General features: G+C 35.8%; 5 protein-coding genes and 1 pseudogene across 11 annotated transcripts; all 6 read left to right on the top strand.

Annotated features, from left to right (window-relative positions):
- The first annotated feature begins 9,989 nt into the window (after window positions 1-9,989).
- Window positions 9,990-15,447, top strand: LOC121255553 (translation initiation factor IF3-1, mitochondrial). Its single transcript, XM_041155917.1, has 8 exons — window positions 9,990-10,326; window positions 10,678-10,765; window positions 11,436-11,503; window positions 11,965-12,063; window positions 12,233-12,289; window positions 12,918-12,986; window positions 14,033-14,095; window positions 14,202-15,447. The coding sequence occupies exons 1-8, from the start codon at window positions 10,117-10,119 to the stop codon at window positions 15,237-15,239; spliced, it is 1,692 nt and encodes a 563-aa protein (XP_041011851.1). The 5' UTR covers window positions 9,990-10,116; the 3' UTR covers window positions 15,240-15,447.
- Window positions 15,448-16,824: 1,377 nt separating this feature from the next.
- On the top strand, window positions 16,825-31,694 carry LOC121255551 (RNA-binding protein 39-like). Of its 5 annotated transcripts, XM_041155915.1 has the most exons (15): window positions 17,995-18,154; window positions 18,489-18,646; window positions 18,724-19,541; window positions 19,931-20,012; window positions 20,132-20,188; window positions 21,084-21,139; window positions 22,931-23,165; window positions 28,779-28,862; window positions 29,016-29,090; window positions 29,765-29,848; window positions 30,407-30,471; window positions 30,544-30,784; window positions 30,902-30,990; window positions 31,079-31,193; window positions 31,290-31,694. In XM_041155915.1, exons 3-15 carry the CDS (start codon window positions 19,429-19,431, stop codon window positions 31,329-31,331), a joined length of 1,338 nt encoding a protein of 445 aa, XP_041011849.1. In that variant the 5' UTR covers window positions 17,995-18,154; window positions 18,489-18,646; window positions 18,724-19,428; the 3' UTR covers window positions 31,332-31,694. The 5 variants fall into 5 exon arrangements, 4 of the variants coding, with proteins under 4 accessions (XP_041011847.1, XP_041011849.1, XP_041011848.1 ...); XM_041155913.1 differs by lacking the exons at window positions 18,489-18,646; window positions 18,724-19,541 and adding an exon at window positions 16,825-16,986 and having other exon boundaries at window positions 17,510-18,154; XM_041155914.1 differs by having other exon boundaries at window positions 18,489-19,541.
- Window positions 31,695-32,217: 523 nt separating this feature from the next.
- LOC121255555 (monooxygenase 2-like) lies at window positions 32,218-45,486 on the top strand. The gene is made up of 7 exons (XM_041155921.1): window positions 32,218-32,577; window positions 32,697-32,843; window positions 33,252-33,320; window positions 33,462-33,627; window positions 33,888-34,116; window positions 34,326-34,932; window positions 45,428-45,486. The coding sequence occupies exons 1-6, from the start codon at window positions 32,504-32,506 to the stop codon at window positions 34,886-34,888; spliced, it is 1,248 nt and encodes a 415-aa protein (XP_041011855.1). The 5' UTR covers window positions 32,218-32,503; the 3' UTR covers window positions 34,889-34,932; window positions 45,428-45,486.
- LOC121255554 (monooxygenase 2-like) lies at window positions 35,473-39,007 on the top strand. 2 transcript variants are annotated; one of them, XM_041155918.1, is made up of 6 exons: window positions 35,473-35,782; window positions 35,921-36,067; window positions 36,202-36,270; window positions 36,622-36,787; window positions 37,550-37,778; window positions 38,106-39,007. In XM_041155918.1, the coding sequence occupies exons 1-6, from the start codon at window positions 35,706-35,708 to the stop codon at window positions 38,663-38,665; spliced, it is 1,248 nt and encodes a 415-aa protein (XP_041011852.1). In that variant the 5' UTR covers window positions 35,473-35,705; the 3' UTR covers window positions 38,666-39,007. The 2 variants fall into 2 exon arrangements, with proteins under 2 accessions (XP_041011852.1, XP_041011854.1); XM_041155920.1 differs by having other exon boundaries at window positions 35,514-35,782; window positions 35,921-36,071.
- An 804-nt stretch (window positions 45,487-46,290) lies between the features above and the next one.
- Window positions 46,291-49,472, top strand: LOC121254089 (monooxygenase 2-like). 2 transcript variants are annotated; one of them, XM_041154053.1, is made up of 7 exons: window positions 46,291-46,441; window positions 46,600-46,746; window positions 46,915-46,983; window positions 47,414-47,579; window positions 48,072-48,300; window positions 48,477-49,055; window positions 49,457-49,472. In XM_041154053.1, the coding sequence occupies exons 1-6, from the start codon at window positions 46,365-46,367 to the stop codon at window positions 49,037-49,039; spliced, it is 1,251 nt and encodes a 416-aa protein (XP_041009987.1). In that variant the 5' UTR covers window positions 46,291-46,364; the 3' UTR covers window positions 49,040-49,055; window positions 49,457-49,472. The 2 variants fall into 2 exon arrangements, with proteins under 2 accessions (XP_041009987.1, XP_041009986.1); XM_041154052.1 differs by lacking the exon at window positions 49,457-49,472 and having other exon boundaries at window positions 48,477-49,281.
- A 5,415-nt stretch (window positions 49,473-54,887) lies between these two features.
- Window positions 54,888-58,256, top strand: LOC121255716 (annotated as a pseudogene).
- Window positions 58,257-60,948: the final 2,692 nt, after the last annotated feature.

Genomic DNA, 60,948 nt, shown 5'->3' with positions numbered 1-60,948 from the left:
GTCATTATTCATCTTCAAATTCTTATTTTTTTTTTTCTTTTTCATCATGGATATGAACGTTGGAATCCTACAAATTGTGCGGAAGTAGAAAAGTCCAGTTAAAAAAGACTTGTATGCTTGCAAATGCTTGTGGACATGCTCATGAAAATTTATAAATAAAGTTCTGAAATATAATATAAATAATTTATTTTGTTAAAATTTAATTTTTAAAATATAAAAAAATTAAAAAATATATTATGAAAATATAGAATATTATAATATTATTTTGATTTTAAGATGACTAATCTAATATTAATTAACCTCTCCAAAAATTTTAATTTTAGCCAAAATCTCAAATTTTGACTAATTTGAATGCCAATGCTCTTAGAGCACCAGTTATGGGCTCCACAAAACTAAATTATAACTAAAGAATAGTTAAAGTGTAAGATAATGTGCTATAATTGGCTTAACAAATCAACTGTGATTTTAACTTCAAGTTAAATTACTAGACAAATTTGTTGAGCCAAATGAGCTAGCCAAATAATTTTTTTAGACTAAAATATTCACTTGAGTTAAAGTGAATAAAATTGTTGAGAAAATATTATGTTTTATAGTGGAATAATATAGTCGTTAGAGAAATATAACTATTGGATAAATATATCTATTGAAGAAATATAAGTTAAAAAAATATATCCGTTGAAGAAATATAATCATTAGAATAATATAAAGGTTAGAAAATTAATAGATAGTTTTTTAATAACGAATAAATATTTAAATTACAATTATAATTAAAATAAATGAAAAATTTTAAATCAATATTTTATTATAATAGTGAAAGATTTGTTCAGCCTGTTATTTGATGATATTAAAAAGTGGCTAGTTAAATTTATAAAAATAAATTTCTTAATTAAATTTTAACTAAAATTTGTTGAGCTCATGGCTAGTGCTCTTAACCCATTAAATATTAACGTTCTTCGGCCAGAATTGTAGCAACTCATGACAGGTGTTACCGAGAGAATCTGCAATATCCAAGCTGACTACATACTTATTGAGGGTATGCGTAGATATTGAAGTGAGTTGAGTTGAGTTGTAATGATAAAATATTATTAGAATATTATTTTTTAATATTATTATTATTTTAAAATTTGAAAAAGTTGAATTGTTTATTATATTTTATATTAGGATTTCAAAAAGTTATAATGATAAGTTGAGATGAATTGAGGTGAGTTTGGTAACCAAACGTACCCATAAAGACTTCAATACTGCTAGTTATGCAATCCCATAAGAAAAATGATTTGTATATAATATTTTTTACAGTATTTTATATTATATTTTAAATAAATAATATTTTTATAAAATATTTTATAAAAATTAACATCATTTTAAGAAAATACCCTCATTTACTCATCCCATAAACCACAAAATCCGAGATGAGTATGGGGATAAGCTTGCAACATGTGTTTGATATGAAAGCAAAAGAATCGCAGTACGTACCTTCACTGTTCAGAAGTCTTATTTTTCTTTTTCCACGTTGTTTACTGTTCCCAAGTGCGAGGCAGATGTGGTTTTAATAGCAGCAAAGAATGAGAAGAATTGGAATAAAGGGCTTGATGATATGTTGATTTATTTATACGATACTCTTTTTCTTTCCTTCTTTACCATTTAATTAGAATGAATATTGTTAATTAATGTCGGCAGAGAAGGGTGTGGGTGGAGATCAAGATCTATCAAAGTAGACTAGTCCAAACGCACATATAAAAGAACTTTTATATTTATCTTTCTTATATCATACATTATATTTGATTTTTTTTATTCTTGTTAAATTAAATAAATTATTATACTCATCATCTAAACACGACACATTTGATAAGAAAAAAATAAAAAATTAAGTGTGGTGTGTGGCATAGAAATGATGAATATAATTTTTGTATATCAAAATAATTGTTAGATTTGTAGAATATGATTTTGTTGGTGTGTCGGTCCAAATTGATGATTTGATTCGACAAGGATATGTTATGATTTTTTGAGTGGATTTTAAATGAGACTCGTGTCATGGAGCGCAGGGTTGGAAAATTGTTGACACTGTTTGCAATCATGAAAGCACAATGCAGAAAGTTCACTCGAAAGCTCAGTCGAGCGAATCTTGAACAGAGAGTTTGCTTAAGCAAATAGAGTTCACTCGATCGAATAACGTAAAAAAGTAAAAATTAATATTTCTGCCGTGCAACAGTATAAATATGTACTTAATAATGAGGATTATAAGTTTCGTTTATTTTCACAACTCATCTCATATAGTCATTATAATTTTTTTAAATTTACATACAAAATAAAATAAATAATTTAACTTTTTTAAATTTTAAAATAAAAATAATATTAAAAAAATATATTCTAATAATATTTTATTCAATTTTTAACTTTAATTTCAATTTATCTCATCTCATATATTAAAACAAACGAGCCCAATTCTAAACAACGAGATTTTATCCCAAAGTATATATTGTGATTCTCCGACATAATAAAACTATCTGAAGTTCTATGAACATGGATACGTTATCGAATCGTTAATTTTGTATCGACATAGATACTTTATTAGTATTTGCTTTCATTTTGTTTGTGATGGTCGGTTTCGCAACAATAGCTATCTTCGGCTTTAGCACTTGTTTGATCGAATTATTTAACTGAACAAATGACAGATTGCCAAATGCCACTCCCTCCAGTGGCTGTCTTTTTATTTGACCTCATGCAACTGTCGTTTCTGTTGATGGCCAGTTAAATAAAAAGACAAAAACGTGAATCATCCAATGTACGTAGTTATTGTAAAACCCCATGGGCTCTGAAGACTGCAGGGAAGATAGAAACACGATGACGACGACGTTGGAGATGCACAACTTCGCTAGCTATAAAAAGCTTTGGATTCTCACGATGAATGTAAACAAGGACAAATGCATGCGTCGGATAAGTCTGCAAAGATAGAAGAGGCTCGTGATTTACTTTCGCTTCAAATCAATCCCCGTTGGCAAAACGTGCACGCGTGTTATTCATGATCGAGTATTCAACAAATCTATGAATTATATATATATATATATATATATAAAAGAATGACCAAATTAATTAAAGCCTCCCCCGAATATACATAGTTTTTTTTTTCAATTATTTAAGTAGCTGCATTATTGTATACAAAATAGTATAGAATTATAATATTATTTTATGATGGGCATGGAACGAAACAGTGGCCGACTGATAAAGCTGGAAAAAAGGCAGGCAGAAGGGGAGATTTGTCTCTTTACCTAACAATTCTATTAAATCTTCTGGATATCATAGTAAAAGGGACATCTCAATCTCTTGGATTCGATGTATTTTTTCATGGTTAACTGCATACAGGCTGAGCAAAGGTGGTCGACATTATTGATCAGCTAGCATTCTTGAGGCCTAAAGCATGCCGCGTGACCATGAACCGAATAAGACATGTCTTTTCATTATTCCCCAAACCCTCATCTATATAATATAATGAAAAAGGGTGATAATCCAGTGGAAAAATAAGGCAGAAAATTATTGCATGGTTTTGAAAAAAATGAAGAAATAATGTTGCAGATAATTAATATATTTTTTTCCAAGCATGCATGTATTTTATATGATAATGATCTGACTTTATCATCGTCCTTTTTACAGTCTAAAGCGTTTTATTCTATGTCATGTCTCGTTTCAATGCATTCGTGAATCACGAATCGTGATATCTTAGTGTCTATGTGTGTGTCTATATATATATATATATATAATATTTTAATTGTAAATAGATTACGGGTCATGCTAGGCATACCGACACATTGTCCGATAATGTGTACCAAAAAGTGTATTCTGACATTTTTTTCATACAATTTTTTAAATATTATTAAATTCACAACATTGTTAAAAAAAATAATTTATTAATCAGTAAGTACAAAAAATAAAAGAATTAGGAGAGATCTATAGCATTTTTCATAAATTATACAAAATAATTTTATTATAAAATAGATTTAATAGATCATATAAATTTGTATAAATTTATTTTTATATAATTATTTTATATCTGCATGACTAATGTATATATATATCAATTCCTTGGCCGGCATATTAAAGTTTGCTTGTCACATAAACGACCTAAGATCATAGACTCTGACTTTTGGCCAATTAATATGGCTCATGCGTACGAATTCGGTGGTGCATGGTCATTGATCACCAACAGATGCCATAAATCTAGAGCTCCATGATTGGGCAGCTGGGCTCCCTCCCTTCCTTTACGGAGCTGAAAAATAAGAAGAAAATGAACGCTATCATGTTTGCTAGCTACGCCTTATCACAACCAACAACCGGGGGAAGATCTACATTCGACAATATTATGGATAATGTTCGTTCGAACCAATCTATTGGCACTCATATCTCAGTTAAAAACAATGTACTTGGTCTAGTCTATGCAGCAATCAGGCATTAACTAAAGTGGCCCCCCTTTCATATGGTCTTGTTCATACATCAAAAAACAGGGTCTAATTAATGAGTCAGTCATTATTGACCAATATAGTGAGAAATTTTGTTATTTATTAATTATATTCATAAATATATAGTATTTATTGCTATAAAAAATCACAAAAATATAAATATTTCCCTATCTACATAATATTTAGCGTATTAATAAATGGATTATTTTTTATAATGGTTTGAAGGAGATAAAAAAGAGGGACAAATAGAACAGCTTAGTCAAGACCTTCCTTAAGTGGAGCATATATATGGGTGTTAATTATGTGTATATATATATATATATAAGTTTTGCTACAAATAAGTGGTAGGTTAAAACACCACTTATAATATGACTCATTATAGTTTAAAAAAAATTAAAAATTTGATAATTTTTAATAAAACTCTCACATTAGCAATGCGTTTAGTGTATAAAAAAATAAGATTTATTTATATATATATATATATTATTATTCGAAGAGAACAAATACCTTTGACAATTCGATTCCATGTCTTAAGGAATGGGTTATATGCAATCCATTAATTTGGGTCTTTGCATTCTGGTCAAATATTTCTTTGCATTACATCACATCGACTCCTGAGTCCTGACCCTTGACTTGGAATGAAGGAGCTCTTCTAAATTTGACCATTTCTCACACCTCGTCCCGCGCACCATACAGGAAAGGCTTTTCAACACCGCACCCTGCTCCCGAGAGCCGGGGATGAGATCGAACACCTCATCCCTCCCCCCCGCCGCCGCCCAAGCTAATACTATTCATGGTCCATTGAATCTAAAAATATTTTTTTTTTTACTCAAATCATAACATAATTTAAATTATAAATTAAAATTTATAAATATATAAAAAATATTTAAATTCATTAGAATTATATTTTAGATTGTCTTAATTTTGTAGACTAACATTTATGTAGAAATACAAGATAATACAATAATTATATTTTAACAATGTGAGACTCAAACAGATGGGGGTGACATAGCGGCGTGCGACCCACCCCTACATGCAAGTGTGATCGGAGACATATCTAAGAGGGTTCCATAATCTTTGAAAAGGTACCAAATAATGTATAAAAAAAAAGTACCAAATAAAAGAGAAAAAAATAGTTTTTTATTTGTTATTTTCTAATTAATAAAATCTCTCCTCCGCTTCTTATTTATATTTGAATCAAAGACGATAAGAGAGTCAAACTATACAAAAACGTTATTCACGACATCGAATCTCGCGGCTCGAGCTGCATGGAAGAGTCGGGGCAAAGATGCGACGAAGACTCCAAAAATGAACCCGATTTGAAAAATCATATGGCCGATTAATTAATTAATTAATACATGGATACACTTGGGAAAAATAATAAACAAATAAATACATGGACTCTTAAATGAATCAAGGTCAACAATATTATCGGCATGAAAGATCATCTGGGGAAGGAGGTATCTATTTAGATGCTATCTGATTTGGAGACGAAGGATAAACCTCATAAAATTATTATTTATTTTTGTTTTCTCGCAATTAAATTCTTTAATTTGTCTATAGTTTTCAAATTGATGGGCGGCTTCAAAGGTTATGATACATTATACATAGAATAGACTTTCAGACTGGGGTAGAGCGAAGACTCTTTCGTGCGCATTAGGGGGAGTCTTTCAAGTGGATTTGAAAAAACAAACCAAAACAATTTTTTTTTTTTAAAAAAAACTGTCATTATTCATTCATTAGAAAATTTTACATCTATGATAAGATAAATACATGGATATCCTCATATTAATCATTATCTTATAAATCAACTAGTACATTCAAAGCTTGTGACTGGTCTAGTCTTCATTATTGTTAATACTCTCTGCAGATAAATATTCAAGAGACAACATTCTGTCTAAACAAAGACTCAACCTCACCTTTAATAGAAAGAGAGTACTCAATCTCTATAGATAAACATCTAAAAAATGAACTTTTTTTTTATTAAATAATAAGAAAAGCAGTAAGATAAATATAAAAAATAACGAATTATAATTTAGATTAATTCTCATAGATTTTAGAATCATGGACGACTTATGAAAGCAGCACGTTTATTTCTTTCCCGCCACAAAACAATATTAATTGCATGCATTGATTCGTTTTCAAACAATATTAATTACGTGGTTTGTTAAGATTTGAAGATTCAGTTTCAATTTTCAACATTAGTGCAATACTATTGATATTGACATGATGTTAAACAGTTCATTGTACTGAGTCCATATATGTATGTATGTATGTATCTTATTATATTTCCCTCTCTTAAGGTTTCAACATGACGAGGAGTTATAGAGAAGCAACCATGCCAATTACCTCGTAATTCATATTTAAATTATCTATGCACATGTAATTTGTAGCATGCATCGTGACATTGACCATCAAGTAAGTTCTCAATATTCAACAAATTAACCAATTAATGAATGTATAACGAAGGGAGGAATCATGCAACGAACCTTAATATTAGTGATATAGTACGACGTAGCACCCATAGAAAGGCAAGTCGTGAACTAGCTTATCTCGTGGGGCAAGTTTAGAAGGCAACTATTATCTTTGTTTATCCTATACGAATATGGGGTTCCTACTATATTTCAATATGGATTGGGGTGAGTAATGTGGTCCGTCTATCCGTCTGGCCCAAACCGAGTCATAAACCAAGACGGTAGTTGGAATAATCTGAATTGGATGTGACTCGCTATTAAAAAATAGTTTTTTCACGTGATAATGAGTCTCATATTTATTTATTTTTTTAAAAAAAGAATACACGATATTTGTATACCTTATAATGACTGTAAATATTATTTTCTAAAAATAAAATTAGGTTAATGGTACTAGATTTTAGATTCAGTACCCGCCTCATCAACTGCAGACCAACGTTATGATTAAGAGGGGTCATAACCCATTTGGTTGCTAGATTCAGCTGAAATCAACTCAGTTCAATCTAGTATTAAGTTGAGTCTAACATATTACCTAATCCTTAAATTACCAAACTCATTTCAACTCAAAATCTCTTTACACGTGAGACCCACAACCTTTTTCAATTTTTCATAGATAGTACTAAATTCATTTTAACATCCAAACATATATAAACTCATTTTAGATGGGCTCCACATAACTCACTCCACTACTCAACTCACTACTATTAATAAAGAACTAAGTTTAGTTTAGCTCAGGTCAATATCCAAATGCAGCTTAGTCAAAATATTTTTAATTTTTTTTTAAATATATCTTATATTTTATTTATAACTCTACAAATATAGCAAATGACCCCCCACCAAAAAATATTTACAATACTCATATATTCTCTAATCAATATACCTAGAAATTTATTTCTTCAAATTGTTTCCTATAGTCCCGAAATTTTACATAATTACTATATATATTATTTATTTTCAATTATGTGGCCTCGCCAAAACTAAACTAAAACTAAGTTTAAGAAAAATAACAAACTTATAAATATGGATCTCCTAGCTTTTTTGTTATATAATATTAGACTCCTTAATATGGAACCTAAAGTAAAAATAAAAGAAAAATTAATTAATTTTGATGATTTATATGAAAAATAGTTGAGAGGTTTTATCCTCTAGACTTCATTGAGTAAAAAAAATTTATTTAAAATCTCAATTATAGCATTATATGCTTAATGTGATACAAAAATATACAGATTTTGCATGAAATTTAATAAACTAGCTTACATATTAGAATGAAATATGACCTTCTAAAGTATAATTTGGTAGTTTCAATGAAGAAAATAAATTATAGATATTTCATTAAAAAATAATAATGGATTAATATTCCCTTAAACATTGTCAGAAATTTGAAACATGTATTAAGTTGTGTTTTTTAAAATCTTATTTCTATGTATATGTAGCAAATTATTAAAATTTAATTTTATATATAGTTATATTTTTATGATTTTTTATTTTAAATAAACATGCCACACGATATAAAAGTTATTGGTTCCGCCCATGCGCCTCATATACCAGTATATGTACCGACCTCCGAATATAGGTGGGTGGGTAATCCAATATTCGACAAAGATAAAAATCAAGCCAATAACTGCCTTTGGTATTCGAATTTGAACATTGACACTAGCTTAGTCAAATGCCTATTCATCTTTAAATTTAACTAATATCATTCGTATTTAGCCCACATTAAATTAGTCAAACTAATTTAATCTAAAATATGAGTTATAGTAATTTTATCATTATTTTCAAATATGAAATGTACTGTAATAAATCTAAATGTATTTTTATTATATTTCGACACCCTTCCAGCGGCTCTTATTCTTCTTCTACCTTTTTGTTATATGCTTGTGCTCATGCAATTTTCTCATATGTTATTTTGTTATATTTTGAGATTATTATATTATAAATATGAGAATTTTATGAATTATACATATGCGATTTTTATTTACATATGAGATTTTACCATCTATGTACATATGAGATTATTATATTATAGATTGTTGGATTGTGAAAATGAAAATGAATATGATTGTTGGAGGTTATTGGAGATTTTGAAAATAAAATAAAAAATAAAAATTAATTAAAGAAATATAAATAATACAAAATAATAATATTTTATTATTATAAAAAATGTGATAACTAATTCAATGTAGATTTTAAGCGATAAGTGATTAATTAAAAGTTAAAAAGTTACATATTTTTAAAGATTGGGATGACCAATTCCATGCCATTACATGCCGGGAAAAAAAAAACCGGTCCATACGAACAATGGCTAGTAACTGTAATGGAATCCATTACAAAGTGTCTTCCATGTCTCAAACTTGTCCTCTTTTGTTAAAATATAATTAAATAATGAAATTTATATATTTTATTAAATTAGTTAAATAGTATTAAAGTTTATCAAGAATAATGTGTGATAAATAATGTGATTAATAACTATGTATTAATAACTATGTACGTGGAGGATGACATTCCAGAGTCATTAATAAATTAATAATAATAGCAAGCATTGCTAGCGTTACTGTTAAAGAAGGAGAAAAACAGTATCAAGTGCTTTAAATCATGGGCAGCATAGAAAACGAGGTTCTAAAGAACAATATAGTTTAATAAAACAATTTCTCCCGACTCTTTAAACTTATAATTTTACAGACTACACAACCTTTGAAAGTGACACTATATTAAAGAACTCAGCAATACTCAAAATATGTATTTATTTTTAATCTAAATTAGCCATCGAAAATCTGGATACATTACATCAATCGATTCAACTTGACCGTGTCAAAATAAAAAAAATAATGGACTTAATTAATTAATTATTATTTTTATTTTTTACAAACAAGCGATTATGTTCTAGAAATATAACAACTATGGTTTTTAGAAGAAAACTCAGTCCGGTTTGGGAATAAGCCCTAATCCTAGGCCTAATTAATATGGGCTCAGAAGTTGGTCCGCCTTCGGCCCGTTCGTACATCAAAGGCGTTGAACAACTGAGCTTTCAACGGTATAACTTATAAGCGCATGCGCATCACTCGCTGCAAACTGATCACTTAAGAACTGAAACCCTGGCTAGGGTTTTGGATCCAAATTGGCAAATACTCCTCCACCAATCTCTCTGTCTCTCTCGTGAAAACATGCAACAGTTTGATATCTTCTACTAGAAAAAGATGGCATTTTGGTGTAGAATTAGCCGCTTCAAGCCAAAGCACTTCTCACATCATATTCAAAGACATTACGTTGGCATCCCAAATGGTGCTCCTACCTATTCAAACGCGAAGCACACCGACCGACGTATCGTGGAAAATCCATATTGGGTAAATCACGTCGGACCCAGTAGCTTTTGCAACAATGTCAGGTTTTTCGCTGCACCAGTTCAGGTAACAACTTGGGTGTAATATGCTTATTATTTGGGCACTGAATAGTCTGATGACTCGCTTATTTGTGTTTTGTGTAGTTTGTGATCATCGGGCTATTTTTTTTGTGGTGCTGTGTAATGGATAGTTGTAGATGCATGATTTTATTCGGGTTGTAAGTGTGATTTGTGGACTATTTTCTTTTTTTATTATTTTGGTTATTTTTTTGTGGGATGGGTAGTCATGAGTGCAGATCGATGGTAATTATATGAGGTTGTAAGTTGCTAGTAATTTTGGCCGAGAATTTCTTTTTCTGGTGGTATTAGGACTTGGGTAATGTATGACAATTGACATGATGTATTGTTGAATTTCCAGGCAAAGCCGAAGGAAAAGAAGGACACGAGTGGGCCGCGTTTGAATGAACAAATCATAGCATCAGTTATTAGGCTTGTGACAGAGGAAGGTATGTCAGTTGGAAGTGTTTTGCAATAAATATATTACAGGCTCACCCATCATGTTGTCTCCTTATGGAAACATGCTCGAAAAGAACATCTAGTTTTTTCCGAGATCTACATTAAGTTCAAAAGCATTGCATTCTAACACTTGATATGCCTGTGGAAGAAACGATGGCTACATTATGAATTATAGACGGTGTCTAATACTGTGGATAGGCTTTTTGGAGTTGTAAGAGAATGATAATTAGTATTCATTCATCCACTGCTGTGGCTATGCTTTCTCAGGCAATACAAATTTAAGCTACACTGTCTATGGGAAAAAGAAAAGAGATTATACTATGAAAAGCCGCACTATGAATTGATCACAAGAAAGTTACCACTGGTCTTATCATTCAGAAGCTTCTAGCTATTTGCCCATGAGGAACGATTTGGAGAGACTCTTAAGACTTGTACATTGCATTTAACTAGCTGCTAAACATATTCGCTCTCGTTGGTTGTTTCCTACTCTTGTGTACTTGGGGTTGTGCCCCTCTGTGCTTTTAACAAGATTAGTTATAAAAAGAATTAACTAAATACTACACAATCCTTGAGGAAAATCACAATGCTGTGTTTTGTGGGCTATGTCAGAGTGTAGTATACTTTTGTTAGGAGTCATTCTGAATTCATCTTTATGGGCAGGGCACGAAAAACTCTCAAGGCATGAAGCACTCGAACGTGCCAGGAAGCTCAAACTTGATTTAGTGGAGGTACGTTATTTGATTTTTTTGGACATGGTACTTGTAGAGAGAACTCATGAATGTGATACTCGCCAAAACAGAGTGTTGACTGAAAAATTTCAATGGTTGCCACTTGGACTCGCTTATGATTGAAAAATTCAGCTTTCCAGTGATGTAGTTGACCTATCTCTCTGATGTTTGGGGCATATGGCCAGCTTTGAGGTGAAGGTGGAGTTATAAGTCTTGTGAAGTTTAGCTCCCTGTCACTTTCTGTGATGCTCGATGCTTTTTTGATAAGTAAAATATGGTTTATTAATAATAAAAAGGAAGGGTTACCCAAGTACAGGAAGTATATAAGATATACTTCTAATTTAAAAAAATTCAAAGAACAAGAAAGTCCTGTGATGCTCAATAATTTAATTTCAGCATAATAAACTATTTTAATGTAGATTGGCTCCATTATGAGACTCAATTGCGTTATGTAAATACAGGTTCAAAGAAATGCTGATCCACCTGTCTGTAGACTCATGGATTTCCACAGAGAAAAGTACAAACAACAGTTAAAGGAAAAAGACCGTGCTAAAACCAAGGTAAATTATATTGTGGATTTGTGCCTTAGCGTTCTATATTGATGAAAACCACTACTTTGTTATTTTGGATTTATTTTAAAGACTCAAATAAGTTATATTATGAGATCCTGCTACGCTTATTACCTCGAAAGGAGACAACGAAGAATTTAATTTTTTGGATGCACTGCAGTCTGATGTGACTTTGCGAAAAGGAGACTGCAAAGAAGTTCGCTTTTCAGGGAAAACAGTAAGTTCTTTCTTTGAAAACCTGCTACCTATTTTGCTCCCACCATAGATTGGTATTTCCTTGAACTTATCTTATCCAGTTTCATTAAACAATGCAAAAGGCACGTTCAGGCACACAAGGTGTGTACAAGATAGCCAAATTGAAAATTTACCAACTTGCAGGCTGTGGGGTTTGAACCCACATGCACTATGGGCAGTAGATCTCGAGTCTTTCCCCTTAACCTCACAGGCAAACCTTGCATCGAATCTGTTAAAAGGGCTTGAAAATCAATAACAATATGGACACTAAAACCTAGAAAAGAGACCATTAAATTCTCTTCACTTGGTATGTCAATTGATGTTTGAGCACTTTGTCACATCATCTGTTAGTGTGTTTTTGGCTTGTTCTACAGGGATCTCTGGGATCCATTTTTACATTTGAATTGTTCCTTTTATTCTACTTACCTAAAAAAAATAAAATTGTTCCGTTTAGTCTGTTGGTGCTAGAAGCCTGATAGATGTACTCACTCCTGAAATGTAAAAACTCATACAAAAATATTATGAATTAGGTCAAAGATAGATTGAGAGTTAACATTTGAAATGAGTGAGGGGAAACACTGACGTTAGAACATACCTGCTACTCTTTTCAGGAGTTAAAGGACTTAAAGATGAAAGCAGAGCAAATTAAAAGATTGATGGAGCGTGGTTTCCGGGTCAAGGTACTTTCTTTTCTATCTTTAAATGATTCTTTGATTAGTTAGATCACATGTACCTATCAAAAACAAAAAAAGTTTTAGATGACCCATCAAGGTGCAGCCTAATGGTGAAAGGGCGGCCTTGGGATGAGCTGTAGACTTGGACATCTGGGATTCGATTCTGCGCCAGGAGTTCCCTGATACACGTTTTTGCAGGTGGGTCGTGTGTCTGGGGTTTACCTCCTAGGGATGGGTCCAGATTGCACTACCTTTCTGCGGTTTCATGTCAACTTTAGATCTTCTCTTCCTGCTTATTTTTATCTTTTTGTTATTTATCTTTTTTTTTTTTTTTTTTTTTGGGGGGGGGGGGGGGGGGGGGGGGGGGGGGGGGGTTGCGAATTGAACCCACCCCAAGTGTTGTTTTCCAGCATGTATCTGTTGATGCTCTGATTTTTTTGGTATAACGTTGCTACTTGGGTGTTATCTATGTTGCATGCTGATGTACATACCCCCTTATCTTTAATTTGAGAGCTTCTCTGAGTTGCATGCATTAGGAGGGACTAATATCTGATCCTTTTGTGCCCATTTTTTGGGTATATCGACGGATCATCAGATAATTCTAGGAAGTCCTGTATTCTGTGCTCTAATAGAAATCAGAAAATTTAAAATAAATAGGTGCATGGTAATTGTAAATGCACGAACAGGGTGAATCAACTTTAAGAGAAGGCAATATTGGGGGGGCAGCCTGGGGAAGTTTGAAACTAATTGTTTTTCAAGCTTGCAATAAATTCTGTGACAATGGCTATTAAAAAGAAGGAAAGAAAAAAAGAGAAATAAGGAGCCAATACTACTATAACTAGGTTCAATTCTGAGATTATTCATTTTAGTATATGTAGATAAGCTCACAAAAACTCCTTTTATTTCTATATTTGCCGAAAAAGTTTTCTTGTTTTACAAAATTTTACCAAACCTTGTGGTTTATGTGTATGTCCTTAAAGTTCTTTTACCGAGGTTATCACACTAACCATATGTGCTTGGATTGTTAATTTTTTTGTGTGGATATGAAACAGTGCAGGGCCATGGGTAAAGAAGATCAGGACTTGGGAGGATTGTTATCTCGTCTCTCTGCTTTGGTATTGCCAAATTATTTTGATCTTTTACTCATGGTATTATGCTTGAATCATGACTGTCCAATCTTTTTTTTTCCCCACTCTATTAATTATGGACAACCATCTGCAGATTGAAGATGTATCAATTGTGGAAAGTGGACCATCAGTGAGAGAAACAGAGGCACATGTGATAGTGAGGCACGTTAAATTTGGCCCATCCAAGAAAGGAGGTGGGAAAAAATCGAAGGTTGTAGGGGATAAAAATGCCAAGGTTCAGATGGTTACCACTGCACCAGGAGCTGTTAATTCCATTGATCCCATTGAAGAACTTAGTTCTGCTGAATCAGAAACTGAGGAAGGTAACTTTTCTGATGAAGACCTGCCTAAAGATAAAAATCTTGAAGATGATAAGAATTGCTGGTCAGTGGATGGTGCTACTGATGACTTTGACAAAGTGTTCCAGTTTGGTGGTGATGTGAATGGTGCAACTTTGGGTTCTACCGATAAACAATTGAGAACTGCTCAAAAAACTGCCTCTCCTTTGTCAGATATTAATATTTCAGACACTTTGCGCTCTGCTCCACCACCTGAGTTTATGCAAACAAATCAAGTACCATCCTCCCCACAAGGGCAAAATAGGTACAAAAGAAGTGAGCCAAGGAATCAGTTTCCATCACCAAGACAAGTTGATAATAGGGGTCCAGAGATGAGAGACTCAATGAGGCCAGACCTCCAATTTCCAAATCAAAGAAGGCAGCCCCCACTGGATGCGAATTTCTCTCCAGCAATACCAGAAAGCAGTAAAGTCAGCATTGATGCTTCTGAATTCAGAAACTCAAAGCTTCATCTAAATAGCATGCCCAAGCGAGAACCAAGTCCCCCTGGCACTCCCAATGCCACAGCACCCGGTTATGGCATTTTTAGTGCTCCAAATGCTCCTGGGAGGCGAGTTGCAGGTGCAGAAGTTCAAGGGAAAAGGGAAGGAAATCTTCATGATTCCTTAAGGAATCCGGGCACAGGAGGGGTATCACCAAATACGAACTTGTCCAATTTAAATCCTGGTGACACCCAAAGGCCAGACCTTGACAAGGGTGGGACGAAGGGATGGGGAGTATTTAGTCGAGAAAACTCGAATGCGATGACAAACCAGACATCTAAGCCAAACTGAGGTGCAGAAATAGTGTATACGTTATATTGATAATTGAAACTGACTATGTTTCCGTAAGTTTTGGTGAGGATGATTACTTATCACCCTGGGATGAACTCAACATGATTTTTGTCTTTTTGATGAGCTACAAACTTACATTTGCCTGGACCCGACACAATTCATGTCCTGATGTACGGGATAAATAACAAAATATGTAATTGTTCAATAATTCTTCCCGTCGGTGCTTTTATTTATACCGGTGGTGTACTATTGAATTTGTCTGAATTTTTTCTTTCATAAATGAGTTTAGAAGTGATGTAAGTGAATGGTGTTGATTTGGATGCCTCTCTTGTCAAGGTCTGCAGTATTTTTGACGTGTTTGCATGGTATTTACTTGTTTTGTCAGCAAATCAGCTGTAAATATTGATTTAAATTTATTTGTGTTTATTTCTTGAGTTATTCTATTTTGGCAGTAGATCACACCATTCACATAGTAAGATTTTATTTATAAAATTTAAAATTTATTTTTTAAATTAAATTATATCATGTAAGTAATTTCTTATGCGTGTTCTACCCAGCAGCTTAAAAATAAAATTTTTATATTTCTCTAATGAGAAATGATACTTGAGTTATAAAGTGCGTGATTGTTGAACACTCATATTGAAAAAAATTGAATAAATATAGGACAAATATGAAAAAATTAAATTTTTAATAGTGGACTACACTTTTTTAAAATGAATGTATGGTGCTTGTATAACCCATGACTGTATCTAGCATTGCTCATATTTGAAACTGATTAATATCCGATCAAGGATGAGCTTTGCTATATAAAGTTACCTTTGCATACTTCTTGTGCACTTCACTAATATAATTGGTTAAAATAGTTATTTTATATTAAAAAAAGAAAACACTATAGACAAAAAAAATCCCACAAAGAGATCCCATATATTGATGTGGTACACTGCTAGTCTCCACTTTTTGTTTTGTTTTGTTCCCCCTCTCCTGTGTCGTTACCCTTGCCCTATCTCTGCACCGACCATGGTGGTCGAGGACTACCTCAGGGTGGGCAGAAGACATTGATAGTCTAAGCGGCACTGTCGGCATAGAGCTCACGACAACTCGCCGTGCACATTGGTGGTCGGGGATCACATTTGGCACACTGTGTGCATGGTCGACCGCGCACCGCTAAGTGGTTGGGGTGGTAGGATCTGAGTTGATGGCTTGTCTTTTGGCTGTTTATGGTGGTCGAGAACCATCCCGAGAAGGCAAACAATGCTAGCGATGAGAGAAAGGGGGAGAAAGAGAGAAAAATGGGGAGGAGGGGAGGCACGTGGAGGGGGAGAAAAGGAGAAAACAAGGAAAAAAAAAAAAAAGAAGACGTGACACATTACTAATATGACAATTAGTGTGTGTGATTCTTTTGTGATATTAGTCTCTTTAGCAGTCCTCTTAAAAAAAAATGATGTAGGCAATTATATTAATGGAGTATATAAAAAATAAGTAAAAGTGACTGCAAATAGAGATGTTGATAAAAGATTGAGCCCATAACCGGCCCAAAAGGTAACAAACCCAGTCCAACAATATAAAGCTCACGTGTCACCCACGCTCTCATCTTCTTGCCCTAGCGATGCAGCACGGAGAAGCAACGTAAATCTACTACACTCGCGCTTCAAGCTCGCAATAGGTTTTTCAAGCACTCGGACGCATTGGGTTCTCGCTGTTATACAATTTACCATTAGAAGCCCTACTTTGACGATCCTCTCTGAAGGTAATTTTTCAAATTATCGCTGCAAACCTGACTTTCCTTTTGGTTTCTGAGAAATGGTGTAAGCCCCAGGATTAAACTATTATAAGGGGTAAATCTTCTTATTTAATTACTTTTTAATTCCCGCGTTGCATCTACGACCAACGGATCGCTAAATAGCTTTAATTAGGGTTTTTTGTGTTTGGAAAATACATTGAATTGAAAATGATGTTCGATCAATAAATTGCTTATAAAAAAATTATACTTGATCAATAAATTAAGTTGTACAGTTGATTAGCATACCGATTAAAGGTTATTACAAGTTGGATGGAAAAAATTTGCTGCAATTTTTTTCTTGCAGTTAAATTAAAATTTTATCTGTCAATGTACTTAGATGATTATTTCAACTGGAATAATCTGTTTCGCGGTTTCAGTTTTCTCGGGCTCCAGACAATGCAACTCTTAGACCTTAGTATTCTATTTCCCTTTTTGGTATAATTTTTTTGCCGCTACAGCTGTGTTTATAAATATATTTTCTTGGATCCAGGTATTGTCTGCTAAGCTTTATCTGTGTAGTTTTGAAGAAGAGAGTCCTGATGGATTTTGATGCCTACGATTATTTGGAGAAAACTGTTGAAAATCTTGAGTCCCAAAAAGACAGGGAGGATGCTGTTAATGGCAGTGGTGAAATTGAGAAGTCTAGAGAGAAAGATCATAGTCGACGTTCAAAGCATAGGAGTGATGAGAGGGATGATTATGTGGAACGATGGTCCAAGCGCTCAAGGTCAGATGATGATTTGCATGATCGTGATGTACATAGAGAGAGGGGCTCATCTCATCAACGATCGCGTTCAAGGGATGGGGAAAGGGATCGGCACAAGAGTGTCCGGGAACATAAGGATAAGGAGAGAGATAGGGATAGATATAAGGATAGGGAGGAGAGGAACGGGAAGGAGAGAGACAAGGATAGATATAGAGAGCTGGATCATGATCGAGGCAAAGATAAGAGAGAACGTGTTCGGGAGAGTGAGAGTGAGAGGGAAAGGGAGAGAGAGAGAGAGGGATCACATCGAAGCAGGAGTCGATCTGATAAGCATCAGAGTGAGCATGATGAAAGAGAGAGGAGTCATGACAGGGAGTACAAAGAAAGAGAAATGGAAAGAGAGTTGAGGGAACGAGACAGAGAAAGCAGGTATGTTATGTTTGTGTATTCTTTTATCTTTGGAACTATTACATTAATGTGCACAATGGGCTTTACAGATACTCAATGATATACTCAGTGATACTGTAATGCTGGTGAAAAACTAATTGTACTTGATAATTGTTCATATTGATGTATACTGAATATATAATAGCTCTAGTGGAAAGTCAAGGTTAACTTATGATAATATTCTATATAGTTTCCACTACACTCACTTTAAGCTTTAACGTGGAAGAAATAAGCCTTCATAAGTCGATAGTGCTATTTGACAGCATGAACAATTCTGTATACAGTATATTGAATGTTAGATTCTGGGAACTCGCAGATATGCTAGAGCAATCTTCAGATGGTCTTTCTGGCAATTGCGCCAGGCACAGGAACTCAGGTCATGGGTTCTTGATGTTCCTCTTGAACTTTCTGGAATCTCTCCAAAAGTTTGCATTTGCAAGATTAGAGGTTTTGGTGTGGGAGATTTTGACCATGGTGGTGATGTCATGCTATGATTTTTGTTATCCTCCACCTTCGAACTCAGTAGCTTAATTGTATTTATTCTGTTGCAGAAATGCTGGTGAGGGAGTGATGGGCTTTGCTTAAGAGAAGCACCTCATCTTCTGATTCCTGTGGGGAATTTAATGTTCTGCATTATTCTGTTGCATATTTTATAGTTTGATATATTTTCGATATGTTCGGTTGCCTGTCTTGAAGATTTAGCTTTAGATGACCATGGTTTTCCTATTCATGTCCTCAAAGGTGCATTCACCATTATTTTTTTTTATAAGAAAAATGATCTTTGCTCTGATACCATGTGAAATTTTCACCTGTCCCAAAAGCTTAACCTTATTCCCACAGATAGAAATTCACCATTATTGATGCTGACTCGATGTTGTAAGTCTTAATTTTTTAAATTTTATTATCAGTAATTTTTTTTTTTTTTTTAAAAAAAGTCTAATTTTAAAATTCATTGCAGGTTCTTTTCACTAGTCATTGCCTCTGTCTCTTTTCAAATTATAGATTCCTTGAAATCAATTTTTGCAATTAAAATGGTTTCATATTTTGTACCTAACTTTGTTTGGCCTTCATACTTTCATTACAAGCGCTTGCATTTTGTAACAAGAAACTTTTACATTTGTCATATAGTATCGTATATTCTTCTAGTCTAAGCCTTCGCTATAAGCGTCAGTTAGGTTTCATTGGGTTGCATATCTTGCAAGTCCACAAATTTTATCTGCTTTGTGGAATATGAGCTTTTAACAGATTCCAAATTAATGCAATTAGGTCCTTGGTACTGCCTTCAATACAACATGATGATGCTGTTTCCATTTATGATTATGTTGGTCTCAATGTTTTCATTACCTTTAATTGCCTCATCTATATCCAGGTTGGTCCTTATCAAATTTAAAAATGGAACAGTTTTTAAATTTCACCATCTGCCAGCTTTGGTAATTTCATGTTAACTTTGTGTAGTTCCCTGCAGGACTGCTACTTGGGTTTGACAGTTTTACTCTTAGTGGAGAATAATTTGCTGCCGTTTTGGGACTGTTATTTTCTTCCTTTTCATTTACATTACAGGGAAATTTTTGCTGTATTAGATGCATTTATATGTTCCAAGAAGTAAAATAATATATAAACACACACACACACACACACGTGACATTTCACTTTAAGAGTGTTCTGTATCAGCTTGTTTTCCATTGGAATAATTCGATAACAATTTTACCTATTATTAGACAATTCGGGTCTGCATTTCACGCTTTCATTCTCTCGCAGACGATATAAAGAGAAAAAGGAGGAAGGAACTGAACCAGAGGCTGATCCTGAACGGGATCAGAGAACAGTATTTGCTTACCAGGTAATCCGATTCAATTACATTTGCATTGGCACTAACTATACTTGTTCTGATGGCATAAAATTTGTCAGTTATAGTTTCCATTAGATCTAACTAATATTTCCTGGCATTACATTTTTAAGATATCTTTGAAGGCCAATGAAAGAGATGTGTACGAGTTCTTCTCAAGAGCTGGCAAGGTTGGTATTTTGTTTTTGTTTTTATTAAATGATCATTTTTTTTTTCTTTTTTCTTTTTTTAATATAGGCTATTTGTTTTGTAATACTCACACATATGAGAGGGAGGTGGATGAGATCCTACATTGTCTAGGAGGGAGAAGTCCATGGCCTTACAATTATTTTATGGGGTTCTGCTTGTAACCTTGATAGGTTCTTTTAGAGTATAAAACCAGACATATTTGAGCTTTGCCTGGATCGTTACCGTAGTATTAGAGTCAACACTGGTGAAAAGTAGTGGAACCATGGCATAAAAGAATGGCCTGGTGAGGATGTTGAGTTTTGAGTGGAGGAGATTGTAACATCCACATCTATTGGGATTGGTGAGTGGAATTTTACATTGCCTAGAAGGGACAAGTTCTTTGCCTTTATAACGTTTCTGAGGTACCCCAATTGTGACGTTGACTAGTGTTTTTGGAGTATAAGTGTAACGCCCTAATGGAAGGCCTAAACCACATGACCTATACTCCAAAAGGACTAGTCAATGATACAATTAGAGCCTCATTGGAACCTTATAAAGAGCAATAACTTCTCATTTCCAAGTAATGTGGGATTCCATACACCACCTACCCTTATTCTTATCATATGAGATATCACAATAAGCTCAAATTTGACTATGTGTTTCTTGGAAGATCTATTTTGGATGAATCTAACATAAAAATTGCTTGTAAAAAACATAAAACAAATTGACACTTCTCAAAATGTGGCAGCAGGTGTTTGAATTCTACTTTGTTGTGGTTTAACCTCATTTACTTCTGCATGTTGCTCATACCCGTACACAAGTTATTTCTTTGTGAGTTGATTTTTTTTCTCCGTCTCTCTAATTATTGTTGCCATGTTTCTTTGTCTATTATCTCAGGTGCGAGACGTACGCCTTATAATGGATCGCAATTCAAGGCGTTCCAAGGGAGTTGGGTATGTTTCATCTGCCTATATGACCCAGGCTTGAAAAATCTTAGCTACTTCTGTTTTGCATTTACATATATTGTAATCAATAGAACCCCTAGGGTTGGCTCAAGTGGTAAAGGCCTTGGGCTTGGGGGTATGCTCCCCCTAGGTCTAAAAACAATCTCAAGGGGCCATCGGATTAAGGAATTTTTCCCTTGAATTACATGAGGTGCACTTGCGGGAAACTCCTTGCAGAGGGCCCGTGTACCTTTGGGATTAGTTGGGACATTGTTCCTGGACACCCGGTGCCAAAAAAAAAAAAAAAAAATACTGTAATCAATAAATTTTTAAGCTTGTAATGCTAAAATCCCTTAGATTGCCACTTATATATATATATATATATATATATATATATATATAAATCCCTGAGATTGCCCTTACATTTTTAGTTTCGATTAATTAATTGGAGGTATCACCCCCCCGCCGGGGGGGGGGGGGGGGGAGTTAAACAGGAAAAAATCTACAGGTATAAATGAGAGGAGGCAGCCCAATATCTGGAGGGATAAATGCCATCAAACTATGTTCACTTTTGATTAAATCATTTAGAGAAAGAAGTGATCTCATCAAAAGTGAACAGAGTTTGATAGCAAAAAAGGGTAGTTCGGAACAATTATCAGTCAGGTCTTATATATAGTAGTTTTTTTCTTCTTCAGATATTTTTCTGTACAGAATGGAATTAATATGTCGGGAAAGGTAATATGTTGTTTGGTTTTATTCTCAATTAAAATTAAAAAAGTTATATTTGCTTTTGGTTTTTTGCGTAATGTGCTCTACTGGGTGTGTAAGATGTGTGTTCTTTATTGTGTTATTTAGACAGATAAGCATTTTGTGGGTTTTGTAACTTTTTGTTTTCTGATTTTTTTCATTAGCCGGCTATTTCTCATATATTGTGAAATATTTAAAAAAAAAAAAGATTGTGAAATTAAACAGTCCAGTGGGTATGCATGAGAATTGTCTGATTTACTTGCTTGTCATGTATGGTCGTTACAGTTCTTTCATTTGTAGCTGATGTGAGCATCACTTCCTGGAACTACTGCCAGAGTTTCCCTGACCTATGTTTTTTGGTTGATTGTTGTAAGATAATGGGGCACATTGGTTACTGGATGTAGATGCTGTTGCTTTTGGAGGATAGAATAATGGTTGTGTGAGAAAACGTGATGGTGTTCAATTAAGGGATTTCTGTGCTTTAACCCTTTTTTTAATTTTGAAAAGAAAGCTGAAACCATGTAGCAAGGTATTGAACGAACCCGCTGAAAGTGTCTGCTTTTGCATAGGTTTCTGTTCCAGGAGTCGGTAAATGTTGGATGGAAAGGAGGATTCTTTGGTTTCTAAGAAAATATAGACCTCAAAAGTTGGACCAAGGTTGGGCTTCAAAAGGCCATGGGTTTGAGCTAGTTGGTTGGCAACAGAAGTCAAGCTATTTGATTGCATGGGCAAGCACACGTATCAGAAAATAGGTCAAATACGGCATAACATTTAGGAAATGATGAGAATACACCATTTTTGAAATATGATTATGGTAGTGGTCCTGGTTTCTTGCTAAGGAATTGTATATACATAAGATCTATCATGATAGAGTCATTGGCCTTTTCTGGAGTGGTAAATTACTAAGGGGAATATGTTGAATCAGGCAGTTGTATTTTGTACTTCGTGCTGTGTATCAGGAATCGGTTATGCTCGATGTAGTAGTATTATGTTTGTATATTTGTTGTATATTATTTTTATTGTATCCTTCTGATCTGAACTATCTCTTGGCAGGTATATTGAGTTCTATGATGCAATGTCCGTCCCTATGGCTATAGCACTCTCTGGTCAGCTTCTTCTTGGTCAACCAGTTATGGTGAAGCCATCAGAAGCTGAAAAGAATCTGGTCCAGTCAACTACAGTTGTAGCTGGTGTATCTGGTGGGCTTATAGGCCCCTATTCAGGTGGGGCTCGAAGGCTTTATGTTGGCAATCTACATTTCAACATGACTGAAGCTGATCTTCGTCAGGTAAGCATATTTTGTTGGTAGTCATTCCATAGGATCTACAGAGAATTATACTGCAGAAGTTGTCAGAGTTGATCAATTGGACTAGAGTGTAATGGGAGAGTACACTGCGTGGTAGATCTGGGATGGGCTATTCCAACCTGTTATAGTTGATATGCTTTTGTTGTGTTTTTCATTTTCCTTATAGATTCTTATCTTAACATTACTGATACTTTGTCCTTTTGGATAGCTTCTATAGATTGGAATGGGCTGAGTTTCCATGATTTTCCTGTCTTTTTTATTATTATTTTTTATTAGTATTATTATTATTTTTTTAATATTTCTAATTAGGTGTTCCTCATGTATACTATTTGTGTACTTGGGCTATGCCATTTGCGTTGTTAATAAAATCTTTGATTATCTATCAAAATGATTACTTACATAATTTGGAAGGAGTTTCAGCTTATATGGATGCTCTTCTCTGTGCTTTTTTAAGGAGACTACATTATTTATGACAAAAATTAATGTATTTTTACTTATAAAATTTTTTTATCACAATAATTATTGTAAATGCCCTTTAATGGCCTAAATTTTTTATTGACTTTCTTGTGTAGACAATCATGCATAGGTATTGCTCACGTATATATTCCATGTAATTGGGATATGCCTATTATTCTCATCAATAAAATTCTTAGTTACCGATAAAAATAAGTATCTTCTAATTTTTATGCTTTATTTTCCTGTTTTATGGTTATCAGTTCTTGATATGATAATGCCCCAATTCGAGAAGAATAGAATTGTAGTGTTAGGAAGGATTTCTGTTTGTTAAAATGGTTATTTTCTCTTTGTACATTTTTCTCCTGAGTATTGACATTGAAGAAGGTTCCGATGGATTTTGATTGAGATTCACATGATTTCGGAGTAGTAGTTTTATAGTTAAGGATGGGTTCTAGAAAGGTAGTCTTTATAGAATCGAAGTTATTTGAGTTAGTGCATGTAGGAAGCAGAGCTTTACGTATCATTGAGAGGGGAAGGAAGGTGACTAAAGAGTTGGTAATCAGTTTCACCACTGCGAGATGGGTTGTTCAGTCTCTTGAAGGCTGTGGCCAAGCATATGCCAAGAAGGATTACATAAAAACTTTCATTTATGGAAGCAGTGCTTATATTGCTCAGAGATCCTCTAATGCCTTCGGTAGACACATGGCCTTTGTGGAATATAGAGGTCGTGGCAGAAGAAGCATCATCATTGTCCCAGAAGATGTTGGAAGTCAAGGATGGAGAAGGCTGGCGTTGGAGATCAGGGAGATGAGTGGTGGTGGGGTGAAAAATGCAGGGGAGAAGTATGGGAGGGAGGTCCCCAATCATCTTCCTGTATAGAACAACACCTCTTTCAAGACCTATGCTGAGGCCGTAGTTGGTGTTGGTCTAGCCATGAGAGGAGCTGCTACTAGTCCAAATTTTGAATTGAAGGGCAAGGAAGGAATTTTGAAGGAGAAGGGTAGAGTGGAATGGCATGACAGAGATGTTTACACAAGAAGGGATGGAGGTCCTTTGATCAAGGGGAAAGTAGCTGAGAAGGTTTCCCTACTTAGAATAAAGGAGGAATTGATAGCTGAGAGGGAGAGGCTCACGAGGTTAATTGATAGCATTGAGTTGGACCTGGGTATGGACCCAGAGTCTGGAATAGTAAGTGGAGCCCCTAAGGCTGTGAGAACACAAGTGCAGATGTTGGACCCGCAGAAGGTAACAGGAGGAGTTGGTAGACCAGATAAGGAGTGGGTTGGCCAGCATACAGGCCCAGGAAGCAGGCCTAGAGAAGGCAGGCCTGGAGAAGGTGGGCCCGGGAATCAGACATGGGGATGGAGGGCCAAGCTCTCATGCCCATCCATGTACGAGGTGGGGTCATCATCCGGCGCGTCTCTACCAGCGACGGACAACCACCGGACGGGACCACCACATACTTGGTCGACGGGAGCAGGCGAACTGGTGGCTGGTCTCCCGGACGATGGGGGAGTGACGGCGGCGCCACCGTCAAGCTCTAAGGTATCTGTTATGGTACTCGAAGAAGAAAATGTCGTCGAACCTGGTCCAACAACTATGGAATATTCACAGACCACGCCGACGGCTGAAATGATCACTCTCTTGAGGTCGGAAATGGACTGTACTGAGGTGAGGGGTGGTGAGTTTGTAATGGAGACAACGGGATGCGTGTTGGCGCTGGTTCCTTTCGATGGTGAAGGGGGACCACCACAGACTTGGTCGACGGGGGCAGGCGAACTGGTGGCTGGTCTCTTGGATGAGAGGGGAGTGACGGCGGCGCTGCCGTCAAGCACTAGGGAACCTGTTACAGTTCTCGAAGCAGAAAATGACGCCGAAGAGCCACAGATCACGCCGACGGCTGAAATGATTGGCCTTTTGAGATCGGACATGGATTTTGGTAGTGCAGGGACAGCAGACACAGCTTCCTTGGCGAGTGAAGATGAGTGTTGCTGGGAAGACCCTCTCCCACTGATATCCCTGCATCCGTTTAAGAACAATAATTCTCAGGCTTCAAGTTGGGTCCTGAACAAGGCAAAGGAGATGCAATTCAGCATGGGGATTTTATGCGATGGTTTTGAGGACCAGCTCATTGCCCTCTTAGCAGCTATGGAAGCTGGGACGAACAGTTTGGGATCACCCAGGGAGCTTGCATCAGCCAAGAAGCGAGCAAGAGAACTTCATAGACTTGACTGGACAGTAAATGATGGAGTAAATGGAAATAGCTCTAACTGGGGAAGAGTGAGGGGAAGGGCAAAAGATGTGGTTTTATGAAACCAAAGATTGTTTCTTGGAACGTAAGGGGGCTGAATGAAAAAGACAAACGTCTTATAGTTAGAAATCAACTTCATAAATGGAAGGTGGACGTTGTATGTTTACAAGAAACGAAACTTGCAGTTATTTCTTTGCGTATCATTAGAAGTTTGTGGGGTTGTAGTCAAGTGGGATGGCATTATTTACTGTCCATCGGAGCATCCGGGGGCATATTAGTAATGTGGGACAAGAGGGTGGTGGAGAAAATGGAGGATTTTCTGGGAGATTACGTGGCGGCATGCTCGTTCAAAAATGTCATGGATGGGTTTCAATGGGCGTTCGCTGGAGTTTACGGGCCTAATCTTGATTGGTCCAAAAGTTTATTATGGGATGAGTTGGCCGGTATTGGCAGCGTATGGGACCTACCTTGGTGTATCGGTGGTGATTTCAACGTCACTCGTTTTCCGAGTGAGAGATTGGGTGGTTCGGGTTTCAATCCATCTATGGTAGACTTCTCTATTTTCATCTCTGAGCAAAATTTACATGATCTTCCTCTTGCAGGTGGCTCTTTCATACTTGGTCTAGCAACCGAGATCTTCCATCTTGGTCTAGGCTAGACAGATTTCTAATCTCACTGGATTGGGAGGCTCATTACCCAGACCTTATTCAGAAGAGATTACCCAGGCTAGTTCGGACCACTTTCCCATCCTTTTGAACTGCGGAGGCATTAGAAGAGGTCCAAGATACTTCAAATTTGAGAACATGTGGTTGAAGTCTGAGGGTTTCCTGGACAGAATACGTCAATGGTGGTCATCTTATCAGTTTCACGGCAATCCTAGTTATATTCTGGCTTGTAAATTAAAGTCTTTGAAAAAGGATTTAAAGGAGTGGAATGCACAAGAGTTTGGCAATGTGGAAAGCCAAAAAATTGTTCTCTTGGAGGAGCTTAAGGGCTTGGAGGGTGTGTAAGAGGAGCGAGTACTACTTGAAACTGAACGGGCGCGCAAAACTCAAGTAACTGCGGACATTTAACGGATCTCTCTTTTGGAAGAAAAATCTTGGCAACAAAAATCACGTGCTTTATGGTTGAAGGAAGGGGATAGATGCACCAAGTTTTTCCACCAGGTGGCCAATTCGCATAGGCAGAACAATGCCATAGAAACTCTGATGATAGACGAGGCAGCCTCATCCAACCAAACGGAGATCTCAGATTACATTGTCAATTACTATGATAAGTTGTTTTCGGAATAGTTTTCGTGGAGGCCAAGACTTGATGGACTGGCTTTTGATGTTCTTGATCCGTAGGCGTTGGAACAACTTGAAAGGCCGTTTGAGGAGGTAGAGGTTAGATTGGTAGTTAAAGGTATGGCGGGCAACAAAGCCCCGGGTCCTGATGGTTTTACCATGGCCTTTTTTCAGTCTTGTTGGGATGTACTTAAAGAAGATATCATGGGGTTTTTCCGTGAATTTCATGGAAGTAGGCGGTTCGAGAAAAACCTCAATGCAACCTTTTTAGCACTCATCCCTAAAAAGACCGTTGTAGTAGAGGTGAAAGATTTCCGTCCCATTAGCCTGGTGGGTGGGTTATATAAAATCTTATCCAAAGTATTGGCAAATAGGCTGAGCAAAGTAATGGAAAGTTTGATTTCAAAGCCTCAAAATGCCTTTGTTAAAGGTAGACAAATCCTAGACTCAGTACTCCAAACTCCCCATGATTCTCCATGCCTCAAAGCAATGACGGTTCGCCACATGGCCTCCCGTTCATTGTGAAATCTCCATAACCACTTGCCTAGCAAAGCGTTATTGAAAGATTTCAAATTCCGAATACCCAAGCCTCATTCTTTAGATGGGAGAACAAATTGTGGCCCATTTCACCAAGTGGAATTTAAGCTCATCCTTTATTCCTCCCCAAAGGAAATCACGTTGAAGTTTCTCCATACGATGAGCCACTTTGGCGGGGAGCGGGAATAATGAGAGAAAGTACGTTGGTAAGTTGGAGAGAGTGCTCTTGATGAGAGTCACCCGATCCCCTTTGGATAGGTACATCCGCTTCCAACCGGCTAATTTCCTTTCCATTTTTCCTAGCACATCATCCCATATGGATTTTGAGTTAAAAGCCACACCCAACGGAAGACCAAGGTATTTCATGGGCAGCTGAGATATCTTGCAGTCCAAGATGGACGCCAAACTCTCCACATTGGGTACAAGCCCCACTGGCACTACCTTAGATTTGGCCAAATTCACCTTCAACCCTGACACGGCCTCGAAGCATAATAAAAAAGCCCTCAACACTCGGATTTGCTCTTGTTTGGCATCACAAAAGATTAGAGTATCATCAGCAAACAAGAGACTTTCTAGCCTCGCCACATGCTCCATACGATGAGCCAGGATCTTGTGGAACGAAGTTTTTGCTCGATTGGGTTTAGTTTGGGTGATGCCGGAAAGGGTATGTGACTTTCTAGCCTCGTGGAGAGGTATTCGGGGCAACCCTCAAATTGCATCCATATGGAAAATGATACCTATATGTCTATGGTGGTGCATTTGGAGGGAGAGGAATGCAAGAAGCTTTGAAGATCAAGAGCGATCGATGGAAGAGCTTCGAAATTTGTTTTTCAATACCTTGCTTCATTGGTCGATTGTAATTGATTTCCATGGCATGTCTTTTCATGAATTCCTTGTATCTCTAAACTAGCATGCACAGACGTTGCTCTTGTCTATGTCCCGTATACTTGGGCTTTTTGCCTCCTTTTTTATCAATAAAATTTTGTTTACCGATCAAAAAAAAAAAAGTGATAATGTTCCTAACTAAATTATGTAGATATGTTGCCTTTTGCTCTGAATGTTCAGGTTTTTGAAGCATTTGGTCAAGTGGAGCTGGTGCAGTTGCCTCTTGATGAAACTGGACATTGCAAGGGTTTTGGCTTTGTCCAAGTGAGTTATGCCATTAAAACGTTTAGTGGTTATTGAAACTACCTAAAAATGCCTCTCCCTAAGCAAGGAAGCATTTGCCTGCTTAACTGGGAGACACAGTGTTAGATGATATGATTAGGCCTATAAAAGATTGGAATTACTTTTCAATTGCAGTTTGCACGCCTTGAGGATTCTAGAAATGCACTGAGTCTGAATCAACAGTTGGAGATTGCGGGTCGGCTTATCAAGGTATTGCCACTCCATTCTTTGTTCATACTTGTACTTCTATGTGTGTGAAGTTTTTGGCTGTACATTGGGTTTCATGCATCGGGGATTGGTTTTTTCATTTGTTAAACGCCAATACAAATATGTAACCTATCTGAGTTAGTTGGGATTGATGGTAGTTGTATTCTGTTGAATCTGAATGCAAAATGTGGATTCTTTGTGTTTTTTTTTTTAGCTTTCGTCGACTGGAGTACGTGCAGGTCTTCCCCCTCCTCTCCTCCATTTTTTCTCCTTGGAAATACTAATTATATCTAAAGAATATGGATTGAATGTTTGCATAGATGTGTTGACCCATGTATTTACTATGGTGCGGTGTACTAGTCCATCGTTTTAATATCTGCTTCTTGTCACTGAATATTGTCACGTAGTTGACTGAGTAGTTGAAAGAGGTTTTCTTGGTGATTCAAAGTCACGACTTAGATTGATAATCGAACTTTGATTTTTTCCTGTCACTGTCACTGTCACTAGTCTTTACCAGCTTATCATATACTTCTGTATAAACTTTGGTGGCATTCATTTTATGTGATTACTGCATTAATAATTGTGGATGTTGTGCCGAAAATCCTTTTCATAGATTCTCCTACTTGGAATATTACTTTCTTACCTTATTTCTATCTGTTTTCCCTGTTTTTGTTCAGGTTTCAGCTGTTACTGATCAAACTGGACTGCAAGATATTGGAGCCAATTCTGGTGATTTTGATGATGATGAAGGAGGTGGCTTGGTTAGTTAGACCTCCATTATCTACTATATTTTATTTAAATTTTTTTTTTTTATATCTATATCTTAAAATCCCTCTCCTATGAAGTTGGTTGGAGGAGTAAGGCTTGATACTCATTTTTATAATACTACTGCGATTTATCTATCTATTGATGATGGCAAGCTTACACTACAACTAGGAATACATTCAGTCCTAAATGTTTGATTTCCAGAATACGTTCACGGCATAACAGCACCATTAACACCACTAACAATCAATGCAAGAAGCAAGAATAGGACTGTTCAATTTCTCATCATTGACTATAACTTTTTGGAAATCTCATTATCCAGGGTGACAAAACATATGGTTCTAAACCTTTTTTATATCGGAAATATAAACTTTTATTTTTATTTTTATGCCAAATCTCTTTATTGTTTGCATGTTAGAGAATTATGTTTTATACATTTCTTTAGATTTTACATTTACTTTCTAGGTGTTCCTTTCTGGTTCTATGGTTCAGATTTGTTAATTTCTCTTAAATATATAATTGGCAAGCTGACCTAATGTTCTTTAAATTTCCAGTCGCTAAATGCACGCTCTCGAGCACTTCTCATGCAGAAGTTGGATCGCAGCGGCACTGCATCTGGGTTTGTCTCTCCCTAGTATGTTATCGCATTTGAAATTGATGTATTTGACCTAACATTTTCTTTCCTCTGCAGAATTTCTGGTTCTGTTGGCACTCCTGCTGTCAATGGCACTGGCCTTACTTTACCAATGGCACCTGTCCTAGGGGCTGCTCCTGTGGTATCTCCAGGAGTTGCTCCCCTTCCTTCTATTCCTGCTCTTGCTGGACTTGGTGTAGGCCTTCAAGGTCCCATTGCTACCATGCCAACTGTTGATACAATAGGTGTTCCAAGCGAATGCTTATTATTGAAGGATATGTTTGATCCAAAAATTGAGGTTGTTGGGCATACTATTTTAAAGTAACTTTCTTTTCATGTTCCTACTTACAAAAAAACAAAACTTCCTTTTCATGTTCCTATTGCTGATAATTTTCGCATGGCTTACCTTTTGCAGACGGAACCCGATTTCGATTTGGATATAAAAGAAGATGTTCGAGAAGAATGTTCGAAGTACGGAAATTTGAAGCATATTTTTGTAGACAAGTAAGTTAAGCGTGCAGATTCTCTTTTGGTCTTCCATTTTTCATTGATACGTGTGGCCTATTTACGTAAATGCATTTTCTATGAACAGGCACAGTGCTGGTTTTGTGTACTTACGATTTGAGAACACACAAGCTGCAGCCGCTGCACAGCGTGCTCTCCATGGAAGATGGTTTGCTGGAAAGATGATTACTGCAACATACATGGTAATTAAATTCTCTCTGACTTAGTTTATTTTTTTTTCCCGATAAAAAAAGTATTTCTCAATAGTAAAACTAAAGATTGTGTACGTATGCATTCAGCTGCCCCAGGCATACGAGACTAAGTTCCCTGACAGCAGATAAGATTCCGGATTTGCAGCAGAGAAGTCTAATGAGTAGCCTGTATACCCTCTAATGCTGCCTTTTATTATTTGCTCCAAGTTGTAGGTAAAATGGCATTTGCTTATCTTCATTTGGGAGAGAGAGAGAGAGAGAGAGAGGGAGAGAACATTGTGTATGATATGTAGGTATCCTCAGCTGACTGAGTGCGGATTGCCAATAGCCAAAGATTGTGAAAAGAAGTCTGAGTTACATGGAATGTAATTGTTATTGCTATTGCCGTTTGCACAAAATCAAGGGAGTTACATTTGTAGGCCTACTTGGCGCTTTCTTTTATTATATAAAGGTCGTTGGCCGGCGGTATACAAAAAACTGGCCATGATTGAAGTAGTGTAAGTTGTGGCCATTATGCTGTTTGGAGTGTCGTGTTTTATTTGATCTCGTCTTCTATCCGGATTAAGATTGGGCCCCTTTTGGAGCCTGGCCGTACTTGTTTACTTTTCCTGTGCACGCCTTGGTTGTTCTTTTTCAGACCCATGGCCTCCCCCCGTCCTTGCTTTTGTCGTGTGGTTTGTTGGCTGTTTCCTCCTCAAGGGTTTTCCATCTTGCACCAATATGAGATTGCATCGATTCTGTTTACATTTTTTGATCTGCGATAATAGGGTTTTCACGTACGAATGCTGCACAGGAGGAGATTGACTAGAATCTAGATTTCAGCCTCCAGCAGAACATACGTACCCGTTGAGCGCTCAAAAAATGGTTCCTACTCCGATAAGATTTCTTTTGGAAAAAGAAAGAACTGACAAAAAATAAAAAATAAAACACCATACGTGTCCACATCTATCTCTCCCATTGTTTCAACTCGAGACAAATGCAGGTACTGCCCGGTTTCTAATTGGTCCTGTTTCTTCCTATACTGGACAAACGTTACTTGTGTGGGAGTTAAATCAATCTGATGATCTTATCCTTGACACATTCTTAGCGGGTAGAAGATGCCATTAAATCCGAAAGGCTACCGTGTAGTCCACATTGCATGCGTTTGACGTTACATGCACCAAAGCCCAGATTCCAAATGAATGAAAACGTCATTGAATTGGTCCCAACTCTTCGGGAGCAGAGTGGGAGAAGAGAAGAGAGGAGATCATCTCCATCTTTATACTCTCTCTGCCTCCAAGAAAAAATAGGCTGAAAGCATCATGGAAGTAGTTGAAGACATAGTGATTATAGGAGCAGGAATAGCTGGCCTTACAACATCCTTGGGACTTCACAAGTACTCATGAACCCTGTCCCTGCCGGGGTTAATTTGATGCGTTGTCTTTGCAACTAAAGTGTTATTCTATTATATATATGGTGAATAAACCTTTGGTTCTTTTTGTGTTTTTGGTTAAGGTTGGGAATCCGAAGCCTGGTATTGGAATCCTCGGAAGGATTGAGGATCACAGGATATGCCTTGACATTATGGAGCAATGCTTGGAAGGCCTTGGATGCTGTTGGCATTGGCGATTCCCTCCGTTGTCGACATCAACTCCTTGATGGGTAGGTATCTTCACCATGCTTATAGAATGCAAACCTCTTCATTTCTCACGTTAATGACATATGTCAGCTGACCTTTTCTTCTTAAACCGAGTTACACAACAATCCCTGATAGTATGGGTAGAGATCCCCATATCTATAATAAAAAGATTGAATGCAAAAATTACTCTTTGGAAAGATCAGATAATCAAGAGAAAAAAAAAAGATAGAAATACAGTATAGATTAGCGTCTTTTATAGTTTTACTGTTTATTTGTTGGTTTAATGAGTAGTTGTTGGTCTTTGTTACAAACTGTCGCGCATTAAATTGAATTATCTCGTAAATGCTACTGTATTAACGCACGAATCTCCCTAGCCTCCAAGAAAATTAAAAAAGAAAATAATGAACTGACCAGCAATTATTTGAGTGCAGGAATGTGACGACCTCTGTAGTTTCGGGACTCAAAATTTCAGAAATATCGTTTAATGTCAAAGGAAAACAGTAAGTTGAGCACTGACGATGGCACAACTTTGCTGACGAAACCTTATACCATGCCTGCCTGCCGGTGATTTGTTTCTTATACTAAAATTGATAATTGAGATGTTTGTGCTATCTAGTCTGAATCATTTGTGTGATGTGCAGTGGAGTCAATGAAGTTCGTCGTGTCAAGAGGAATATGTTGGTGGAAGCTCTTGCAAAGGAGCTTCGGAGTGGCACCATTAGGTACTCTTCCAAGGTGGTCTGTATAGAGAGATCGGGATTCTATAAGCTTGTGCATCTTGCTGATGGAACCACCTTTAAAACCAAGGTAAATTCATTTCACTTTCTAAAGGTAAACGTAACACTATTTGATTTGCAGACAACCCAATTCTGAAGAGAAAATCTTATAATGTTGTAGTGTCCAATTTGATGAGATCCAATTTATGTTTAAGGAGATAAAAAGTTCCTGGTTGGAACTTTTTAAATGGGTCTAAGTAATTGGCGGTAATGAGTTAAGAAAAATTATCCATGTGTTCTTCATTCTAATTGCTTAGGCCTTACCGGAGTATCAATGTTGTGAATTCAAAGGTCTTGATTGGGTGCGATGGAGTCAACTCAGTGGTGGCAAAGTGGCTGGGCCTGAAGAAACCGTCTTCCACCGGGAGATTTGCCATCAGAGGGTGTGTAGATTTCAAGTCTAGTCATGGGTTTGCGCCCATAACCATGCACTTCTTTGGGAATAGTGTCCGGTTTGGTTTTGTTCCTTGTGATGATAACTCTGTCTATTGGTTTTTCACTTGGATTCCATCCAGCCAAGGTGAGCCCTTCACCTCAACAAAGAGTTACTTTGAATCTTTGATATTTTTTCCCCCACTAAAAAATAAATTTTTGGAGTCACCAAGTATAAGTGAAAAAAAGAGAGATTAGATAGATTGAATTATGTATACTTGAATTAACTGGTTGATCTACAAACTACTGGAAACAATTTGATTTGCATTATAAAAAATGTTGCTCATTTTCTGGCAGAGAAAGATGAGACAGAAGATAACCCAGTTAAAATGAAGCAGCTTGTATTAAGCAAGCTTGGAAAAATACCCGATGAAGTAAGGGCTGTCGTAGAGAACACTGAACTGGATAGTTTTGTCCCGTACCCAATAAGATACAGACAGCCCTGGGAACTCCTTTGGGGAAATATAAGCAAAGAAAACGTCTGTGTAGCCGGAGATGCACTCCACCCCATGACTCCAGACATTGGCCAAGGAGGCTGTGCTGCTCTGGAAGACGGCGTTGTTTTAGCCAGGTGTCTTGCGGAGGCTCTATTGAAAGAACCAGGTGGGGAAACAAAAGAGAAAGATGATCAAAGATCAGAAAGAGAGGAATATGAGAGGATTGAAATGGGGTTGAAGAAGTTTGCCAAAGAGAGGAAATGGAGAAGCATTGAGCTCATTTCTACAGCCTACATTGTTGGTTTTATGGAGCAGAGTGATGGCAAAGTGATGACCTTCGTAAGGGATAAAATATTTGCTGCATTCCTGGCTGGGATCATGCTGAAGATGGGTAGATTCGATTGTGGAAAGCTTATCCTTTGATCTTTGAAATCAACGAGCACATATATGCAGTTGAGCTAGCTGTAGTAATGCATGAGCTAGCTCTTTACTACAGCTAGCTCCAAGCTTCATTTTTCTTTCACATTCCCACTTTTTTTGAAAGAAATTATACAAAACTTTTCACAACATATTTTACAGTATTGTTTTAAAATGAGAGATATTTTTATAAAATATCATATAAAAGTAACACTATTTTACAAAAATATTTTTATTTTATATTATATATTGTGAAAAGTATTGTGAAAAGTGTTGTATGCGTATCTTTGCTCAAATCCATATATTTTAATGCTTCCAAATAATTCACCGACGTTTTGGCCGATATATATATATATATATATATATAAGCCATGTTTATTTATATATTTGTGTGTAAAAGACGTAACGTCATACGTCAAATTTACGTGTTGGGTCCCTGCCATTTGTGATCCAGAATTTGAACTTCTGGACTGGTTCATGAACACAATTATTATTCTTATTTTGACCGATATATCTATATATATATACACACACACACACACGAGCACATGTATATATAAATTATTATCATATCCTTAAGATCCCAATTTGCGTGTTAGCTAGCTTCCGTAATCAACTTTGTTTCTACATGTAAAGTAGAACCACGTCTACAAATTGTTATGATCTTCCTCCCAAGCTGTCCAGCTCGTACAACTCATGTCTTTATAAAAAGACTTATCGATTTCATGTAATCTTAATTACTGGACGATCGAAAATTTATTCCAATCTCATCCCCTGGAAAAAAAAAAAAAGAAGAAATATCAAGATCATCAGCCAAAATATCATGGAGGGAGTGGCCGAAGACATAGTGATTGTGGGAGCTGGAATTGCTGGCCTTACAACATCCTTGGGACTTCATAGGTACCTACATGACACACCCTTTGATCTCCATCTCTTTTTTGTGATACATGATCATCATCTTCGATCGGCCATGAAGGTATAAACATGATGAGTATTAATTATACCTTAATTAAATAACATAAATAATTTTAATCGCAGGCTGGGCATTCGAAGCCTTGTATTGGAATCCTCGGATAGTTTGAGAACCACAGGATTTGCCTTCACAACATGGACAAATGCTTGGAAGGCCCTAGATGCAGTTGGCCTTGCCTCCTCTCTTCGACAACATCATCAACGGCTTCTTGAGTAAGTAGGAGTACTCACTACTCAAGCTCGATCTCCTCAATCCGTCCAGATTTTTTTTTTCTTTTTCCAGATCATTACCTCGATCCACGCTGTTTTGGCTTTACCGAACACCACAAATCTTCTATCGTGTGCAGGAATGTGACTACCTCTACAATTTCAGGGCTTCAAACCTCGAAGATTTCATTTGAAGCCAAAGGAAAACAGTAAGTGACAGCACTGGAAAAGGATGTTCTGTTTTTTTGTTTTTCGGAAGTTTTTAAGATTCATGATTCTTGGTAGGGCTATTTTTTTACTGCACGAGCGAGTGAGTGGTATCAACTTTCAAGTCCTGAGAGCGGTGAAAAAAACCTATTTTTCAGCAAAAAAGACGACGGAAATTACAACCGTCTCTTTCTATCCGAAGTTAATTTGTGATTCTTTCTCGTACAAAAACGCAGCTATGTAAAGCTTAGATGACCAAAATTCTGTACACTATGCTGGGCTTTCTTTTGATATTAGAATCAAAATGAGGCGTTTGAGCCAGACTGGATAATTGCTGTACATGTGGTTTGCAGTGCAGAACACGAAGTTCGTTGTGTTAAAAGGAAGTTGCTGTTGGAAGCCCTTGCAGAGGAACTTCCAAGTGGGACGATCAGGTACTCTTCCAAGGTGGTTTCTTTAGAGGAATCAGGCTCCTTGATGCTTGTGCATCTTGCTGATGGGACCATTCTCAGAACTAAGGTACTCGTGTTTAATGATTTAGGAATGGTTTGATTCAGAAGTTAAAATGATTTGTAAATAATAAAATAAAAATAAATTGAGATAATTTATAAATAATAAAATAAAAGTTGTATAAGGCAGGAGTAGTGGCGTTTTAAGTTCTAAGTTCGAAGAATCCAAACTTTACACGAAGACGTGACATGCCGCACGTCATGTCTAATGATTTAATGAAATTATTCCAACATACTACAGTATTCAATTTCATTTATCTTACAGCTAAGTATATACTTATATAAAAAAATTGAATTGAAGTCACGTTTAGCCATTTGACTTGAAAATAAAAAAAAGAAAGTTGAAAACCACGTGGGAGCAGAGTTCTCGACTACCCAACGCCAACGCTACTGGCTCGAATTTTAATAGCAACTATTTCTTAAAGAAATAAAATAAAAATGGAAGATGAGACCGTCTAAACCACTCCTCTTTTGGACCCTACCGAGATAGGAGCTATATATATCAGATCATGCCTTATATTTTCATTACTACAGAAGTGGAAGTTAAATGGGACGTTGGGTTGTTTGCTCTGTTCCTACTTTGGGCAATCGACACCGTTTAAGTACCAGGTACTGTTGTGTATAAACTGAAAACTAATTTAATTTTTATAGACCGAATGCAAACTTACTTTGAAGGCGGGGCTTAATGAGAGCATCTAGGTAGGTCATGTTTTGGATATAATTTCTTGGGATTTATTATTGTAGAATAAACTTTAAAACTTGTGAATGGAAGGTTTTAATTGGGTGTGATGGAGTGAACTCGGTGGTAGCAAAGTGGCTGCATTTCAAGAAACCAGCTTTCGCAGGGAGATCTGCCATAAGGGGCTTTGCTGACTTCAAGCGCAATCATGGATTTGAGAACAAGTTCATGCAGTTCTTTGGGAAAGGTTTCCGATCTGGTTTTCTTCCTTGTGATGATAGCAAGGTCTATTGGTTTTTCACCTGGACTCCCTCCAGCCAAGGTAATTAGCCATCTTAATTCCTTTAACACAGTGCTAATTGCTTTATTCTTGGCTTTAAAAACGTACAGTTTCTGGAGTAACAGATTATATTAGAAACAAAGATAGGATAACAAAATTAATACTACTGCATTATGTGGAGAATGCCTTTTGAAACAGGATTCTTGTCTGGGATACTCTCCAAACTCCCTTCCTCTACAGTTGAAATAATATCTAGTTTCCACATGTATAATATTCATGTTTCCATGATAATTGTAATGCACATATTTCACTACTAAAATCTATGCTTAGCATTGTCACAATTTTCTTTTACATGTATTTATCTTGCAGATAAAGAGATAGAAGATAACCCGGCTAGGATGAAACAATTTGTGTTAGGCAAGCTTGAAAAAGTTCCTGATGAAATAAGGAATGTAATTGAAAACACTGAACTAGGTGGTATGACATCATCGGCATTAAGGTACAGACATCCCTGGGAGCTTTTTTGGGGAAATGTCAGCAAAGGAAACGTCTGTGTAGCTGGCGATGCACTCCATCCCATGACCCCTGACCTTGGCCAAGGTGGTTGTTCTGCCTTGGAAGACGGCGTTGTTTTGGCCAGGTGTCTTGGTCAGGCTCTACTGAAAAGACCAAGTGGGGATCAGACAAAAGATAATATGGAAAGAGAAAGAGATCATGATGAATATAAAAGGATTGAATCGGGGTTAAAGAAGTATGCCGAAGAGAGGAAATGGAGAAGCATTAACCTCATTACTACAGCTTATATTATTGGTTACATTCAAGATGGTAGTGGAAAAGCTAGAAGCTTCTTAAGGGATAAAATACTAGCCAGATTCCTTGCTGGGTTGCTGCTGAAGAGGGCTGATTTTGATTGTGGAAAACTTGTTTAGAAATTCTTAAAATGTAGTGAGTGCATATGCTTTGTATAATTGCTGCTGCAAAATGCCAAGTATTTGTTTCTTTGTTTGTTTGAGGAATGAGTGGCTTTTATTTGTTCTAAAGTGTAATCAAGCCTACTGTTAGGCCTGCGGTTTGATTTACTGTTGGAGTTACTGTTGGGGTTATCCCACATCGGTTGTGGAAAGAATTGGATTGGCTGGTGGCCTGTTTATGATTGTGAGGGAAAACCTCACTCCTTGAGCTAACTTTTTGGATTGAGAGAGCTCATGACCACCCAACAGGTATTTGTTTCCATGGAAAGCAATAAGGATCATGATTTCATTTGAGGTTCAGTCTCCAATGAATCATTAATTTAAGTTGTCCTACTTCTAAATCTTGTACAGCTAATCAAAGTAAATCATCTAAATGGGTATGAACAATATCACACTGATGAAGAATGATTGCGACCACCGTTAACCTTTATGATCTTAGTTTTATTTAAATAAATTGATGCTATAAGGGTGGCTTCCTTTGTTCATATAGGCTATAACCGCTTTGCCTTGTTGGATAACAGACCATTTGGTATTCTTCCAATGTGGTTTGTATTGGGGTAATGAGTTAATAGCAATTATCCATGTGTTCTTCGTTCTAATTGCTTAGGGCTTATCGGAGTACCGATGTTGTGAATTCAAAGGTTTTGATTGGGTGCGAGGGAGTCAACTCAGTGGTGGCAAAGTGGTCGGGCTTGAAGAAACCGTCTTCCACCGGGAGATTTGCCATCAGGGGGTGTATTTCAAGTTTAGTCATAGGTTTGCGCCTATAACCATGCACTTCTTTAAGAATGGTGTCCGGTTTGGTTTTGTCCCTTGTGATGGTAACTCTGTCTATTGGTTTTTCACTTGGATTCCGTCCAGCCAAGGTGAGCACTTGTTAACAATACCACTACATTCACTTAAGATGAGAAGGACATCTCAATCTCTTCATTGAATACACCTCAGGAATGCAAGTCTAGAATATTTTGTAAATCTATACGTGTCCCTTTTTGTTATAAAAAGAATATTCTCTTTTCATTTGTGTATAAATATCACTATTGTACTGCATATGAAATCAATGAGAATCACAAGAATATTTTTGTATTCAGTTTATTATCTTATTTCCATTATGGTATCAGAGCCAAATAGGACTCACGTCCAAACTCTTCCATGGCCGAAACACCATCCTCCCCCAGTTTTTCCCTCCCATCTCCTATCCATTTCATCACTATTAAATTAAACCATGATAGCTATCTTTTGTGGAAGGCTCAACTTATGCCTTACCTCAAAGGGTAGAATTTATATGGCTATATTGATGGTTCTGTTGACACCCCCCAATTGCTTGATGAAAGTCCCACAAAACCTAGTGCCGATTATTTAGCCTGGAAACAACATGACCAGGCCATTATGAGTGTGCTTATTTCTTCTTTATTAGAAAGCTTGATAGCTCATGTTCTTGATGCTTCCACATATCGAGAAATCTGGACAACCTTGGAGAATCTCTTTGTAGCCAAGTCCCAAGCTCGTACTATGCAGATTCAGTACCAACTGTCCACACTTAAGAAAGAATCTGACTCTATTGCTGAGTATTATAACAAAGATAAGCTCATTCGTGACGCTCTTGTTGTTGCTAGTAAAATCTTAACCTCTTCTAAGTTCATAACTTTTCTGTTGGCTGGCTTGGGAATCGATTTTGATTCTGTTGTAACCTTAATCACTACACGGGTAGACCCCCTCAACCTTTCACAAGTCTATAGTCACTTACTTACCCATAAGTCCCGATTATCCCATCAACAGACTATCCCTACTGCATCACCCGAATTCTCAGCCAACTTCACTTCCAAAAACTCCACTAATTTCAGCCACAAAGGAAAGGGTTTGTCTCGAGGCAGAGGAGGTTACAGAGGATGTGGGAAAGGCCGAAATTGTGGTCGGTTCAACCCATCTTATTTTTCACCAAATCATCCCTCATGTCAGGTTTGCCATAGACAAAGCCATAAAACACTCGCATGTTACTTAGGTTTGATCACAACTCTCAATCACCCCCACCCCCACCTCCCTCCTCATCTACTCATTTCACCTCTACCCCCTCTTTCACTCATGACATAACTTCATCAGTTGATAATAATTGGTACCCCGATTCTACTGCTACACATCATTTCACTCATAATTTTTCTAACTTGTCTCTTAATCCATCCGAGTACAAGGGAGATGAACAGGTGCGTGTAGGTGATGGCAACTCTCTTCCCATCCATCATGTTGGCAGCTCCACAATCCCCTTTACATCTGGCAATCTCCTTCTCTCTCAGCTATATCATGTTCTTTCTATTTCTAAAAATTTAATTTCGGTTAGAAAATTCTGTGAAGATAACTTGGTTTACTTTAAGTTTCATTCATCTTGTTTCTATGTGAAGGATTCCTGCACCAAGAAAATATTCCTTCAAGGTCCTACTAGCAATGGGATGTATGTCTTCCCTACTGAGTTGTCCTCTCATCATGCTTACACTGGTGCACGTGTTTCTCCCATCCAATGGCACATGCGATTAGGCCATCCATCCATGCATCTTGTCCACATAATAATTTCACAAGTTTCTCTTCCTGTGAAGTCAACTTCCTCATACTCATTCTGATTCTCGGCCTACTGTTCCATTTCAACTTCTTTTTTCAGACGTTTGGGGTCCTGCTCCAATCTTGTCATGTGGTGGTTTTAGATTTATTTATCTTTTGTTGATGATTATAACAGGTTTACATGGTTGTTTCCATTAAAATGTAAATCTGATGTAGTCACTATTTTTTTTATTTTTCAAACGTCATGTAGAAACTCTTCTTAATACAAAAATATGTGCATTACAATCTGATTGGGGTGGAGAATTCAGATCTCTCAACTGTTTTACATTCTTTTAGAATTTATCATTGTTTATCTTGTCCATATGCCCACTCTCGAAAGGGAAAATACAGGCGCATTGTTGAGACTGGTCTTGCACTTCTTGCCTTTTTTTTTACTCTTCAAACTTACAGGTTTGATGCCTTTACTACTGTAGTTTTCTTAATTAATCAGCTACCCACTCATGTCTTGCATCATACATCTCAATTTGAAGTATTGTTTCACAAGTGTCCTGATTACACATTCTTAAAAACTTTTGGGTGCATCTGTTAGCCCAACCTTAGACCATATAATAAACATAAGTTGAATTTTCGCTCTATTTCATGTGTATTTCTCGGTTATAGTTATGATCATCATGATTATTTATGTTTTCATGTTCCTATTGCCCGAATGTACATTTCTCGAGATGTACTATTTGATGAATGTGAATTTCATTTTTCAAAACAATCCCCCAGCCTGTTACCTCCTTCTCGACCCATTTTACTTGGTCTTATTCTTTCACGGCCTGCTAATCCATCAATGTGTCCTGCCATTTCCTCGCGTGTGTCTAACGCTATTGGGCCTCCTCTAACTTCCTCTTAGCTTAGTTCTCCTTCCCAGTCCATACCTATTTCTCCTAACTCTTCTGGCCCACATTCCATTTCACCTACATCTTCTACTCAATCTCCCGAGCCCACACATGAACCCAACCCTTCCGATACTTCATCTAGGGCACCTTCCTCTTCTCCTGAACAATATTCTCTCATCCTGCCGTCGTCTTCTTTAGTTTATCCTATGCAAACCAGAGCAAAAAAATTCACCTATATTTTCCAAAATTTCAAATCGACAGCACCATCTCTTGGCCTTAACCTCATGCCCATGTCACCTATGCTGTTATCCCTGACGAACCCACCTCTGTCATTGAGGCATCTAAATTCTCCGAATGGAGAAAGGCCATGCAACTTGAGTTGGATGCTCTCCTCTCTAATAATACATGGACCTTGGTCCCTCCTACTTCCTCTCAAAACCTTGTGGGTTGTCAGTGGATTTTTAAGACTAAACATCTCTCTAATGGATCAATAGAGCGTAGAAAAGCAAGACTTGTAGCCAAAGGCTACAGTCAACTTGAAGGCCTAGACTACTCAGAAACCTTTAGTCCTGTGGTGAAGCCTACATCAATTAGGTTAGTTCTTTTTGTTGCTATTTCTTTTGGATGGCTGATCCACCAATTAGACGTGCAAAATGCTTTTTTTGCACTGGACATTGGATGAGAATGTTTTTATGTCACAACCAACAGGTTTTATTCACCCACAATTTCCTCATTATGTTGGCAAGCTCAATCGAGTTTTATACGGCCTTGTGTGGTATACGCGTCTGAGTTCAAAATTGTTGGATTTGGGATTTGTTGTGTCGAAATCTGATACTTTATTGTTTATCTATAGACATTAGTCTGTGACTATTTACTTTCTAGTATATGTTAATGATGTGGTTCTTACTGGCTCGAATCCGCATGCTCTTACTTAGCTTATTAAACTAGTAAGTGTTGATTTCCCTCTTAAAGATCTGGGTGCCCTTTATTATTTCTTGGGCATAGAATGTCATAGTGATTCTACTGGCCTTGTACTATCTAAAAAAAAAATACATTCTTGACTTGCTCAAGAAAACTAACATGACCAATTGTAAATCTGTGAGCAGCTTATGTCCCCTTTTACAAAACTCTTTGCATTTGACTCTACTTCTATGGAAGACCCATCACTGTACAAAAGTATGGTGGGTAGTTTACAGTATTTGTTGTTCACTAGGTCCGATTTGGCTTTCTTAGTGAATCGGGTATGTCAGTTTATGCATGCTCCTTATATATCTCATTGGCAATCTGTTAAGCATATTTTACACTATCTCAAACAAACTTTGAACTATGGCTTGCTCATCACACCCTCCCTTTCTCCTGGATTGGCTGCTTTTTTCGATGTCGACTGGGCAAGATGTCCAGATGACAGAAAGTAAACCGGAGGATATTACGTGTTTTATGGCAAAAACTTAGTCTGTTGGAGCTCAAAGAAGCAGTCCACCATCGCAAAGTCCAGCATTGAGGCTGAGTACAATGCCTTAGCCCATGCAACATGTGAAGTAATCTGGATACAATCTCTTTTATTAGAATTAGATAATTTTTTTTTTTTGTCAAAGCCTCCAACTCTCTATTGTGATAATTTGGGAGCTACTTACCTCTCAGTGAAGCCGGTGATGCATTCCCAAACAAAACATGTTGATATTGATTATCATTTCATTCGGGATCGAATTCGTGCCAAAACTCTTCAAGTGTCTTTTCTCTCTTGTAAGGATCAACTTGCGGATATTTTCACAAAGTCTCTTTCCATTTCCAGATTCTACACACTTCAATTGAGTCTCATAGTTCTTCCAGGACTACTTGGCTCGCAGCCTCTTCATTGAATACACCTCAGGAATGCAAGTCTAGAATAGTCTAGAATATTTTGTAAATCCATACGTGTCCCTTTCTGTTATAACAATAATATTCTCTCTTCATTTGTGTATAGATATCACTACTGTATTGCATATGAAATCAATGAGAATCATAAGAATATTTCTGTGTTCAGTCTGTTATCTTCTTTCCAATACCCTTTTGCCTTAACAAGTTTTGTCCCGTACCCACTAAAATACAGATAATCCAGGAAACTCCTTTGGGGAAATAGAAGTAAAGGAAATGTCCGTGTAGACGGAGATGCACTCCATCCCATGACCCTAGACATTGGCCAAGGAGGTTGTGCTGCTCTGGAAGACGGCGTTGTTTTGGCAAGGTGTTTTGCCGAGGCTCTATTGAAAGAAATAGGTGGGGAAACATGAGAAAAATAATCAAAGAGAAATAGAAGAATATGAGAGGATTGAAATGGAGTTTTCCAAAGAGAGAAAATGGAGAAGCATTGAGCTCATTTTTTGTTGGTTCAAAGTGATTGTAAAAGAAAACAATAATGTCATAAAAGAGTTTGCTTGACGACGTGTAACAACGTCGCTTTCTTTAAGGTGATATTCGTACCCACCACTAATGATATGAATATGGATTATAAGTTATAAGCTAATATACCTTCAAGATATAATGAAATCTAGAATAAGTCTGTTCGTTTAACTGCATTATGTACATATAAAATTAAATCCGAATACTTTCATACTGTTATTCATTCAAAACATTAAAAATCTATTCCAAATAAACATATACTACTAACAAATTTTGAAAGAATGAAAAACTTTTAGGAGAGAGAAATTTGAAATTGACTTCTGAGATTGTTAAATTTGTAGGCCGATAGATGTATTTATAGATGACCAAACGATGGAATGAAAAAGTTATAGTACCTGCCGCCAAACAGCGCAACACTGGGACTTGGCCCTATGGTCAGTTCATTAACCAGTTTGTACTTGTTCGAGTCCCAACGAGGCATCCTTGGAGAATAATTTTTACATCAGTTTGTACTGGCTCATGGGCCTGCGGCCCAGGCCGACCTTCTTGAATAAAGGATAAAAATTTATGGACCCAATTTATACGAATGGCTTATCATGTTCAATTTATGAACCCAATTTGTTAAAATCTTATAAACTTTCCTTAATTTTTATTTTTTAAAATTAAATCTAAAAAATTATATTAATAATAAATATTATATATAATTATTTTAAGAATATTTTCAACAATTTTACAGCGTACAGAGTGATGGCAAAGTGATGACCTTCTAAAGGGATAAAATATTCCTGGCTGGGATAATGCTGAAGATGGGGATACGTACGTAGTTAATTTCGATTGCATGTGGAAAGCTTACCATTTGATCTTGATCAGATCAACGAGCAAATGCATGCAGTTGAGCTAGCAGTAGTAAGTAATGCATGAGCTCCATGCTTCATTTTTCTTTCACAACATTAATTTCTAGTGATCTTTAAAAAGCACATGAGTTGCCTGCGCTACTTGAAAGGATCGATCGAAATAAAGGAGTTATTGTAAAGCTGCATGTGTCATAATTAAAAAATCTTGAAAGTTTATGGGTTTAAATTTAATTATAATAAGAATGGTGGATAGAATTACAGGACAATGGCAGTGCGCCTTTGAAAGAAAAAGTTGAGCTCACTATGAAATATTAATGAATATTTTTCATCATGTTGTCGCGGGTATCTCTCACTTTTTTCCAAAAAAATTATACAAAACTCACCCACCCAAAATATATTCTATATAAATCGATCGTTTTCCTCCCACAAGCTAATTGCGGAGCTAGGACGTACCCGATATATATATATATATTAAACTATCAAAGCTAGCTTCGAAATAATTCATCGACGTTTTGGCTGATATATATATATATATATATATATGTATATATGTCACGTGTGTACATATGTGTTTATATATATACATATCGGCCAAAACAAGAACAATAATTGGGTGGGTTCATGAATGAGTCCCTTGGAGATTCAGGACAATTAATGCAGGCCGGAACGTACCTAACATTAACAGGTAGATTTGAAGTTATAACGTATTTTACTATATGTATATATGAATTATTATAACGTTAACATCAAATTTACGTGTTGGCTTCCGTTATCAACTTTGTCATTTTCGTCGTATGTCACTATCTTCAATAATATAGATAGAACTACAAGTTCATGTTATGATCTGAATTCCTGATCCCAGTCTGTCCTCGCACGACAGTCTTTATAAAGAGACTTGATTATCAGTTTGTAATCTTAACTACTACTAGACGATCGAAAATTTATTCCAATCTCTTCCCCAGGAAAAAAAAGATATATCAAAAGATCCTTAACATGGAGGGAGTGACCGAAGACATAGTGATTGTGGGAGCTGGAATTGCTGGCCTTACAACATCCCTGGGACTTCATAGGTACCTACACACACCCTTTGATCTCAATCTCCTTTTAATTTGAACGTGTATGCGTTACGTATACATACATACATACATACATGATCATGTTCGGCCATGGAGGTATAAAAATGGGTATTAATACCTTAATTAAATAACATAAATAATTTTAATTGCAGGCTGGGCATTCGAAGCCTAGTATTGGAATCCTCGGATAGTTTGAGAGTCACAGGTTTTGCCTTCATGACATGGACAAATGCTTGGAAGGCCCTAGATGCTGTTGGCCTTGGCTCCTCTCTTCGACAACATCATCACCGGCTTCTTGCGTAAGTAGGAGGACTCAAGCTCGATCTCCTCAATCCGTCCAGATTTTTTTCTTTTTTTCTTTTTCCAGATCATCATTAGATCCACTTATATGCATGCATGCCATATACGATGCAACTTCCACGTTGTTTTGGTTTTACTAACCAGCGCACATCTTCTATCGTGTGCAGGAATGTGACTACCTCTACAATTTCAGGGCTTCAAACCTCAAAGACGTCATTTGAAGCCAAAGGAAAACAGTAAGTTACAGCACTGAAAAATGATAATTGTACTTCTTCCTCACACACACACATATAACCTCTCGGTAGCTTGGGTTTACTGGCTTCAACTTTCATGTCCTGATCAGAGCGGTGATCATATGAATCTCTCGCAATGATAAAGACCATGCCCCAAGACCCAAGCAGGCCATCCCCTCCCATGCAATCAGACAAGTCATGAAAAAACCTATTTTTCTGCAAAAAAGACGACGGGCATTACAGCCATCTCTTTTCTATCCGAAGTTAATTTGTGATTCTTGGAACATTTCTTTCTAGTACAAAAAACGCAGCTATGTAAAGCTTAGATGACCAAAATTTTATATACAATAATGCTGGCTTTATTTTGATATTAGAATCAAGATGAGGCTCTTGAGCCAGACCGGATAATTTCTGTACATGATGTGATTTGCAGTTCAGAACACGAAGTTCGTTGTGTTCAAAGGAAGTTGTTGATGGAAACCCTTGAAGAGGAACTCCCAAGTGGCACGATCAGGTACTCTTCCAAGGTAGTTTCTGTAGAGGAATCAGGCTCCTTGATGCTTGTACATCTTGCTGATGGGACCATTCTCAGAACTAAGGTACTGTGTTTTTTTATTTTTTGGCAATCATACAAGGCATCTTAATTTTTATCTTCTTATCCTCTTGTTATATAATATTAGATGGTTAGACACAATTTATTTGTAAACATATCATCTAATGCCACATTATAAAATAGTGAAAGGATAATAAAAAAATAAATGATGAATATATATATATTTTTGGGTTTAAATATCTCATGTATAACTTAAATAATTAAATTTATTTGATTTTATGTTTTTAAAATAAGCGGTCTGACACGGTATAAGAGCAGCGACCTTAACTTCGAATCCTAACTTTACATGAACGCGCGCGTGGCATGCCACACACCATGTCTAATGATTTAATGAAATTATTCTAACAGTACTGTAGTATTCAATTTCATATATCTTACAGCTAATTAATTCATTGACCATCTAGGTAGATCATGTTTTGGATATAATTTCTAGGGATTTACTATTTTAGAATAAACTTAATTTGTGGATATATGGAAGGTTTTAATTGGGTGTGATGGAGTGAACTCGGTGGTGGCAAAGTGGCTGCGTTTCAAGAAACCGGCTTTTGCAGGGAGATCTGCCGTAAGGGGCATTGTTGACTTCAAGCGCAGTCATGGATTTGAGAACAAGTTCATGCAGTTCTTTGGGAAAGGTTTTCGATCTGGTTTTCTTCCTTGTGATGATAACATCGTCTATTGGTTTTTCATCTGGACTCCCTCCAGCCAAGGTAATTAACCACTTTAATTCCTATAACTCAGTGCTAAGTGCTTGATTCTTGGCTTTAAAAACCTACAGTTTCTCGACTCACAGATTATATATATTAGAACCAAAAATACTACTGCATTATGTGTGAGAATGCCTTAGCATTGTCACAATTTTCTTTTACATGTATCTATCTTGTAGAGAAAGAGATAGAAGATAACCCAGCTAGGATGAAGCAATTTGTGTTAGGCAAGCTTGGAAAAGTTCCTGATGAAATAAGGAATGTAATTGAAAACACTGAACTAGATGGTATGACATCATCGGCATTAAGGTACAGGCATCCCTGGGAGCTTCTTTGGGGAAATGTTAGCAAAGGAAATGTCTGTGTAGCCGGCGATGCACTCCATCCCTTGACCCCTGACCTTGGCCAAGGTGCTTGTTCTGCCTTGGAAGACGGCGTTGTTTTGACCAGGTGTCTTGGTCAGGCTCTACTGAAAAAACCAAGTGGGGATGATCAGAGACAAGATAAAATGAAAAGAGAAAGAGATCATGATGAATATAAGAGTATTGAATCGGGATTGAAGAAGTATGCCAAAGAGAGGAAATGGAGAAGCATTAACCTCATTACTACAGCTTATATTCTTGGTTGCATTCAGGATGGTGGTGGAAAAGGTATAAGCTTCTTCAGGGACAAAATATTAGCCAGATTCCTTGCTGGGGTGCTGTTGAAGAGGGCTGATTTTGATTGTGGAAAGCTTGTTTAGAAATTCTTAAAATGCAGTCAGTGCATATGCTTTATATAATTGCTGTTGCAAACTGCCATGTGTTTATCGTTTTGTTTTGTTTGAGGAATAAATGGTTTTACTTTGTTCTAAAATGTAATCAAGCGTACCGATAGCTAGGCTTGTGGTTTTCATTTGGGGTTCTATCTCCAAAAGTCAGGATTGAATCATTATTTTAAGTTTTCCTACTTCTAATTTTCTAAATCTTGTAGAGTTAAATCAAAGTACATGTTCTAAATGGACATGAATAGTATCACACTTGAACTAGTACTGGGACCTCAATTAACCAATTCATATCAATTTATAAATTTATTTTTATAGAATCTTCTTAATGTCTAAAATATTTCTTTTTACTTAAATATATAGAAGCTGTAAGGGTGGTTTTCTCTGTTCATATAGACCATAGCTGCTTTGCCTTGTTGGATATCAGACCAAGTACCCAATCACTTCAGACCAGAAACTGAAAAACCTTTCTTAGTTTGAATGAGCCGAATACGTTTATATTGAATGGGCTGTACAAATTTATTGTAAATGGGCTAACTAATTAAGATAGTCAAGCCCATATATCTGTTTGAATATAATTATTTGGGTCTTGTTTTTTTTTTTCCAAGACACTTTATCTTAATGGTGTAGAAGCAAGCTATGTCAACCACCAAGGTGGTAGCCCAGGTAAAGGCCAGGGGATTGTTCTTCCCTCCCTGCCTATGAGATCATAAGTTCGAAACGGTTTGCCTTAGTAAAACTTGTGAACCAAAGTCTTGAGAGCATTTGCATGCTGGCATCTTGGTGGGGTTATGGTGATAGGCTGCTCCATCTGAGATCAGTAGTTATAGCTCAAACCGAACATGTCATAGCAAGTCGGGGCCCTTGTGATCATGCCCAGAGGAAGAAGCTACACTAGCCGCCCCTCCCCACTCTTTCCAGATAAAAATAAATAAGCTTAAGTATGTCGGACAATATTACAAATTTGGGATCTCTACCATTATGAAAGGGAAGAAGATAGGATGGGATATTGGATACTCCCATTGCGTCACTTCACGCCAATCGATTTTGGAATGGATTTATCTTTTGAGCCTTCCACCTGCTAAAGTTGCGTAGGGTGGAGGTGATATCTTAGACTATGTGGTGGATACATACACCGATCTTATGTGATAGTCTGGGTCTTATTGAATGTAATGTGAGTCTACTCGCAGTATTTAGTTTGCATTTTGAAATGAAGTATTTTTTTTTTTTTTAATCTTTGAGTAATACTATGTAAATTGTAATATTCTCTCATTTTATAAAATGTCACTTTTATCACTTTATTAGGATCATCTTTTATTTTTTGTAATGAATAACTCCAGAGTTGGATGAATAATATCATCTCGTAATGGAATGAAACTGGGATAAAAATGTAGTTTATATGTACAATTTTCTTTTCCCAAAAAACTCGGGTGGCAAAAGCCGCTGCAATTCAAGAAACTGACTCTCACAGGGGCTGTGCAGATTTCAAGCGCAATCACGAGTTTGAGACAAATTCATGCAGTTCGTAATTGGGAATGGTTAAACTTAAAGATCTGGTCTTCTTCCTTGTGATGATAAGCATTTATAGAAGTATAGCCTCTGAGTTCGGCTACTTACAAATGTACTTCTTCTCTGACTGTAATATTACAAATTACAAAAGTCCATTCTTTTTTTTCTTTCTTCTTCTCCCTGATCTATGCAGTTCTTTGGGAATGGTATCAATTGGATTCCTTCCTCTCGAAATGCCAATCTGGGTTAATCATGTGTCCATAATTTCATTGCTACATATTGCATGTATGTGTCAGTTATAATTTATATGTGTGCTGAAACGTGGCAAGATTATCACCTTATGACTGAATATGGCATCTGTTGATGTTGTGTTTCGTATCCTGGACAACGGGATGCTCCGTCGGAATGGACCTGCAAGATCCAGAGGAACTTGGGCGGTATGGGATACCTCCAATTCTAAAGTTAGAATACTAGAATGAAATAGGAGCTTGAATGAGATATAACTACTAGAGAAGAAGCCCCTTACCTGTGTCCTTGGCGTGTGTGTATATATATATATTTGGTAGGGGTGGTCCCCTCGATTGTCAGTAGATTGTGTTAAGTCGTACTGTGCGCTGCACTAGTTGTAGGGTCTTCTCTATCTTATTTGCCATCGCCCTGTCGCGCTGTACACAGTTAGTCCCTTCTCCCTTCTGCTTGTCCCTGGTGGAAGGTGAGGGGTGGTGTTTCCACTACCCTGGTGGCAGGGGTGAGTGGGTGCTCATTTAATGCGGCGTGCCGGCCCTTTGCGCGACGGCTTCTTTGTTCATTTAATGCGGCATCTGTTGTGTGACCGTAAAGGCTGCAGGCCATGCTGGTGGCATGACCATCATTGCCACTGGGTGGGCCTTCTTGGGCTAAACCCAGCCTACCCCCTTTCATTCTTTTCTCGTTGGGCTATTCCTGGTCTGTCTGGATCCTGAGTGGGGCGAACCTTGCGCGGCCAGGAAGGAAAATTTATTCCCTTCTCAGCAACACAGGTGTATAAACTTGTTGACTAGTTGTTGTATGAATATATGCATTACAGGGTAACAGGATTAATGATTGTCAGATCGAGATGACAGAGGCATGCACGTGACAATGATTTCAATTTAATAATTTTGTTTAATACTATATAAGTAGAACATTTCTTGCGGTGTTTAACTTTCATCTACCACGCATTTCGTTTCTTCGAATTAGGAACTAATATAAAAAATAAAAGTAAATATGTAGGGTAAAAGATAATGAATAGAATTTTTGATTATTTCTTGCTCGAAGAGAGCTGGGGATAGAGAATCAAAGAAGGATCCATATTGGTGGATCCTACGTCATCCTTGTGGGCAGAATATATATGTGTGTATCAAAGTAATCTTAGGTACAAATTCTAAATGCACAAACCTTTTATAAAAATGTAGATCTCTTTAAAAAAATAATTTTTTTTACATTTTTTTTTATGATAAGATCTATTATTTTTATTAAATATTTACATGAAACTTGTACACTTAGAAACTGTATCTATCTCTCTATAAAAAATCTACACAACTTCTTACTATTCACACAATCTCTACCTACCATATTTTTTTTAAATTTTATTATTTTTTTCTTTTATCAAATATTTAATATATGAATAATGAATAGAATAATTGAATTAATTTAAAAAGAATAAACTCAAAAAAATTTTAAAAAAATATTAAAAGATTAAAAATTTTTAAAAAATATGATGTGTGGAGGTTAGAGAAGTTATATAGCATTGCTCATCTCTCTATATGCCATCCACTGTCTTACAAACTCTAAATGTATAAGACTTTTATAAAAATATAGATATCATTAAAAAAATATTTTTTTCACGATAAGATCCATTTTTTTTTATAAAATATTTGCACGAGAGTTGTACAATTAGAAATTGTATATATCTCTCTAGAGCATTACTACGTTCACTGAAAATAGATCCCGAATAAGGATTCCGAACAGTTTATTTCATTTTTTTAATCATCATAAATATTTTTTAAAAAAATAAAAAATTTACAACATCATTAAAAAATACTTTCTTAATCATTAAATTAAAAAAAAAAATTATCATTCGGGACACAAATTTGAGACTCATTTTCGAGACGCAAAGTATTTCTCATCTTTTTATATGCCATCCACTGTCTTATAATTTGTAGGACCCTCTTACTCTACCCTTCTCCTAGCTACTGGCCATTCAAAAAAGAAAAATTGCATAGCTACCACACTAACGACCGTTCGGTTCAGGTGTTTCAGCTACCTCGGTTAGGGTAGGTGCTTTGGAACTTTGGGAGGAGATAAGGCAACTAATTTATTCCATCATTTAGAAACTCTCTCTTACACCATCAATGACAACATCTGGCATTCAAATTTCAACGTTGTTTTACAGTACTCGGTGTAGCCCACGTAAACACATTATCTTATGCCTCGGTCCCTGTAAAGTTTTCAGTGTTTGTGTCAAGACTCTTGCAGTGGAAAATGGAAATCCTCCTACCATATCAAATGGACTATGATAGAATTATTGGAATGCCAGTTACTATTGCTCTAAAAAAAAAAAAAAGAAAGAAAGAATGTCCCTAATTAATTTTATTTCTCTCATAGTTACTAGGATTCCTGTTTCGTGACACCTTTTCCAAAGACACTCGCTTACTGGACATATTTTGTACACTTTCATCTCAGAAAACAACTTCAAATTAATTTTTTATTTATTTTAATGCTATACTCATGGCGACATTTAGTAATTAGTATTAGAAAGTTTCTTTTTCTTTTTCTTTTACATCCACGTGAAAACCTGATCAGATTGCGCTGGCCGGAAGCCTAATTGGCAACTGGCATCCCATCTCGACTTTCAGAGATCTACATTTTAATATCCAAAATAGTACCATTGAAATAATTAATATATTAATTTCTTGGGTACAACAACCAAAAACCATATTATTATGACCAAATATTATATTTAAATAATAATATACACAACACTCTTGACAACGTATTTCATAATATATGCTGTGAAATGAGAATATTTTTGTAAAGTTGGTATTACTTTTATATGATATTTTACAATAATATTTTTCATTTTAAAATATTATTATGACCAAATATTATATTTGAGTAATAATACACAACACTTTTCACTTTACCTCTCACTTTGACCGCTTGTGTCTTTATTTTTTTTTACTTAATGATTAAAAAAATAATTTTTAATGTATTTGTATATTTTTTATTTTTTAAAAATATTTAAATATGTTGAAAAAATATGAAAAGAAAAATGAGAAAAAAATAAAAATCCATATTTGACCTAGCGGTCAGATTGAGAGGGCTACTCTAAGCGGTAAAGTAGCTCTATTCTTTCACAATACCGTGTAAAATGATGGTATTTTTGTAAAGTAATTTTACTTTTATATGATATTTTATAATAATATTTTTTATTTCATAATATGATTATAAAATATATTATGAAAAATATTATATATTTATCATTTTTTATTATATTTGACACAGCTAGCACATCATCATGTGTTATACTGTAAGTCTGCAACCCGGCCACTCTGAAAAGAGCCGTGCTACATCTACTGTGGATATAGCAGGAGACGGCTCCCGAAAAGAACAGAAAAGTTTTTTTATTTTATTTTTTTCATTCATTTTTTTTATACTTTAAAACATTTTTTAAAAAAAAATTATTATATCACTAAAAAATATTTCCAAAAAAGAAAAAATCCGGGACCCATTTCTCTGTGACAATAGCGTTTCTGCTCTGGGAATTGGGCACATTTTAGTGATTCGTACCTTGAGAGATCGATCTCTTTGTTTCTGTTATTTAATAATGCATGAGTTACTGACAATTCACTGTATTTTCAAGTGTCATTCCAAAGTTTTGGTCTAAGCTGATGTGAAATTATTATTGAATAAGTATATTAAATATTTAAAATATTAATTAAATAACATATAATATAGAGTTAGTATCTAAATTTAAGATCTCTACTATAATATTATATAAAATTATTATTTGTTTAAAAAAATTTTAATTTATTGAGATTTGTTATTTAGCTATATGAGATGAGATGAGATGATATGATTTTAGATTAAAGTTAAATAAAATATTATTATTATTATATTTAAAAAAATTTAATTATTTATTATATTTTGTATAGAAATTTAAAAAAATTATAATGATAAAATAAGATGAAATAAAATATTTTTTTTAATCCAAACCTAGCTTTACTGTTCAACTGGCAACTGCAAGTCAAAGTTGTGTCAAAGGCAAATTATTGACGAGGTCCTTGTCATTCATCTTTCGTCCTCATCATTCAGCCTACTCTTCCATTACTGATCTCTTCCCCCGGATTTATATCATATCTGCTATCTATCTTGCAACCATGCATCTTCCTATCTAGAAAAAGAAAAAGAAAAAAAGCTTTATTGTCATCATGGAGGGAGTGGAATTAGACATTGTGATTGTGGGGGGTGGAATAGCTGGCCTTACAACATCCTTGGGACTTCATAGGTACTACGTATCCTTAATTTGATCTCTTTCTTTTTAATTTTATTTTAATATATTATGAAGGTATATAATGTTTAATATATTATTAATATCTTATATAATTTTTATATTTTGTAGGCTAGGCATTCGAAGCTTAGTATTGGAATCCTCGGATACAATGAGGAACACAGGATTTCCCATTACAGCATATACAAATGCTTGGAAAGCCTTAGATGCTGTTGGCATTGGTGACTCCATTCGACAACATCATCAACGGCTTCAAGGGTACTAAGCAGTATACTACTTCTACATTGGTTTGGTTTTACTGATTCATTCATCCAATAATCATCATCACCATTGTTGCTCTTTTTTTTTTTTTTTGTTTGACAAAAGCGTGAAATTGACTACCCATTTACATGATAAGAACACGCAAAGACATGTAACTTATAACCAGGAGATATTTTTGTGCAGGAATGTGATTACATCTACAATCACAGGTCTTCAAACCTCAAAGGCGACATTTGCAAAAATCAAAGGAAAACAGTAAGTTACAGCGCCTTAAATGTTAGAAGTCAGTTGCCGAACTTGTGTCATCCTGTGACAAGAAATACCTTGTATATGTTGCACAAAAAACTTGGGGTTATGAAGAAATCACATAACCAAGTTCTTGTAGAAAGTTCAGAGCTATCAACTCTATACCAAGTATAAAAACTATGACTTGATAAGAAAAAAAAAAAAAAAAAAAACGCAGCATTAACCTTTCTGAGAACTACAAAGAAATTATGTGAGGTCCACTTAAGATGCGTTTATATGTATTTGAATGTTAAAATGAGTTTAAATATATTTATGAAAATTTGAAAAAATTTGTAGATCCTGCGTATAAAAAGGGGTTGAATTGAAAAAAATTGTGGGTCCCACGTGTAAAGAAGTTTTAAGTTGAGATGATTTTAGTGATTTAACAATTGAGTGTTTGGATGTTACAAGACTAAGCTTAAAATTGTCTCATAGAGTCTAACATCCAAACGGGCCTAAGCAAGTCCATCCTAGCTATATTCACATAGATTTACGTTGTTTACAATTTTACCGCAATTGAAAAGTTTTGGGCAGGAGGAGAGCGGTTTCATGTCCTGAGAGCGTTCATCTCCTGTGACAGTAGGACAATACAAAAGTCATCCCTCCCCAGAACCCATTCAAGTAGAATAGTCATGAAGAAACTAATTTTCTGCTACAGAATACGATCATTTAATGATATAAATATCTTTTCCGGTATCCAAAGTTTGTTCTTTTTGTTTTCTCGGATCATTTCTTTCGCCTACAAAACCTCAGCTATATGTAAACTTAGGTGGCCAAGATATAAACACAATGCTGATTTTATGTTGATATTAAGTGTTTAAGCCAGCCCTGATAATTGCTGTGTGATGCGCAGTGGAGGCCACGAAATTCGTTGTGTTCAAAGGCAGCTGTTGTTGGAAACCCTCGCAAAGGAGCTCCAAGTGGCACCATCAGGTATTCTTCCAAGGTGGTTTCTATAGAGGAATCAGGCTTCTATAAGCTTGTTCATCTTGCTGACGGAACCATTCTCAAAACCAAGGTAATTTCATTATTTATATTGGGTTCATTATGTGGTTCAACAGTAATATTGTTTGTTACGACCAAACGTAAGAGTACTAATTTAAGTTCTGGGTACATATTTCGGTCCAAAAAAAAAAAAAAAAAAGAAAAAGAACAAATTAAGGAAAAAGAAAAGAACCTCGTTGAAGGATCCCACTAAAAATAGGAGCTACTGGATTATGACCTTTAGTTTAGTATTGCATTGTAAATAGAAGCCGAAGGGTGGTTTGCTCCTGTTCATACAGATGCTCTGTCTTCATTATTTATGTGCGGGCGTTTGAATATATACTGAGAAGTGAGAACTTACTTTGTTTGAATAGGCTGAATAAATATTTATTCGAATGGGCTAAATACATGTTTGTTGTGTATGGGCTGAATGATATGGTTAAAATCATCTCAAGTGTTTTGGATATATAAATTGCTTAGACCTTATTATAAGAGTATAAACTTTGTGAATGGAAGGTATTGATTGGTTGTGATGGAGTGAACTCAGTGGTGGCAAAGTGGCTTCAATTCAAGAAACCGGCTTTCACTAGGAGATCTGCCATAAGGGGCTGTGTAGATTTCAAGAGCGGTCATAGTTTTGGGGACAGGTTCATGCTGTTCTTTGGGAAAGGTTTTCGATCGGGTTTTCTTCCTTGTGATGGTAACACCGTCTATTGGTTCTTGTCATGGACTCACTCCAGCCAAGGTGAGGCATCATCCCCAACTAAGTGTTTGCTTGATTCTTTGATTTACAAACAGTTTTTGGGTTGAGAAAGTACAAATTCCTAAAAAGAGAAAAACAGTACTGGAATAATGGAATGCATTTAATGGAATGCATTTTGTTTGCTATTGGCATATATAATCTTGCAGAGAATGCAGATAAAGAGAGAGAGATGGGAGATGACCCAGCTAAAATGAAGCAATTTGTGTTGCACAAGCTAGGAAAAATTCCTGACGAAGTAAAGGCTGTTATTGAAAACAATGATCTGGATCGTATCATATTATCCCCATTAAGGTACAGACATCCATGGGAGCTTGTATGGGGAAATATCAGCAAAGGAAATGTCTGTGTGGCCGGTGATGCATTCCATCCCATGACCCAGAAATTGGCCAAGGTGGTTGTTCTGCTTGGAAGATGGTGTCGTTTTGGCCAGGTGTCTTGGTGAGGCTCTACTGAAAGAGCCAAGTGGGGCAACAAAAGAGAGAGCTGATCAAAGAGAGAGAGAGGAATACAAGCAGATCGAGGCTGGCTTGAAAAAGTATGCTGAAGAGAGGAAGTGGAGAAGCATTCAGCTCATTACTACAGCTTATATGGTTGGTTATATCCAGCAGGGCTATGGATTGTTTGTGGACTTCTTAAGGGATAAAATATTGGCTTCATACGTTCCTAGGATGGTGATGAAGATGGCTGATTTTGATTGTGGGAAGCTTAATTAATTAGCACTTCCTAATTGCATCTATATGCATACATATCATGCTTTGTATAATTGCTGCTGAAAGATACCAAGTCCTTTATGTTAAGCTCTTGTAGCAAATATTTATTATTTCTATTTACGAAATAATAATAAAAGCATTTATTTATTACAAGTGATATAACTACAAAGATATTTCACAAAAATGAGCTTACAAATTGACATAACTTTATATATATATATATGATACGTTAGATTTATTTTATAATAAAAATAATTTTACAATTTAACGTATTGTATTAAGTTACGTCAGTTTGTGAATTTATTTTTATCAAATACTTTTATAACTAAAGCATTTATTTATATTCTTTACTTATTTACCATAGAGCTAATGTTAAGAAGGATCTATCTTTTCTTGAAGACTAGTTGTTCAACTTTTATATATGTTTTGCTTGAACATGTAGTGCTTCTAATATTGTGGATGCGGTGCAAACCAAAACATTGAAAAGTATTAAGACCAGGCTTTATAAGAGGCCGAACAGTGCTTAAACGTGGCTGCTAATGTGTATACGGTTCAAATCAAACTTTGAAAATACTGGATGGGTTTGGATTAACAGTTTAGATGAAATGAGATATTTTAAATAATAGTAAAATTTTTTGAGTTAAGATGAGATAAGATAGTTTGTAAAATATGTGTGTTTGTATAATGAGATGATATAGTTTTGATTTTTTGAGATTTGATAAAGGGGTGGGTCTCATTGTGCACTGTTCATACATCGTTCACATCAGTTTTCATTGTTCTCGCACTGTTTATATACTATTTACGTCAATTTTTGGCATTGTTTACGCATTTTTTATGTCAGTTTTCACTGTTTTATACTGTTTATTTATTATTCATTTAAATAGATGTTTTCAAATTTTAAGAGATAAAATATTGTGTTTAGATAGTCAAAACTGTTGTACGGTACAACTTCAGATGAGATGTTTTCATCTGACCTGTCTATCTAAACTTACCCTTATTTTTCTTCATTTTTATCATTTCTTCCTTATTCTACTACTTCCTCGGCATAAATAAGAAGTTTTTATTTAAATTCTCTTTCTTGTTGTTCTGTAGGGTCTGATTTTTTTTTTTTTTTTTTTTTTTGTTAGGTTTAATTTGATGATCCTACTCGATAAGGATTCATGACCCTTTTTTTTTGTTTTTGGTTGAATTTCAATGAGGGTTGGGCCATGGAGTATAGGTTTTGGCCAATAGGCCAAGTTACAGCGAACATGGAAAAACCTTGTGGGGTCTAGGGGCGAAGTCGAACAAGTTTTTTACCCAGTTTGTGACTTGAAAAATGCAGATAGAAAGTTCAATTGACACTTACGTGACAAGATACTCAAACAAAACTTAGGCAACAAGTTTGCTCGACCCTCACTCCATATGCTCGAGCAAACATTAGACGACAAGTTCACTCGAGTGAATAACTCAATAATTAAAAAATTAGTGCTTCGGTCATGTAACATTATATATTATATTTATGTTTATTATGAATCGTCTTAATGTTTTGAGGAGTGTATTTTGCCTCCAATATATTTTTTCATTCTTCAAGATAATAAATTTTTTATAACATAGACATGTTGTTGAATTATATAAATTTTTATATTGCATATTTGATTTTTTATTTGATTTTATTTTTGATGTCTTCGTTTCACACACTCTCACTTACGCGCACATCCCCACTGCCATCTTCAGACTTCAATTTTTAGATCTATTACTCCTATGATAACTTGGCAGACTCAAGAAATGATTCTATAGAATCAAAACTCTTGAGGCCTTCAGCGGGACATGTTTCAAACTTTCAACCCAAAAGCTTCCCTAATTTAAGCAAGGATTTAAAATAACATATTTTGTGGTTGTTTATAGTTAGGAGTAGGGGACTATATATCTATATTTATTCTAATTTTCATTAATTCATCCTCAGGAATTATTAGAGTTTGGCAAGTGAGAATATATAAAGTATTCTCATTATTATTTTATATTTTATTATTATTTTATTATTATTATTATTTATAAATATTTTTAATATTTTTTAAATATTCTTACTGTCCAATTCAAGAGTCTTTTCAAATGATATTAATATGTCGCAGAAAGCTTACACTCAAAAGTTAAACAATTGGAAAATAATTTACGCAAAACATCTTTTATAATATTTTACTTGCTAAAATCAGAGCCTTATCAATGCAAAAGCTGCCTATGAACTCAATGGGAAAAATGGGTACCCCTGTCCCTTCACCACGTTTCATTTCCATTCGTCCAATCACCACTTTTCTCTCATCTGTCATTCCATCCTGATCCACCTACCCCTCTCATTAGATCTGAAATAAGTTTTTCTTTGATGTATTTATTATTATGTATTATATTTTCAGCTGTTTTACTTACATTGAGTTTGGTGACGAGGTAATCTCTTATATTTTGTGAATAATAATAATAAAATATTAAATAATAATAATAAAATATTAAATAAATAATAATAAAATATTAAATAATAGTTGAGTATTCTGACTCAAAATATTCTACTATCCAAACTAATCTTTAGGTCTCGTTTGCTTTTACAAATAAAATGAAATAATATGAGATGAGATGAGTTGAGTATAAGTTGAAAATTGAATAAATATTGTTAAAATATATATTTTTTAATATTATTTTTATTTTAAGATTTGAAAAAGTTAAATTATTTATTATATTTTGTATAGAAATTTAAAAAAATTATAATGATTAAATCAAATAAAATTAGATGAAAATTTTTTATAAAAATAAACGAGGCTTTAATATATTGATCCCCATTTCATTCCGGTTTCATTCCATACTACAGTTGAGAAAG

The sequence above is a fragment of the Juglans microcarpa x Juglans regia genome, chromosome 3D (assembly GCF_004785595.1).
Source record: "Juglans microcarpa x Juglans regia isolate MS1-56 chromosome 3D, Jm3101_v1.0, whole genome shotgun sequence".
Classification (NCBI taxonomy): domain Eukaryota; kingdom Viridiplantae; phylum Streptophyta; class Magnoliopsida; order Fagales; family Juglandaceae; genus Juglans; species Juglans microcarpa x Juglans regia.
This window is presented reverse-complemented; position numbering and strand designations above follow the sequence as displayed.

Excerpts from the sequence above, each read along its gene's own strand:
- LOC121255553 (XM_041155917.1), top strand. The coding sequence starts at position 10,117 with ATGGCATTTTGGTGTAGAATTAGCCGCTTCAAGCCAAAGCACTTCTCA. Across the intron at positions 10,766-11,435 it reads TAGGCTTGTGACAGAGGAAG|GGCACGAAAAACTCTCAAGG; the intron begins GTATGTCAGTTG and ends CTTTATGGGCAG. Across the intron at positions 12,290-12,917 it reads TTCGCTTTTCAGGGAAAACA|GAGTTAAAGGACTTAAAGAT; the intron begins GTAAGTTCTTTC and ends TACTCTTTTCAG.
- LOC121255551 (XM_041155913.1), top strand. The coding sequence starts at position 17,559 with ATGGATTTTGATGCCTACGATTATTTGGAGAAAACTGTTGAAAATCTT. Across the intron at positions 18,155-19,930 it reads GAACGAGACAGAGAAAGCAG|ACGATATAAAGAGAAAAAGG; the intron begins GTATGTTATGTT and ends ATTCTCTCGCAG. Across the intron at positions 30,472-30,543 it reads CGCAGCGGCACTGCATCTGG|AATTTCTGGTTCTGTTGGCA; the intron begins GTTTGTCTCTCC and ends TTTCCTCTGCAG.
- LOC121255555 (XM_041155921.1), top strand. The coding sequence starts at position 32,504 with ATGGAAGTAGTTGAAGACATAGTGATTATAGGAGCAGGAATAGCTGGC. Across the intron at positions 32,578-32,696 it reads ACATCCTTGGGACTTCACAA|GTTGGGAATCCGAAGCCTGG; the intron begins GTACTCATGAAC and ends TTTTTGGTTAAG. Across the intron at positions 33,628-33,887 it reads GAACCACCTTTAAAACCAAG|GTCTTGATTGGGTGCGATGG; the intron begins GTAAATTCATTT and ends GTGAATTCAAAG.
- LOC121255554 (XM_041155918.1), top strand. The coding sequence starts at position 35,706 with ATGGAGGGAGTGGCCGAAGACATAGTGATTGTGGGAGCTGGAATTGCT. Across the intron at positions 35,783-35,920 it reads ACATCCTTGGGACTTCATAG|GCTGGGCATTCGAAGCCTTG; the intron begins GTACCTACATGA and ends TTTTAATCGCAG. Across the intron at positions 36,068-36,201 it reads CATCATCAACGGCTTCTTGA|GAATGTGACTACCTCTACAA; the intron begins GTAAGTAGGAGT and ends TATCGTGTGCAG.
- LOC121254089 (XM_041154053.1), top strand. The coding sequence starts at position 46,365 with ATGGAGGGAGTGACCGAAGACATAGTGATTGTGGGAGCTGGAATTGCT. Across the intron at positions 46,442-46,599 it reads ACATCCCTGGGACTTCATAG|GCTGGGCATTCGAAGCCTAG; the intron begins GTACCTACACAC and ends TTTTAATTGCAG. Across the intron at positions 46,747-46,914 it reads CATCATCACCGGCTTCTTGC|GAATGTGACTACCTCTACAA; the intron begins GTAAGTAGGAGG and ends TATCGTGTGCAG.